The 72,089-nt window shown below is 42.6% G+C and overlaps 1 protein-coding gene across 1 annotated transcript; it reads right to left on the reverse strand.

Moving 5' to 3' along the window:
• Window positions 1-1,614: 1,614 nt before the first annotated feature.
• On the reverse strand, window positions 1,615-53,810 carry CNGB1 (cyclic nucleotide gated channel subunit beta 1). The gene is made up of 18 exons (XM_020963749.2): window positions 53,179-53,810; window positions 50,405-50,567; window positions 35,347-35,454; window positions 34,147-34,304; window positions 32,334-32,492; window positions 31,484-31,692; window positions 29,243-29,293; window positions 27,757-27,843; window positions 25,817-25,881; window positions 25,283-25,405; window positions 19,219-19,360; window positions 15,727-15,886; window positions 11,865-11,962; window positions 11,675-11,758; window positions 9,828-9,946; window positions 9,235-9,381; window positions 3,980-4,202; window positions 1,615-2,890 (listed from the first exon to the last, which is right to left on the reverse strand). Exons 1-18 carry the CDS (start codon window positions 53,399-53,401, stop codon window positions 2,537-2,539), a joined length of 2,673 nt encoding a protein of 890 aa, XP_020819408.1. The 5' UTR covers window positions 53,402-53,810; the 3' UTR covers window positions 1,615-2,536.
• Window positions 53,811-72,089: the final 18,279 nt, after the last annotated feature.

A 72,089-nucleotide genomic window follows, 5' to 3' on the forward strand; every position in this document is an offset into this window, starting at 1 on the left:
TCATATTCTCTGACTGACGGAAAGTTCCACAAGAACAACAGTGATGTCTTACTCTTCTTTGCATCTCCCTCAGCACTCAACACAGCACCTTGCACTTAGTATCGATATTTTTCTCTTGATTTTTGCTTAGTCAATCGGGGTTAAGTGACTTGCCCAGGGTCACACAGATATCGATATTTTTTAAACAAATGAAAGCATGTTTTCAAATCGTTTACTTCCACTCCTCCAACTTCAATCTTTTCAATCTTTTCACAGTGCTATTGATGAAGTATGGTATTTGGGGATTTTAAAATGGGATGGAGAGGAGGCATTTAGTTTTAAACAAATTAGTTGAAAATAAATAGTCCAATTCAGGGCTAACTCCTCCCCTCTAAGATCCTGACTTTCTCCTATGGAGCTCAAGGTGGATTATTACATAATTCAAATGGAATGTCTGAGGGTAGATGCTGAATTGGGCATAGAAGTTATGTTGGACCACAGGTCTAGCTATAGATTAGACTAAGGAATAAATGAAAAATATGATTACTGTTGACCGCATGCAGTTCAAGACCCCTGATGGTGGCAGTAAATAATTCTCTCTCTCTCTCTCTCTCTCTCCCTCTCTCTCTCTCTCTCTCTCTCTCTCTCTCTCTCTCTCTCTCTCTCTCTCTCTCTCTCCTATGTCTGTCTTTCTCCTGTTTCTCTCCTTTGTGTCTCTGTCTCTCCCCTTCCTCCTTCTCTTTCTCTATCTCTCTCCTCTTTCCACCTTAAACTGAGAATGGATCATAAGCTCCATATTTGGGGGACTCATGCAGGCAGGAACACTCTAATACAGATCATTTTTAGTAAACTCTTTATGCCGATCACAGCCATCAGCCACACCCTTTTCAGTTTCTTGACTCATAGCTGTGACGTGATCTTTCTTAAAGAAATTTCGCTTTCATTTAAATGAGTTATTTTCTTCCAAGCTGTGAGTCCCAAGTGAGACTTTTCCATCACACCTTATGAATGCTAGTGAGGCTGCACGATCTTGTGAGGAAAAAAAAAATCTCACTTCGAGTCAGATGATCTAAGTTTAAATTTCAGTTCTGTCACTTACCAGTCATGTGACCAACAATCAGCTTTGCTAAGCCTCAGTTTCCTCATTTGCAAAAAGTGAGTAATAATAATACTTTTTTTCTACCTGGCTCACAGATTGTTATGAGGTAAGTGCTCCATGTACATCAAAGCACTTTCAAAATGTGAGCTTTTATTATTTGAAGCTATTCTCATCCCTAAAGCTGGGGAATCTTTTAGACCCAGCAACAGACCTAGCTAACAATAGGCTTAGATCTGCTCTTACTGTTTTCTCATAGTGGAGTCCTAAAAGTTAGAACCTTTAACCCACCGCTGACACTGGCTCCATTTCAATTTCCAATGATTTTGGTATATGAGAATAGATTCATAATATAAGGTGAGAAGATGAGTGCTAAAATATCATACTTAGTAGAGCCAAATAAAGAAAAATATATTTTCTATTTCTAAAAATAACTTGCTAAAAAAAAAACAGTCCTCAACAGCACTTTGAGTCCAAAGTCACTAAAAAGGACTACATGTATCAACCTCCCATGAAATGGGAAGGAAGTCACCTGAGGATGAAATCAACACATTTATTTATTCTTAACTTCCCTGTCTATGGTCATATCCTCCATTCTATCCCTCTGGTTAAATGGACTCTGCATGTGTGTAGATGTGTGTATATATGTATGAACACATGTGTTTCATTGTTTTAAACATACCTAGAACTAATGTATTAATATGGGTGTTGGATACTCAAGACAGCATGCTTCAATAATTCCTATTGGGGATTGCTGTCCAGTCATTTCAATCTTGTCCAACTCTTCATGACCCCATTTGGGATTTTCCTGGCAAAGATACTAAAGTGGTTTGCCATTTCCTTCTCCAGCTCCTTCCTTTTAGCTCATTTTATGGATGAAGAAACTGAGGCAAACAGAGTAAGGTGATTTGGCCAGGGTCAGATACTAATAAGTATCTGAGGCCACTTTGAATTCATGAAAATGGATCTTCCTGACTTCAGGTCTGGTGCGCTGTCCACTGAGCCATCTAGCTACCCTGTTATTGGGGATAGGGGACTCTCATAGTTTATTAAAATAGTTGCTGATGAATCACTGATTCTGAGACCAATGAGCATGATTCTGTGGCTTCCTCAATAAAAAAACAAATCTTGGGGCAAGACTATTGACCAATCATTTAGTGGGAAAGTAAATAGCAGAGATCAGTAGAATCCCTTCTGAGTTCCAAATGACTTTACAGGGTTGCACCTGTCTTAAAGAGGTCATGGTCTTCATTTCTAAGATACTAGCCCTGCAAGCTAAGGACAAAGAAAAGGCAAGCCAAGTCCTATCAAGCATAGCATTGTTAGTGAAGTTTGTGGCCACTAACTGGAAATTAGAAGCTGTTGAAAGTAGAAACATTTCTCTAGCTTAGATAGGTAAGTGTAGGTAGCCAGCTGGAATATCAGAGGGCCAGATGTTGGGTGGCCTTTAAGGGGTAAATTTCACTTGTCATCCTTTTCTGGAATTTCTACAGAAAGAATCTGTTCATCACTCTCTGGGGTAGGGCTCATGCGAATCCTGACAGAGTGATCCTTAAATTCAAACACAACTTCCCCATGGTCTCCTCCTTCTGACTTCTTGGGGGAGGATGAGGATGGAGGATGGGCTTCAGGTGGGTCTGCAGCAGCTGGCTCTGGTCCAGCTGGTGGTTCTGGACCTGCCGATTCTACTTTCTCTGGAGCTGCCAGTTCTGGTTCCTCTGGAGCTGCCGGTTCTGGTTTCTCTAGAGGTTCTGGTTTCTCTGGAGCTGCCGGTTCTGGTTTTTCTGGGGCTGCTGAGGCAGCAGAACTCTTCGCCTGGAAATAATAAAATGAATGATGAAATGTGTGTATTTTAGAGCTGGAGAGAAAAATCAAGGTCAATTATAAGACATCTTAACTGGATAAGATATTCTTGTGAGCCAAGTTCTAATTCAGGATTATGCACAAATTCCCTTGATTTCAGTAAATATGAAAAGTCAGCTTCAAGGTAATATTTTACCCTGGCAAACAATGTCAGGGTATTCTCTTTTAAAGTGAAGCATTGTTTTCTTTGAACCTTTTCACACAAGTCTTTTAGGACCCTTTCATCTAATTTATCATTATTATTATTAATTATGATAACGATTAACCTGTGAAATAGGTTGTTAAATATCTTGGCATTTTATGTTTAGTAGGTAGTCAAATGGCTTAGATTAAGATGCTTCCCTATATGCAATAAAAACCCCAAAATGAAGGGGAAATAGGTTTCTATGATGCAGGAAAATACTCAATTATCATACTCTTAAGTTCAATTCCAATCAAATCTAAAACTGACGTGTTATTCCTGAAGCATCACAAACCCTGCTTCAAAGAAAGGATCTTGACATCCCATTATATTGTATTCAAAACACCTTTGAGGATTGCTTGACCCTAAATCCATGGCCATAATTAGCGCAGTAATGCTAATTAGCATTCTGTCCTTTGCCTCTTTTTGCCTGACATACAGCAAGTGCTTAATATATGTTTATTGATTGATCTTGGTATCAACTCACCAAAAGAAGGTTTGAGTTTGGAAATAAACATTTCTAAAATACCCTTCAGGTGGAAGGTGATGTGCAGGGGGGGCAGGGCCGGGAGGGGAATGACAATCAATCTTACTAGTTCTGCAAACAGATGCTTTATATTCTGGGGGTCTTAATTTTCATAAGTACTATATTAAAGAACAGGAAAAAAATCAAACCAGCCTTCTCTGTACCACAAGGGGATTGTGCTAAACTAACTATTTTTTTTTTATAATTTAGTGGAAAGTAATGCCACAAATGGCTAGATTCCTATCGGACTGCTCCTAGACCAAGGTCATAGGCAAGGTCATGGGCAAGGTCACAGGCAAGGTCATAGGCAAGGCAGACCAGTCCAGGTGCTCACCTGCTCCAACTCCTGCTGTTGCTTCGCAGCTGCTTCTAACGCCGCCAGTTCTTTCAGTCTTGCTCGTAAATGGGCAAGTTTCCCTCCTTTTCCTGCTCCCTTCCCTCCCATCTTTCCTGCTACGGCTAAAGCAGCTGAGAAGAGTTTAGGAGTCCCGGCCCTCGGAGGAAGAATGAGCACGCTTTTCTGTTCTTTGGGCTTGTTGTTATTTCTTAACATCCTCCTACAAAAGACAATAACAATTCAGAGCATCACACTCATTTGGAGAAATACAAAGGTCAAACGTTGTCACAAACGAATCCCCAAGGTCAGCGGGGAGTTGTTGCATATTACAACTATGGAATAAATGGTTTGGCTAAAGACCAAATGAAACATAGACTTGTATCATAAATATAACCTCATGCATGTTAGCATTCTCACCACTGGTCCAGACCATAAGCATGCCATTGCCTTCTCAAGTCTTTCCATCTGTGTCTCTATGTCAACACTCCACAGAGAACCTATCCAACCAAACACCAGAGGCCTTCCTCTGATGTCTTTAATATTGTGTGGTTGCCAGGGGAAAACTCAGGCTGCACATCTGTTATCCCGCCTGCTCTCTATAAGACCAGACTGCAATGGAACACAACATTGGGAAGATCAGTTGTAACCCGTTATCAACAAACAAGCTATATGTAAAGGGTATCTATCATCAAGGACATGGGTCAGGGGAAAACTTAGGCTAGCATTTAATAAGCAAGCACTCCTAATGAGCAAATTTGATCACCAGGGTCCTATCGACATCTATTGTCAACTAAAATAATTTGTTAAAACTGAAGGTCCTTCCTTTGTTATAGTCACCAGTGCCTCTTAACAAGAGAAATTGTGATTCAATGACACAAAGTGGAAGAGCTCTGAGTTGTTTTCCAGCTCTGACATTCTGTGGTCCAAAGGTCACTTCTAACTCCAACACATCATCAATATGAAATGCCCATCACTTGTTTTTCTAGGAAGGATTTCCTCATCTGCCCCCCAACCCCTCCCCCAGTCAATATTTCACAATTTTCAGGATGGCTCAAGGTCTTACTTAAGCAAGTGAATTATTACTTTTCACAACCTAGGTGCCCAGGACTCTGTGGCATCAGGGATCAAATGTGAACTGTTTGATGTTTAAAGCTCTTCACAACCTGCTCCTTCGCCACCTTTATAGACTCATTATGCTTTGGTGCTGCCCATCACCTCTGACTCTGAATTCCAGCCATGCTGGCCTAATTAATGTTCCACACGTACAAAGCATCATCTCCCATTGGCACGCCTTTGCAAAGGCTGTCGGCCGTGCCTGGAACGCCCTCCCTCTTCCTCCTAGAATCCCTGATCTCCTTTAGGATTCAGCTCAGGTGCCAACTTCTTTATAAGGTCCCTCTTAATCCCTCCCCAATTACTAGGAAACCCCTCCAAAAATCACCTTATGTTCTGTATATATCCATATGTATAAATGCGGTCATGTATTCATATGTACATATGTACAATGGTATGCATTCATGTGTGTCTGTCTCCCCAGAGTGCAATCTCCTTGAGAGCAGAGGCTCACTTCTGTCTCTGTATCTGTGCTTAGGTTAGTGACTCACACACACACGGTAAGTGCTTAATAAACTCTGTATTGATTGATTGATTGATCCTTGCTGTTCAGTCACTGAGTCACGTCCAACTCTTGGTGACCATGGGGACCATACTCTCCATGGGATTTTCTTGGCAAAAATGCTCCATTGTCTTCTCTAGTGTCATTTGTCATCACCCAACCACCCCCAGCAAAGGTTCTAGGCCTTCTTTGATCTCCCAACAAAGGTAAAAATAAACATCCAACCTTTTGAAGTTAACCTTGGCACCCCCTTGTCAGCTTCAGTTCATTCTTACCATGAGCATTCCTGACATTTGTCTATTACCTGCCTTGGCTTCTGTCTTCTGTCCATTTAGTTTAAAAATCTAAGTTGCTTGGTGAGTACCCTGTGTAAGCACATTGATCCTAATGTAGATCAAACACATCCTACTTTACCTCCTCTTTATAACTGCTTCCTGTAGTGTCTTCAAAATTTCACTTTTGAGCATCTCCCAGCCCTCCTGGGCCAACTTCCTCTGAAGCATTTTAGCATATCAGATTCTACTTGTCTTTCCTGTGAACTCTTCAAAATCTGCTTTCCAAAATCTAGGGAACATGTCAGACTAAGCTCAGATTTCCTCTCCTTCTCTATCAAAACTCTAGGATGGAGTGATCACTTTCCTCACGAGATTCCCATCATTTCCACCATGGAAACTAGTCCCTCCATGTTAATGAGAATCAGATGCAGAATTGAATTTTTGTTTCTCGGTTCTGCCATCTTTTGGTGACTGAAATCATCCCTAAGACAGGTCAAGAGGTTATTTTAGCTATTCTCCTTTCGGCTAGGAGAGACTTCCTGGTATTTGAATAGCAGAAGTTTATATTATCTTGTCTGGGGCAGTTAGGTGGTACACTGGATAAAGTGCTGGGCCTGGAACCCAAGAAGACCTGAGTTCAAATCTGGCCTCAGACATTTACTAGCTGTGTGACCTCGGACAAGTCATTTAGCCCTGTTTGCCTCAGTTTCCTCATCTGTAAAGTGAGCTGGAGAAGGAAACAGCAACCATTCCAGTATCTTTGCCAAGAAAACCCCAAGTGGGGTCACAAAGAGTCAGACATGACTGAAAATGATGAAACAACAAAATTAGCTTGTCTATAGTTGCTGCAAAATACTGCCCAGCATTTTGGGGGATGCTCTTTGGCTGCCAGTTCCAAAGTGAGTGTATTTGTCCTCTGAACGCAAGCCTTTGGCACCTACATGTTTCTGCAACAGACACCAATCCTTCTTGCAGTTTTTCTGTGGTATGGTCTTGGTATGTTTCAAAGACACCCTCACCAGGTAGGCAGATACAATAACTACTACTAATAATAGCTAGCATCTGTATAACTCTTGGAGGTTTGCGAAGTCCTGTACACAGTGTTGTCTCATTTGACACTACTGAGAATCACCTTAGTAGTCAGAGGAACTCACTCAGGGTACTGCTTGATGGCCTATCCCATTGCCTGGGGCCATGCTTCAGTTGACCTCAGGTCAGACATCCCCTCTCCAATAGCATTCTCACTCTTCCCCATTACAAATCAATAATTCTGGACCAGCCCCCAAAGTGTAATCTGGGTGTCATCTGAGCCCCGCTTCCTGACACATGGAACAAGGTACGGTTTTCACAGATCTCTCACAAAATCTCTCTAGCTCATGCACAGGACCAAGGAAACCCTGGGAATATCCACAGAAGGGCTTGTTTTGCACTCCCCAGAGGCCCTCGAGCACCAGGACAAACAAAAGCTTGAATATGGGAAAAGTTTCATTTAATCTGACAGGAAATATAGACTGGGTTTATACTTGAATCTCTCAAATAATAATAGCTAGCATTTTTATAGTGCTTTAAGGTTTGCAAAGCCCTTTACAAGTATTTCCCATTTGATCCTCATAAAATCCATGGGAGATAAGTGCTACTATTATCCCCATTTTGAGTTGAGGCATTCTTCAGTCTTGACCCCATTTAGGGTTTTCTTGACAACAATAGTGGAATGGTTTGTCATTTCTTTCTCTAGTTCATTTTACAGATAGGGAAACTGAGGCAATTGAGGTTAAGTGACTTGCCCAGGGTCACACATCTAGTAAGTGTCTGAGGCCAGATTTGAACTCAGGAAGATGAGTCTTCTTGATTCCAGGCCCAGCACTTTATCCCTTGTGCCCCTTGAGCTACCTCCACCCCCATTTTAAAGATAAGAAAACTGAGACAGAAAAGGTTAATTGACTTGCTCAGGATCACATAGCTAATAAGATTCTGAGGCTGTATTTGAATTCAGGTCTTCCTGAGTACAGGGTCAACTCTTTCCCCATTGTATCACCTTGTTACTTCTGTCAGAATGTCAGAAAACCTTTCTGGAGAACCACCATGTGAACCTCCCTTCTGCCAGGTTCCACCTTCTCTCACATTCCACCCAACTTTGAGTGAGTGAACAGGTCTGGAGCATCCAGTCCCTGCTGCACCGATCTCTACGATACAAGCAAGAACAAGGTCCACGGGTTTTGTTTTTCCCACTGTGACCTCATCACTCCTCAGTGCACATGATTCCCTGCTGTACCAATCCTTTCAATAAAAGCAAGGACAAAACTTCCTCCTCTCTTCGGTGGTTGCCAGTAATTCAATGTCTCTGTCTAGTAGCAAATCCTCCGACCCTCCAAGTGACCGTTCTCTCTCCAAGTTCCAGATGAAGCTTACCATCTTCAGCTCTTCTACTCGTCCATGTGTCATATCCCAAAACAGCCCCCTGCTGGCACATGTGCCCCATGTCTCCTTGGTGCCCAAAGGGAAAGGGACATACTTGCATGCCTGCTATATTTTATGACTATAAATTGGACAAGTAGACAACCAAAGCACTTCACTAATATGGGAACACATTATTCCTGTGATAGGGAGAGAGGCTGTGTAAGTATCAGTGAAGTGATTCAAAGCTGTTGTCATTTGACCAGTTTCCCTTGGATCAGCAGATGTCTACCATGCTCCATTATTTAGCAACGTTAGGATAATGCCAACATTCATTTTATTCCATTATTTTGATGACCTCTTCTGTTTTAATATTTTGAGAAATGGCACTGAATTTGAATCTTTGCATTTGGGAGTTGAAAGATTAAAGTAAGTATGAAATATTTTAGCTCTCTGACTCAACTCTCCCTCAGAAATGCTGAATTCATATGAATAACAGCATGGGGCCAATTTTAATAGTCTCACCTTCATTCAGGAACTCATGATTTAGGGAAGGACAGCAGCTCTCTTTAGCTGGCTTCTCTCTCCTTCCAATGCACTGCTAGGAGCCATGCAGACTGGGTGTGGTGCATTGGCAGTGCATTTGGAATGTGTAGGATTTGTGGGATGTGCCCCATTAGAATACATGACATAAACAAGAAATTTATTGAAGGCTGAAAAAGAGGGCCAATAAACTTCTTTGATATAGAACCAACAAAAATACCTTTAACTTTGCACTCCCTTCTTGTACAATCTCAAAGTTCTTTACAAAACATTCTTTCTGAATGTAGACAAATCTGTGATTTCATTGCGGATTTCCAAGAGAGGAAACTCCTTTTACTAATGTAGAATGGTACTTTTTCTTCAACTTATGATCTTCCAATAAGTATACAAATTACTGACCACTACTCTTCTAATGAATCACATACCTGGCTTTCTTCCGAAGCAACTTCTGAGACTCTGGGTAGTGAACCAAAATTTCATTCAAGTCCTTCTTATCCAAAATGAAAAGGTTGGTAAACCCATGAGCCACTACATTTGCTGTGCGACGATTTCCCCCGCCAACAGCCAACAAGCTAATTATTCAAGAAATAAAGAGAGCAGGCAAAAACGTTGAGGGTTAGAATTGTGAAATCTTTAGTGTCACTTCCCTAGCTCAACCATCAAACGAGACAATATCTGTAAAGTGCTTAGCCTCTGCCTGGCGAAGAGTAGGTACTTAATCAATGCTGGTTCCCTCCTCTCCTTCCCCTCCCTTCAACTACCATGAAGCCACCAAAGCAGGTAAAAGAGTATGTGCCCCAACCTGAGAATGCAGAGAAAGAGAAGTAAATTGTTAGCAATTGGCAGCTGTTTTTAGAACCCCATTGAAAGAAGATTCAGTGATATGGTAGGAATGTTTCAACCCTGGTCTCACTAGCCCTAGTCTCATTGATTACTCTCTCTCTCTCTCTTTCATTTCCCCCTACTCCAAGGTCTGACATTATTCCTCTAATTTCCCCCCGCCCAATTCCTTTCTGACCTTATTTCTCCAAATACAGATCCTGCTCTCAGAGTCACAAGAACGGATTTGCCATCTGGCCCGCCTAGTACCTGGACCTGTCCAGCTTGGATAATGTACATTTCTCTTCCAATTTCCCCCTGAAACAAAGAAGAGAGAAGTTACTAATGTTCAAATACTATACAGGAATACTTTAATCACAAAAGCCCCTGCTGAATCAGACCTCTTCTTGACAGAGTTTTGGTTTCCACAAAAAGCCCAGATGCCTAACCTGTTTTAAAGTCAATTTGTGATTATCCACATGGAGAACACAAAACAATGAAAATGCATCTGGCTTTGGAACACAGCAAGAGAGCCATAAGCAGATAGATACACACACAAACACACACACACACACACACACCCCACACACACATCTTCATACTTGGCTCTGTTTTTCCTAATGCCTCAGCCCTACTTCTAGCTGCCTGATCCATGGTGAAAAGAAGACTGGATAATCAATCCACTTGTAAGTAAGTGATTGAGAGTTGACTATATCATTCATTCATTCATTCAACAAACATTTATTAGTCAGTAAATGCAAAATTGTTTTTAAAAAACTCTCAATGTAAAGAAGCAAATTTTATTTTCTTATTCCTTTATATGATTTTTAAATGGAATTTTTTGCCTTTGATCTTTATCTTCTTCTTGAATGACAGCTGTTTCCTGAGAGTGTTTTCCCACTGCACACACCTAGTAAAGTGGAGGGTCTTACATACTATAATCCAGTAATTGTTTTAACTTCCAAATGTCAAACTCCTCTGGACAAACCAATGGATTGTTTCTTTCTTATCCTTAAGCAAATGCTTTGTAACTCAAATAGTGGAGCCCAGCATTCTTTACCTCATAGGGATCATTTTTAATTCCTTGCTTCTAACTGGTCTCAGAAATATCATTTTCATGTGCCCTTTATCAAAGTAAAGGTCTTTGTGTTTGGAGGAAGGCTCTTAAATCCTACAGGGGATATTTGGAATCTATTTGTCCCCCTAAATTGATGTTATGTTTGAGCACTGTCCCAATTTTATTACTCGATTTTAGTTATTTATTAATTTTAAGACTTGGTCTCTCCCTTTCTTGCCCAGATGGGTGCATGGGCTACTCACATGTGTCCCTGGCACAGAAGCTTTATCCTGCTCTGTTTCTTAGACAACCTAATGGCCCCCCTGCTCCTAGAGGCTCATCATATTCATGCAGAACTTAGTGCTTCATGTTAAAATCAGCTCAGCCCACTGCTGCTCAGAACCCCTGAGCCCAAGAGATCCCTTGGACTCAGCTTCCCAGTTAGCTCACTCCTCCTACAAGCATACAAGACCAAGGCTTGAGGTCACATCTCTTCTAACTAGATGTGTGACCATAATGCTTTCTGAGTCTCCGTTTCCACGTTTGTCAAATGGATAAGATAATAATGCCAAATGTGAGGGCCGGATAAGATAACATAAATAATGCATTTTGTAAACCTTCAAGCATTATATAAATGCCATTGTCATGATTGTTGTTATTATTATCATCATTATTATTATTAGCATGCCTGCCCTGTTTATCTCACATGTTTATCAAACAAGATGATAGATATCAACATTTTTTGAAAAATATAAAGAATTGTGCTAATATGAAGTATTGGTACTAGTGATGATAACAATAATAATAATAATAATTAACATTATCATCCATTTGCAAATAGACAATTTATACATTTCAATTATGACCTTTCAAATCATTTTCCTTTTCACATAGTCACTATGGCTCTTTCTGACTTCTCCTTTGTCAATTACATAAATAAACAAATAAATGAATAAATAAAGCAAATTAATTAATTAATTAATTAATACCTTCTTGCACACATAGTCATTGGGCAGGTAAACAACGGACTTCAGCCTCTTCAGCATATCGAAAATCATTTGCCTATCACAGCCCTAAACCAAAAGAGGGAGAGAGGAAAGGACCCAGGATTTAAAGGCAAACAGATTGGAGTCCACATTAATGAATGAACTTAAACTTTGACACAGATGGCAAATGTACCTGAAAAAGAGCCACCTTGCTGACAATGTCATAGTTGACATCAATAGCAAGATCCAGCCGCATCTTATCTGGAAGCTGTACCATCAACTCAGATTCATCTGTTGAATGAGAAGAAGAAACATGACACTTCTTATGGAAGTTCATTTACACTGGATGACACATGAGTTCAATGTCATATCATAGTAACTAAATAAATGTAGGGAGATTTGTCTAAGCCTTTTGATAAAACACATACTAATCATGGGAGACCTTGAGAGGGTGTCTGTATGTGGAAGAGGGTGTCTGTAATTTCCAAAGAATGGTATGGGGCAGGATCAGATACCATGACAGAAGGGGACTATTATATTGCTGGGAGGGAGGAGGGGATTGGTGATGACAATGGGTTTTTTCCTCTATATCCTAGGAACAAAACCAAAAAAAAAGTCTTCCTCTGGATTTGGAAGAATTCTGAGAAACTAAAAAATCTGTGAGTATTAGTTTTTTCCAATTCCAGGAATTAAAATCCTGGAGTTCATGGACTATTGTGAGAGATACAGTACTAAAGTGATCGAGGAGAATCTCGGTCCAACTCTTGACTGATTGAAGGCAGATTATTAGCCTTATAGATCACCTGTAACAAATCTGATATCTCAGATCTATTTTATCCCTGCTGCCTGAGACATTTCTTCTAACTTTCTAAGTGGACTTAAGCGGAATAGAATTATCCAGGGGGCAGAACTCAATAGGAGGGAAGGTACAGGGAGGCTAATTTTGGCTTAATACAAGGAACAATTAGAGCTATTTGGATGTAGAATGGGATGCCTCATGAGGTAACGAGCTCACCTGCACTAAAAGTACTTGAGTAGATGCTGGGCGATTACTCCTCAGGAATGCTTTGGAGAGCATTTTCCTACATGAAGTAGGAAGCTGGACTAGATGATCACTGAGGTCCCCGTACGAGACTAAGAACACTAAGCTATGTTAAACAAAACTAGAAAAGTAAGCCAAATAGGAATCGCATAATCAGAACCTTGGCTAGCGATTTTGGTGCCTCAAGGCAAATAGCATTCTTGTATATAACTCTGATGTGAAAATATTAGGGATAGAGGTTAGACCTTTGATTTCATTGGTATGAGGAGTTCCCAGTGAGGAACTGCCTCTACCAAAGCAGAATAGCATCTTCTCTGCAATTTATTGTCTTAGTAAGCAGCCTGGAGCACTGAGAAATTAAGTGACTTGTAGGGTCATGTGGCAAGTAGGTGTCAGAGACAGGATTTAAACCCAGGTCTTCCTGGCTTTGAGGCCAGTTCTCTTTCCATTAGAACATACTATCTCCTTTGTGAGATTAGTACAAGCAAGAATTAAGCCAAATGCAGTTGAGTTGGTGAGAAGACCCTAGAACACAAAACCCTGTGGGGATACACTCCTGGACAATGGAAGACCACTGATGAGGTAGATATCAGCTGGATTGAAAAGAATGTCAGCATTAGTACAAGAGGAGTTCAGCTCAGTTGTACTGCCTGAAAAGGGGGCAGAGGAAAAGGAATGTAGGTCCAGAGTCAGGAAGAAATTGTTACTGATAGTTTCAGATTTTAACTAATTGTTTTTGCTATGTGCTAAGTTCAGTAGTTTCTGTGCTGCTAAAGGAGTAATAAGAACTAGCAAGATATAAATGTAACGACACTTTAAATTATACAATCTTTTAAAATCATTTTAAATTTTGGCACCCATTAAATTTTGCTGTCCTGGGAAAAATTCTGATGACCTATACCTAGTTATGGCTCTGCTTTAAATGCACTCTAAAGTCAGAATAAAATAACTTCTGTATTATCTGCTAATTGAAGATTATCTCTGCTTCTTCTCCTTCATCTTATAAATAAATGACGGTTGACTATCAGGTTGTTGTTGTTGGGTTTTTTTTTTTTTGTAAGGCAATAGAAAACAAAATGAGAAAGTTAAATATGTAAATTATTAAACTAGAAAAGGCATTTTCATTATTAAAGGCTGCAAGTACTTAAGCAGAAATATGTTCCTCATAGATGCACTCAAAAATCCAACTGAGGACATTTTAAAAGGATGAATAAATAAATAAAAAGGAAGCAAAACAGAGTTAGACCTTTGAGGCTAAGAAATTATTGTTATGCAAAGTAACTATAATTTATTTCCAGCACTTAGAAGTGGCCTCTTTGGATTTCATTGTTAATATTTCATTGTAATTATCTCTGGAGAAGGAAGCATAGATAAGAGACCACATGGTTCAGCTGGAAAAGCCCTGAACTATATATAAGCCAGAAGCCTGGCCTCTCCTCCTTGTTCTACTTTTAACTATCTTTATGACCTTGGGCAAGTCAGTCATAATTTCTATGAACCTCAGTTTTTTCATATATAAAAATAATACCCTTCATGGGGTCTTATTAGGATCGAAAAACAGAAATAGATGTGAGAATTTGAATAGTATAAAGTTAATGTTTTTCTTTTTTTTTCAATTGCCAGTTATTTAATTTCTGTACTTCCCATCTCTCACATTGAAAAGAAAAAAAAACGCTTGTAACAAATATGCATGGTCAAGCAAAAGAAATTCCAATGCTGGCCATGTCCAAAAATACGCCTGTCTGTACCTTGAATCCATCAACTATATGCATCATCAACGGTCCCCCTGGAATCATGGGTGATCACAGCATTGATCAGAGCTCTTTTTTTTCCCCAAGTTTTTCCAACTTGTTTGTATTAACAATCTTCTTATTATTGCATAAATTGTTCTCCTGGCTTTTCTCACTAGTAGAAAGTGCTGTGTAAATAAATGTATGGACTATGTCTTTCTCATTCATCCTTACCACATTTGGGAAAGCAGAACCATATGGAATCTAAGAACTGTCAGGAACTTCAGAGGCCACAGAGCTATCACCAGAGGCTCAGCTCTAGAAGAAACTTTGAGAAATCTGACCCTCTTATTTTGTATTAATTGTGGTTAGATGGAAGCACATTCCATGAAGCATGTGTGAGAATGGGAAGGGGAGCATCCCATTCTGGTAACATGTAGCTTAGCACCAAAGGTCTTACACTTTGGAATGGTGAAGTATTCCCCTTATAAGTTCTTTGGTCCCTGTGCGCCTCTGCTCACATCCCCACAACAAAGCACTAGGTCTAAGAGAACTGGCCATTGAACCATGGTTCACTCAAAAGGAAGTGATTCTGCTCTCCTTCTCTCTCTCTCTCTCTCTCTCTCTCTCTCTCTCTCTCTCTCTCTCTCTCTCTCTCAAAACTTTGGGAGTGACCTTCAGGATCTAACACAAAGTAGCTGACGTAAGAACTCATCCAGAAGTCATACAAAATCTAGATTCGGATTTGATGGAACTGATTTTATGTAGAAAATGTGCTAAGAGTGTGCATACTCTTCCCAGACACCAATGTGGTGTTGGGGAGAGTATGAGCCTGAGGGATTGGGGATAAATATTTATACTTTTGTTCTTGCTATGTTTTTGAAGTAAATATTCTTCTGTACAAGCTAATTGGTTGGTGGTTAAATGACACTGGGATGCAAGTCATTGACACTTAGTGACATGGGGAATACTGCTGGGGAGGGCTTGAGTTGATGCAAACATCAGAGACAGCCACAAACCCCTCAGAGTGCCCTAGAAACTTCAAGGAGAGATGTAGCCTGCCTGGCTTTGGAGAATGGTCTGGGGTGGACTTTCTACTTAGACACATCTATGTATCCTATATGTTAATCCTCGCTCTGAAAGTCACAATGGAAGGAAGTTTGGAGAACAATATACAAATGGGAGCTACTTTTAATACTATTGGCAAAATACATTAGACAAATAAAGCTGAACTAACAAAAACCTTATGGAAGTAGAAACCTCCAATAGGATACAGATCTTACCCAGCATGCCTTGAGAGTGCCATGTATATTCATACCAGGTCTTAACACGATTCTGAACTGATCTTGGGATTTTGTAGAAATTCATGTACTTGACGGTACTGTCCATGCAGCTCCGGTAGTAGGTTTGCCCTGCAGTAGCAGCTCCAACAACATCTCTCATCTGGGGAGGAAGGAGGAGAGAGTCCAAGTAAAATCAAGAGAAACTGCTTATTCACAATTTCAGATCAGATGTGTTAGGTGCTACCAACAATTCTTTTTTAAAGAGAATGTCTTTCTTCATACATAGAAGGCATATCTTATTTTTTGCCTTTTCAATGGCTGGCAGAGGGAGGTGGAGAGAGGGAGAGAATTTGGAACTAAAAATAAAAATTAAATTAATTTTTTAAAAATTAAATTGTTTTTAAATTAAAGAATATGCTTTAAATTTTCAGCTGAACATTTTTATACTTGGTAGTAGGAATTTTTTTTTCCTGAGGCCTCCCTCAGTCAAGCTCAATGCATAAAATACTTTTACAAATCACAGAATTTCAGGATTGGAAGGGAATTCAGAGCTCACCTAGCCCAACCCAGAACTGAGATAAAATCCTTGGTGAAATAACCCTGATAAGGCATCACACAGCATGTTCCCAAAGACCTCTGGTGGAGGGGAGGGATGTCTACAAACTCCTGAGACAGCCCCTTCCACTTTGGACATCTCCAATTGTTAGGAAGTTTTCCCATAGATCTTCCTCTTCAATTTCCACCCATTGTTCTTAGCTCTGCCTTCTGGGGTTAAACAAAATAAATCTACTTCCTCTCCCACATGAGAACTTTTCACATACTTGAAGACTTCTGTCATGTTATAGCTGAATCTTCTCTCTCCATACTAAACATTCCTAATTCTTGCAACTAATTTTCATACAACATTGTCTCTCCAGAACACTGACTATCTTGGTATCCCTGCTGTGGACACCTTCCAGCTTATCAATGTAATGCCCTTCTTAAAATCTGGTAACCACAACTGAACACTGTATTTTTTAAAAAATTTTTTTGTCTTAATAGTATTTTTCCCAATTACACGTAAGGACAATTTTCTAATATTCCTTTTTTATATATATAAAATGTTAGGTTCCAAATTTTCTCCCTCCCTCTCCCCTCCCTAAGATGGCAAGCCATTTGATATAGGTTATACATGTGAGCACTATAATTTAGAGAGAGTCTCAAATGGCCCAGGAGAATTGGACTATCACTGCTCACAATCTGGGCACCATGACTCTTAAACCAGCTTGAAATCTCACTGGTTTTGGGGACTGCCATATCACACTTGACTCATTGTGAGCTTCCAGTATATGAAACCCCCAAATGGTCTTTCAGATTGCTCTCTAGCCATGTCTCCTGTTTCATACTTGTGACATTTATTTTTTGAATTCAAGTGTGAGTCTTTATATTTATCATCATCAAAATATACCCACCATCTGAGCCTGTTGAAATCCTGATTCTATCATCTAGTGTGTTTATTGTCTCCCCCCCCACCACCACCGCATATCATCTGCAACCTTTGTAGACATGCCATTTATGACTTTATCCAAATCATTGATAAAAATATTATATGACATAGGGTTAAAGAGATATCCACAGGCCAACCCACTAGATACCTCCTCCTCCCAAGTTGACAGTGAGTCATCAATGACAACTCTTTGGGCCAAGCCATTTCACTGGTTCTGTAGCCACAAAACTACATTATTATCTAGCCCACATCTCTCCATCTTATCCATAAGGAGATCATGAGAAACTGCATTAACTACTTTGCTTAAATGTAGGTAAACCAATCTCTATTAACCATCCAACCTGCCAGTCTAAAAACTCCATCAAAAACAAAAATGAGGTTATACTGGAAAGATGAGCTCTTGCAAGCTCATGAGTCCATTTGTCTTTCCTGAAATGCATTGTCTAGAACTAAATGTAATACTCTCAATGCAGCCTGACCTAGGCAGAGGACAAGACTCTCTCACCTTCCTTTCTCTGAACACTGTTTCAATCCATGTAGCCTAAGTGCATCAGGGTGGCTGGAGACCTAATTCTGTTCTTGCAACCATCTTCAATATGCTTTCAATACTCTTTTGGTGGAAGGTCAGATTGGATGCCTTCTAACATTCCCTTCCAACCCTCTAGCTCACAGGCTCATAAAATTTTGAGCTGAAAAGGACCTTGGACTTCATCTCACTAAGATCCTTTCATCCTGAGCTGCTTCTCATCCAACAAAAAGCCCTTTAGAACTTCAAGACACCCTGTGTTCCCAAAGGGAGACAAAGTAGACGTGAAGGAGGTCGACTTAGTCCATTCACCTAACCCAGGAGCCCAACGGCCACCACAAAATGTAGAAGCATCATAGGGTCACAGATTCAGAATTGGAAGGGACCTTAAAGACCATTAAATGCAAATCTCTGACTTTACAGATAAGGAAGGTATGTGACTTGCCTAAGTTCACACAGCTAGTTAGGGTCTAAGGGAAGATACAATCTCAAGTCTTCCTCATCCCAAGCCCAGCATTCTATCTGTTTGTACCATTGTATTGGGGAAGCATTAATTCTGCTCCCATAATTCTGAAGAGATGCAGATCCATCCCCTTTCTGTCTTTTCCTACCATTCTCTCTCTCTCTCTGAGGCAATTGGAGTTAAGTGACTTAACTAGGGTCACACAGCTAGTGTCAAGTGTCTGAGGCCAGATTTGAACTCAAGCCCTCCTGACTCCAGGGCCTGTGCTCTATCCACTGCACCACCTAGTTTCCCCCTACCATTCTCTTATTTACTTATCTACTCCTTTTTTCCACTCTCTCACCTACCCACCCAGTCCTTTCAGTCTGTTTGACTCTTCCTGACCCCTTTGTGGGTTTTTTTGGCAGGGATACTAGAGTGTTCTGCCATTTCCTTCTCCACCTCACTTTACAGATGAGGAAACTGAGGAGAGCAGGGTTAAGTGACTTGCCCAGGGTTACATAGCTAGGAAGTGTCTGAGGCTGGATTTGAACTCAGGAAGATAAGTCTTCCTGACTTCAGGCCCATTGCACTGAAATTCTTAAGCCAATCCTAAGCCTGAAGGGGAAAGAATTCATAGGATTGGCCCTTAGGAAAAGTATAGCATGAAGTTTTTCTTCGGTACCCTGCAAATCTTGCTCAAACTCCATCACTTCCTCCCCTTGGTAGCACATGGGTCCCATCAGACACTCAGTGTTCTCCACCTGCCCTGGTCCCTCCTGTCAGGTGCCCCTAATAAATCCATTCCTCCTTGGGGACTGGGGATTCAGCAGGCTCCCTCTTGGTAGGAGTTCTGGAGGAAGGGAGCGCGGGGGGCGGGGGCCAGTGTCTGACCCACAGAACAAAGGAACAGCTGGCAGTGAATTTCAGTCATTGAAGCAGGTCGGACAGTGAGAGAGAGATGTTTGAGGCGAGGGATTTCTTAAGGTCCTTCAAAACCAGCCAGCAGGAGCCGCTGCTGATCCTGTCTTTACTCACCTGTCCTATCATCACAGAGAAAGCAAAGACACCCGTGAAGTAGTTCAGGAGCTGGAAAACGATTTCAAAGAGAGTCCTGGGGTCGGGCAGGCCCCCGATGGTGATCAAGGTCTTGACAGCGAAGTAATAACATCGAATGTAACTAGAAAGAGAAAGGGAGGGGGTGTGACTCGAGCCATCACTATTTGCACGAGAGAAACAAGGAGCCGAAGTGCCTTTTTTCTTGTTTATTTTTGGCACATCTTCACTTATTTAAGTGGAGGGATACTGGTAACCATGGTGATGTAAAAAATAATAATAGCTAACATTTCTAGAGCACCTACTACGTGCCATGCACTGTGCTAAGCATCTTACAATTATTTGATCTTCACCACAACCCTGGGAGGTGGGTGCTGATATTATCCCCATTTTACAGAGGAGGAAACTGAGGCAAACTGAGGTTAAGTCGCTTGCCCAGGGTCACACAGCTAATGTGTATGAGGCTGGATTTGCAGTCGGGTCTTCCTGATTCCAGGGTCCTTGCCTTTAGCATGCCTGGAAACAGGTCCTCCAAATTCTGTGCAACCATTTCAGGACATATGGCTTTCTCAACTTCCTTTTTAGTTGCTCATGAAAAAACAAAGAGCCAGAAGGGACTTTATCCTTGTTTAATTTTGCACTTCTTAGCTCCCCTCCCAGGCTGTGTTTATTGAAAACAGTGAAGCTTAATTCCAGTGACATCACCACGCACCTTGATTATGCAAAGATCCTGGATTTAGAGTCAAGAAGAGATCATCTAGGCCAGTCCGTCAAAAAGCATTTACTAAGCACCTACTGTGTACCAGACACTGGGTACTCCACAACTCCATTTTATAGATGAGCCTCCCCTCGAAAATGAAGTGACTTTCCCAAGGTCACACAGGCAGGAAGTGGCAGAAGAAGAGGGATTTGAACCGAAACCCAGCAAGCCATCTTCCCACTACACTGTGCATCTCTCTGGGTTCCAGATCAGGAGCCCTTAAGCTTGTTTGTTTCCTGTTCTTTTGACAGTCTGGGGAAGCCTATGAATCTCTTCTCACAATGATGTTTTTAAATAGTTGAAGGAAAACACAAATTTTAGTTCCAGGTTAATGAAAATAGGGATGTGATTTTTCCCCCCCATCCAAGTTCCTAGACCCTTGTAATTTATTAATCGAGCCCTTCCATGGATTCCAGGATTAAAAACTCGGATTCTAGAGCACCCTTCCAGATACTCGGCTATGTGGTGTTCCATATTTATGTCCCTAGCCCTTAACATGGGGCCTGGCACATAGTGGATGCTGTTAAAATTTTGTTTAATTGAATTAAATGGACTTGCAATGATATGAAAACCAAGACTTCACTGCTTAGCTAACTGGTAGAATAATCGCTAACCACCAGAGGGAGCTGGTTCGACCTGGACCAGAAGCACCCAGCCACTCTTGGGTCTCGTCCTCACCTCTGCCTTGGGGCATCTTTGGCCTCCTTTAAGGCTCAGCTCAAAGCCCGTCTTCTGCAAGAGGCCCTTCCCAGCCCCTCCCACCGCCAGGGCCTTATCTCTGGGATGACCCCTCCCTTTACACTGGACATCTTATTTCTCCGTGCTTGTTTGCATGGCATCTCCTCCATCAGACTGTGAGCTCCTTGAGGGCAGGGACTGTTCCGATGCCTTCTGTTGTATCAGCAGTACCTAGTACAGTGACTAGCACACAGTAGGAGGTTAATAAATGCTTGCTAACTGACTGCAAATTCAGAACGTGCCAGTAGATTCTGTTGTTGTTGATTTTGTGATCCCACATGGAGGTTTTCTTGGCAAAAATACTGGAATGGTTTGCTATTTCCTCCTCCAGCTTATTTTACAGATAAGGAAACTGAGGCAAACATGGTTAAGTGACTTCACCGGGGTCACACCACTAGGAAGTGTCTGAGGCCCGATCTGAACCCAGGTCTTCCCGAGTCCAGGATAGGCACCTAGTCAGAAGCACAGAGCTAGAAGGAACCTTGGAAACCATTTAGTCCAACACCACCCCCCATCTATAAGTGGTGTGATAGATAGAGTGCTTGGATGGATTCAGGGAGACCTGAGTTCAAATCCAGCCTCAGACACTTACTAGCTTTGTGGTCCCAGGTAAGTCATTTAAGCTCTATTTGCCTCTCCTTCTCTCAACTATAGAAGGAGGATAACAATATCTGCCTTCTAGTATTGTGAGGATCAAACTTGTAAAGTGCTTAGCATACAGTAAGCACTTAATAATCCATTGTTTCCTTCCTTCATTTTACAGAGAAGGAACTGAGGCCAAAAGACATCAAGTGACTTGTCCAAGGTCACACAGCTAGTAAGTGTCTGCGGCTGGATTTTAATTCATGTAGTAGCACAGCCTAGAACAGATGTGGTTTTCCTGATGTAGGACAGAGCTGGAAATTTTGCCTTGGAATGAGGTATCAGCTCCCAAACTAAAAAGTCAGGCACATTTTCCAACTTTCATGGAAAGAAAAACAAAGGGGAAAAATACAATGGGGACATCATCTAACCATGGGGCATTGGTGCCAATTTTAGGTCAAGATCCAAATTAAAGTCAGATGAATGTTTTGGGGAAAGACTCAAGGAGGAGGGAGCTGGGCACATCTGGCCAGTGCACAGCCTGGGGCTCATTAAAGACCTCTAAGAAGGAAGAGGAACCCTCCCACCAATCCCCCCTGAAGGCAGCCCATTCCACTTAGGGACACCTCGAATGGTCAGGGAGTTTTTCCTTACATCAAACCCAACAAACTGAATGACCTCGCATGGGACCTTGAGCAAGACTATGTAGTTTATAGACGACAATGGACCACGAAGACTGATGAATCCATCCCCCTATTCTTGTGAGAGGAAAAGCCATGGCCCAGAAAGAACATAGGTTGCCCAAGGTCATGGCTCACGATTGAAGGGTCTGGGACGTGAACCTAGCTCTTCTGAACTCAAATCGAGCACTCTTGTCACAACTCCCTCAGTACCAGGATATGAATGTACACCAATGGAAATAAGAAGGCTTCCTTCTGGATGTTTAAGGAAGAGTTGGCTGAAATCACTGGGCACCCTGGTAATCTGATCCTCAGGGTTTATTCACTCCCAGGATAGGCCATGAAAAGAGAGAACTAAACAATAAGACAACAGGAAAGGAATGTTGAATAGGAAGAGCTGTAATAAGGATGGTGATGATGAGAATATCTAACATTCATATAGCACTTTAAGGTTTGCTAAATGCTTTACAAATAAAACCACCTTGGGTGGTGGTGACTGGTCAGTCATTCCAGTTGTGTCCAACTCTTCATGACCCCATTTGGGGTTTTCTTGGTAAAGACACTGGAGTAGTTTGCTGTTTCCTTCTTCAGCCTATTCTACAGATGAGAAAACTGAGGCAAACAGGGTTAAGTGACTTGCCCAGCATCACATTGCTAGTAAGTGTCTAACATTAGACTTGAACTCAGGTCTTCCTGATTTCAGGCCCAGCGCTCTATCCACTGTGCCACCCACTGCTTTATACACCTTTACCATGACTCTCTAAGGTAGTAGTGCAAGTCCCTATTTTACAGATGGGGACACTAAGGCTCAGAGAAATTCTGTGATTTGCCCAAGGTCCCTGAGCTAGCAGGTACTGATTCAAACTCAGGTCTCTTGACTCTAGGGCCAGCGTCCTTCCCATTGCTCCATGCCCCTCTTTTCCCAGCATGCCGTTGAGGCTAATGAGAATATGTAAAGCATTTCCACATCAAGGACCTCTCAGAATTATGATATAATCATATAAATTATTGATTAATGATACCGATTAAGGAGGGATGTCTCCTTCCCCACTCTCTAAAAAAAGGTTCCACAATGGCCCAAGGGCCATGGCAGAAAGGTATGGAGAATGTCTGCCGCTCTCCCCTCTTTGCTCACTTTGCGTTCCATCTTCTTTAAATGTGTGATGTTCTAGAGCAGGGGTCAGCATCTCATGGCCCTCACACTCAAAAAGTCAGGAAGGATGACCTTTAGCAGCACGATGGAGCCAAAGCTACAAAGAAGGAGGCTCATAGTACAGGGACAGGAGAACTCACTTCGTAGCCTCCCCTCTACCTCCCAGCTGGTTGTTGTAGAGGGAAGTCTCTCCTGGCTCCATCAGAAGCTGGCGGCTCAGAGTATCCCTTCTGGAACCCTCCCTTGGCCAACTGGTTTCTTGGAATGCATGTGTATATGACTTTCCCCCTCCTGACTCACCAGAAAATGAAAGAACTATGCCTTGGTAAGCCCACTTGGGAAAGACCTGTGGAACCAAGCAGTATCAGGAATAGGGACCCAAGATGGAAAGTTACACTTATGGAATTAATGAGAGGAGTGAGCAAGAGAAATATGGTATAATGGACTGGATTTAGAGTCAGAGAAGGTGGGTTCAAATCCCACCTCGGCTAGGTGACCTTGGATTTAACCTCTCCATGCTTCAATTTCCCCATCTGTAAAATTGGACTAGATGGACTTCTAAGTTCTCTTCAAACTCTAATCTATGACCCAGTGATTCCATATTTTAGGCTAAGCTGAGGCAAAGGTTAGGGGGTGGGCCCCCTTGAGCATGATGGAGGTATAAGCTCCAGGGCAGTTTATAACATTCCGTTCAATGGGAGATGCCAGGAATTCCAAACATATACCAGCTACAGATGTAGCATGTGTGATAGATACTGGCTGGAAAGGACACCAGAATTTCTACAGAAAGAGTTTACTAAAGCCTTGCTTGTAAGTTGATTTAAAAAAAATACACACAAAAATCATCCATTCCTTTCATAACCACCCTTGAATAATTTGGATAATTTATGATTTTTGCATTGAAAATGTGATTATTTTGAAAGAATACTTGTTCTCCAAAGAGTCCCATAATGATCTTGTTGGAACTGCATATTAGAGGAAAAACTAGTATCCCTCTCAAATTTTAATGTCATTTAATGAGGAAATGTCAGCACATTGGTAAGTAAAATGTTGACGATGGTTATACCAGCCCTCTTGTGCCTTGCTGCCTTGCTAATGAGCACAGACAAGGACCATCTAAGTATGAAGATGGGCTGAGCTGGGTTTGTATTCTGTCAGGTCTCCTATTATAATGATCAACAAGTAAGTGACCCCCCAACCCAAGCATAGAATCAAAGATCTCAGAGCTGGGAAGGTCTCCGAGAGATTCTAAGCAAGATCATTTTTTTAAACTATTTGTGTTTCCTTGGCTAAAAGGGCCACTAGAGCTCAAAAGGCTGATGAATTGGCATAGTAGGCAACTGTTACTGTTTGTCCTTCAGTCTGGATCGGTAGTCAAACGACCCGGCTTCAAATACTAGGTCTTCCATTCACTACCTGGAGAACCTCTGGCAAAGGCCTTCATGAAGTTTCCTTATCTGGAAAAGGTAGGGCTGGACTAGGTGACCACAAAGGTCCTGTCTAACTCAAAATCTTGGGAACAAAATGAAGGCAGATACACAGGTAAATTTATGTCATTATAATAATTATTCGCATCTCTATTGCATGTTAATGTTCACTTTCTCCATGACAACCTTGTAAAGGAAGGGAAGAAGTAAGCTTTCCTTAAGTGCTGACTATGTGCCAGGCACTTGACCATTATTATCTTATTTGATCCTCACAAAAACCCTGGGAAATAGGCACAATGATTATCCCCATTTTACAGCTGAGAAAACTGAGGAAGATAGAGGTTAAGTGACTCGCCGAGGATCACACAGCTAGTAAGTGGCTGAGGCTGGATTGGAACTCAGGCCTTCCTGACTCAGTTTAAGCATTCTATCCCCTAGTTTCTTCTGAGGTAGGTGGGTGACAGATACTCTTATACTCTGTTTTACAGGTGAGAAAACAGTCTCAGAGAATCTAAATGACTTGCCTGCAATCACATAGCTACTAAGTCTTAGAGCAGAGATTTGAACTCAGGTCTTCTGACTTTGTCAGCCTTCTAGTATATTATGCCGCTTCAAATCAGAATATTTGCCTCAGTTGTGTACTACACGCTATGAAGAAGCAGGGCTTTGACCTAAGCCAAAAGAGAGAAGATGAATACGGGCTTACCTGTTTCCCACTCCATCATAAACCCAGTGAGTAGAGCCAATTCCTTGGTAGGCTGATGCCCAATAATACAGACATGAATTCAAATGTAAACTATAGAGCAAATAGGCTGTGGTTCTTATGACTCTGTAAAAGAAAGGAAACAGTAGATTTACAAGAGCAGAGAGAAGAGGGATGTCCCTTCTTCCCATGATAAGTGAATCAACAATGAGGAAAAAAAAATCTCAAATTGCATCTAAAATGGAGGTCTGTGGCAATTTCCCTGAGATCTGTGTGTTGGTTCCCACCGTGAGAGGAATACGTGTTGTAACAAAGACAAAAGGAAATTCTCAGCTCTGTGTACCAAACATCTTCTCAGAAAATGACCTAGCAGGTCTACAGACACGATACCTTTCCTTCCTAGGGGGGATTTAGACTTTGCAGATGTGTTTGCAAAGAGAAATGATTTGGACAGTGAAGGCCTTTGACCCATTCCCTCTGTAAAATTCCACCTTTACGTATTCCCATCACTAGCAGCATTCGGCCGCTGCATCTCACCTGTAAACATATGCCTTGCTGAGGATAGATTCAAGCCGGTTATTGAACTCAAAGAAAGCCATGTACTGTAAATGAAAAGAAGAGGATGCAATGAATACATAAAATAAACTGCAGTGAGGAACTTGGTTATGAACCATTCGTTAGCTTCTTTCAATGAGGTTCAGCTCAAGTGCCACTTCCAAAGGCCACTCCTGATCCCCTAAGAGGTTGGTGCCCCCTCCCCATAATTTTCTTTTGTCTGTGGAAGAGGAGGAGGGTCCCACAGCCCTATATCCCAATTAATGCGATTATCAAGATGTGCCCCAGCTCTTACACCTCCTCAGGCGAGAGAACGCCTCTTTGATTCCATTACTTAATTAATCATTAAATTAAAGGTATAAATCAGGTGTGACTAAGTCCCTCTAAAATCAGAAGATCCCCATGAAGAAAATGTATTGGGGCTGATTGAAAGAATCAGGCATGTTTCTGGACCTATGCATATCAGAGGAGAGAATCTGGGCAAAAAGACAAGTCAGCCTTCAGAAGTGACTTGAGAAAGCAGACACTCTGTACCCTTAAGAGAGTGGGCTCAGAGGCAATATCATACTCGCCTCCTATTGACCACAGGGTGATTGTTTGAACTTTGAAAGGTCAAAAGATCAGAAGATTTGGACTTCCCACCAGAGCTGGCAGTGGTGACTTGAGGGTAAATTAAACTTGTATTGAGAAAAGTCACCTTCAGGGAGTGTGACCTCTTTGGGACAGAACTGAAATGCAGCTGTGCACTCCACCAACCCTCAGAGCTCAGCACAGAGCTATATTCCTAAGGGAAACTTCAAGAGAATTCCATAGGAGAAAAGGACTTCTATCCAACCAGGACCTGTGATTTACCCCTTAGCTCTTTACCAAGCCTGAAGTCACATTTCCCTGGGAGAGTTTGTCTATGAGCCTTGGAGAGATTGATTTTGTACCAATTCTTCTTGTTTTACCCCTTAGTAAATATCTCTTGCTGAAAGCTAATTAATTCTGGCTGGCTAATGAACAATAGGGAACATACCAGATGGGGGCTCAAGAGCAATAGAAATAGAAATCTCTAAACTCTAACAGTTACCACCAAAGCCCTAAAGAGAGAACTACTTAGGCACCTCTAAGGCAGCCTGACAATGTGAATAGGAGTTGGGATAGCCATGGAGAAGGTAAATATATTTTTGGTATTTACTTATCTAAGGATATGTGGTTTCCCTCAGTAAAATATTACCTCCTTGAGAACAGGGACTGTTTTGTTTTTATCTTTGTATTCCTGGAACCTAGGACAATGCTTGGCATGTAACAGGATCTCAATAAATTTTGATTGAAATGAATTCAATTGAATTTAGACATGGGCTCTCATCATTAAAGTGTTCTCTAAGTAGCGTAAGAGAAGTGGACATCCAGACATTAACCCTCATAATTGGTCAAAACTGTTGTTCAGTCATGTCTAATTCTTCATGACTGTATACACCAGAGTGTGTTAATACTGTCCATAGGGTTTCCTTGTCAAAGATACTGGAGTGGTTTGCCATTTCTTTCTCTAGTGGATTAAGGCAAGCAGAGGTTAAGTGACTTGCCCAGGGTCACATAGCTAGTAAATGTCTGAGGCTGTATTTGAACTCAGGTATTCCTGACTCCAGGCCCAGAGCTCCATCCACTTAGCCATCTAGCTGCCTCCATTGGTCAAAACAGACAGCTAAAAAATCCATACTGGGACTGAGTCAACAAGGTTGTCTACACTGACTGCTTTAAACTGATAAATGTCAACCTTCCACTTCACATCCTGCCATGAAGGCACAGTCTTTACCACAGATTCTCTTTCCCTTTCATTACTGGTTTTATAAAACAAGCCACAGAAGGAATGTACTTTCCCATGGGGAGATGACATTATCCGTGATGTTGCTGCCAACTGAGTATGCCATGGGACTTACCTTTAAGCAGCGTGGCAACCGTAAGAGAGAATTCACACCAACTTTCAAATAGAGCAAGTCAAGGGGCAGGAGAGAAATCATATCCATCTAAAATGCAAATTTTTAAACCAAAAATTTGAGGAAAGTCACAAACTGGAGACACCCATGAGCCATAGGGTCTCTGATGTACATGGAAAGATGGCATTAAAAATATGCCAGGGCAAGGCATTAGAAATAAAGCAGATGTCCATCAGTTGGGAAATAACAAAACAAATAGTGGTACATGAATATAATGAGATATTGCTATGCTGTTAAGAAATGAGGTAAGCAATGAATACAGAGAAGCATGAAAAAATTTACAAGAACAGATGCAGGGTGAAGTAAACAAGGCAAGAAAGCAATATATACAATAACTACAACAACGTAAATAGAAAGAATAACAACACACCAATTTTTTTAATTAACAAGATCAAGCATAACTTGAATGAAGGGTAAGAGAGAGCACCCCCAACCAATCCTTTCATGGAGGTGAGGGTTCTACAGTACTACACATGTTTTCAGACTTTTTTCAATGTATTGATCAACAGAATGGCCCTAGAGTCCAACAGAGATTTTATTTAACCAGGCTCTAGTCAACATAGACATCCAGCATCCATCAGGCTCTATTACATGTGGGGGATACAGATCAGACTGATTTCATTAGTATAAGGAATTCCCAGAAGAAGAATACCTCTGCCAATACAGATGGTTTCTCTGCAGTCTACAGAGTTGTCTAGAGGCTAAGTGGCTTGCCCCCAGATCACACATCCAGCAGAACCTATGTCTTCTGGGGTCCAAGGCTAGCTGTCTGTACACTAGGAGACAATGCCTTCCATGTTGTACCTAGTGGATACTTAATGGAATGGATTAACCAATGAAGACAGGAACGTATTTACATGATCTCCCCAATTCCCACAATGCAGTCTGGCACATTTGAAATGGAGTTCACATTGTAGGTAGGAAACCTTACGGACAAAGCACTGGGCTGGAGTCAGGAAGATCTGAGTTCCAATCTAGCCTCAGATACTTACTGACTGTGTGACCCTGGGTGAGTCGCTTCTGTCTGACTCAGTTTCCTCAACGCTAATATGGGTATCATAATAGCATTCTTCTCTCAGGGTTGTTGTGAGGATGCAATGAGTAAAGTGCTTAGAATAGTACCTGGCACACAGTAGTAACTTAATAAATACTTGTTCCTGAATGTTAAAATTGTTTTCACATGTAATTGGGAAAAAATAAAATATTCAAAAAGAAAAATAAATAAATGCTTGTGCCTTTCTCGCTTCTTCATATCCCTTCAGCGCCTAGCACAGGGCATTGAACACAGCAAGTGGTATATATATGTTTGTAGATCAAATAAATAAATGACCCATGTAAGCCTGATCAGGCTCTGCTTTAAATGGGGGTGCCCATAGGAATCAGGCTCTAGGAAATCATGCATTTTAAAGCGTATGTATAAATTACGTACCTTAAAACGCTGAGACTTTATGTAGTGGTTCCGCATCTCCTTTTTGTCTGTCTAAAAGAGAATGGACAAATGATCATCACCACCACAGGTGCTTAATAAATGTTTGTTGACTGACCAGCCACCTTAGGGTACATTTCTCTCAATCTGTTGGAAAATGCAGAGGAGGGGATTATGGAGATTCTACTGTTACCTGAGTTTTGTTTCTCAGATGGGAAGAAAAGGCATCAGATTTAACTGCGGTGTCTCAGGGAGATAATCCCCTATCTGAATATGGTCTGGGGAGCTATCACTTCCAGTACCACTTCTTTAAGAGCAACCCAAGCAGGGGGACAGGGAAGAGCCCGGCCTCTTCCAAGCACCCTGGACAAGGTGAATGCTCCCCTTTTCCTGTGCTAAGCAAAACCTCACATCCAGATACCAGGATCGTGGGCGCTGTGCATATGGTCTGGCACAGGGAGCATCGAAACAAATCCAGACTCCTCCTAGCTCCACCTAAACATTCAGGTGAGTTTGGGCATGTCCCTTTCCCTTCTCTGGCCTCAGTTTCCTCATCTGTAAAGCAAGTGGCAAGAAGAGCCACCTGGTTGCCAAGGTGCTTTCTGGCCCTCTTTTCGCCCCCTTGCAATCTGGCTTCCAGCCTCATCACTCCAGCAAAATGCCAAATCTGATGATCCTTGCTCAGCCCTCATCCTTCTTGACCTTTCTGCAGCACTTCACACCATCTAGTATCTCCTGCCTCCTGGATCCTCTCTATGCTCTAGGCTTTCATTCGCCTGACTTGAGATGACTTTTGGTTCACTGCTCTCTTGGTTCACCTTTTTCATGTTGGACCCTCTTCCTCAGTCTCCTTTGAGGGATCATCATGAGTGTTCCATCCTCCAATTGTGGGCTCCAGAACTCCATGGCTCTGGCCTGGGTCTCTTTCTCTTCTCTCTGTACAACCCCTTCTTAGTAATCTCATTGACTCCCATGAATTCATTATAATTTCTATGCAGATGACAATCAGATCTATACATCCCTCCCCAGTCTCTAGTCCTATATATCCTCATCATATGACTCTTGAACACATCCCACTTGGTATCCCATTGGCATATTCTTTAGACTGTGAGCTGATTGAGAGCAGGAACTATCTTTTGCCTTTCTTTATATCCCCAGCCTTGGTATATAGTAGGCACTTAATAAATGTTTATTGGTTTGTTTACTGACTAATCTCAAACTTAGAATATGTAAATACAACTCACTATATTTCCCCAAAACTTAAATTCCCTGTTTTTATCAAAGACACCACCACACTCCAGCTGCCCAGATTCATATATTCAGTCATCTAAAACTTCAATTTACCTCACTCCCTATAATCAATCAGGCGCCAGGTCTTGTTATTTCTACCCTCACATCGCTTTCACCCACCTAAATGGTCACCACCCAGTTCATGACCTCTCATCTCTCACCTAGGCTATTACAACAGTTTTCTAATTGGCCTTCTTGGCTCAAGTCTCTACCATCTCTAATCTATTTGTCCACACAGCCTCCAAATTGATATTCCTAAAACACATATCTGATCATGTTATACTCCCTTCAAAACACTCTCATGATTCCCTATTAGCTCTACAATAAATGCAAATTCCCCTGCTTGGCATTTAAAATCCTTCACAATCTGGTCCTAGCCTACCTTTCAAGGTTTATTACATATTACTCCCTTTATGCATTCTACATTCCAATTGGTCAACTGGCTGTTCATTATGAATAACATCCCATCTCCCATCTCCAAGCCTTTGCACAGGCCCTTTCCTGGAATATAGTCCTCCACTCCTCACTTCTGCTTTTTAGAATCCCTAGCTCCCTTCAAATCTCAACTAGGCCCTATTCAATTGCCATGTCCTACATGAGCTCTTTCCAGCTAAGTGCTCCCCGTCTCTTGCCTCACTTGCCAAATAACTTTGAAAATATTTTCTATTTACTTAAATGTAATACATGTTTTACTGTGTGGGATTCTTGAAGCCACATCATACAAATTCAAGGTTCTTTCAGCAACTTGCCTCTAAAATCCAACCCGCTCCTTTTACAGAGGAATAACCTGAGGCCAAAGAAGCCCAGGGTTAGGGCTGAAACTGAGGTCAGTGCCATAGCTTCCAGATCTTTGTGCCAAGCACAACTGAGCATAAATTGTCAACTGTCCAGCACTACGGAGAGTGAGCGAGTTCCATTATGGTGGTTGAACCTCGTGATTGTCCAACAACTTACAATGATGTCTCCTCCTTTGACAAACTGCAGGCGCATCTGAAATACGGTGATGTCTAACAGATAGATGAGGTCACACAGATAGTCCATCGTTAGCCAGAGGTGGATGTTTTCTGGGGTCTCGTATGGAAAAGCCCAGCGCACCGGAATTAGCCAGCAATTCCAGTTCCATGCCATGACCACAAAGAAGAGCCAGAGGATATACATCAGGTCTAAGAGGAAGAGAGAGGTGGTGGTCAGTTGCACATAGGCTTTTTTTTCAGATTCAGCATGGTGGCCATCAGACAGCAAAGTGATACAATGGACAGAGGGCTGGCTTGAAGTCAGGAAGAACGTGGTTCAGCTTCTTCATTGGACACTTGCTGTCCAATGTCCCTGGATGAGCCCACTCAACCTCTCTGAGTGAGCCTCAGTTTCCTAATTTGTAAAATGGAGGGGACTAAACTAGATGGCTTCTGATGACCCTTCTGGCTCTAAATCTATGATCTTAGGATTGTAGTGGGTTCCCTGTCCCTACTGAGGACTGAACAGGAGACAGTGTGGATCTAAACTGGAGCAAAAGAAAGATGAGACTGATAGTAAGAAGAACTTTTGTCCTTTTCTGTTCTTGTAGATAAAAACTATGAAAAAGAAGCCAACCACAGGAGATGAAGCACAGTGGTATACAAAGAGGAGTAAACAGACTTCTGGTAAGAATCCCTTAACCCATCTTTATAGTTCAGGTACAGTCACCCATGGACCATCTGCCATTCAGCACCTCTTCCTCCCTCTTCCCACCATCCCCAGCACATCCTCCCTCCCCCCTTTTCCTCATTCTTTGCATCAGAAGGATAACTTTCCATCCACGACTTACTGGTGAGGGGGTCAATGCTTTGGGGAAACCGGTACATTTTCAATGGGCGGCGTTTGAACTTGCAACACAACATCTCACAGTAATGTTCCTCCTCTCCAGCCTTTTCAGCCTCAGCTGCTTTGGATTCTGGTGCTGGCTCTGGGGCTTTCTTGGCAGGGGCTACAGGAAAAGGTGAGAGAAATTGTAATTATTGATTTCAGCTCATTCAGCCTCACACATCTAGCAATACACACACACCCCTGTCCCTGCCCCTTGCTCTTTTATCCTTCTAAGAACTAAGGAGAAAAGGAATGCAGGAATGTCTGCTCCAAATAGCAGGGCAATGTAAATTGAGGGAAATGAAGCAATTAGCTGAAAAACTGTTCCTCATTCTGTACTAGCCACAGCCATAGGAAAGCATATTGCAAGAACTGAGTAAAGTGGTCATTGTGGACTTCCACCATCCCAAGCAACCACCTTCTCCTTCTCCTGGGGCAGATTAGACAGCTCGCTCCTCAGAGAGCTCGGGCAGCAGTCCAGAAATTCTTGCCAGGTAAGAATTCAGATGCTCCCTCCTCTAAAGCCATTCAGAACCAGGAGTGTCTGGGGAAGGGGCAAAGAAGGAAGAGGACTGGGAGTCTCAGATGTGCATCTGCTTGCATCCAGCTTGGGTACCATTTGTTCAAAGAGATCTTAGCTCTTCCCTGAAGGGTCCTGGGGGCTTTTGGAGAGGCAGCCCCTCTCCAAGAGCTGTGGACCAGGAGTCAGAGGACCTGAGTTTGAGTTCTGGACCTGACACTTAGAACCTCAAAGAAGATCTTTCATCTCTCTGAATCTGTTATCCCAGACTGTAAAATAAGTATAATAATGCTAGCCCAGCTGTAGCATCATGAGAAAAAATGTTGTGTAAGCATGGGCTGGTGCTAGAAAGGCAATGTTGTGTAGTAGAAAGAGTTCAAGCCTTAGGAGTCAAAAAAGGCTAAAAGTCAAATCCTCTCCAGACCTCAGTTTCCTCATCTATAAAAGGAAGAGACTTCATAATTGTCTTCAGAAACTCATCTTCCTGCAATATCAAATCAACTTTGAAATTCACAGCTCCTCAGCATCCCCTTCCCCTTGGGCCCCTCCTTCCCTATGTTTGGAGAGGGTGGACATGAACACCCCCTCCCAGATTCTCCACTGAAGGAGAGGGGCTTCCTTATGACAACTCCTCATTTCCCTCTTGGCTGTAGGACTTCATCTGTGCTCCTGCCTCAGATGCCCCCCTCTTCTCCTTCTCTATCCCCTCATCCTTTTCAATGTCTTTGTATGTGCTGTCTTTCCCATTAGACTGTGAGCTCCTTGAGGGCAGGGATTGTCTTTTGCCCTTTTTTTGTATCCCCAGCATGTAGCACAGTGCTTGGCACACAGAAGGTGCTTGATAAATGTGTATTGGTTTTGTCTTTCTTTGCATGCTCAACACTTAGCTCAGTGTCTGGCACACAGGAGGCACTTAATAAATGCTTACTGACAAGACTGAAATAAGGAAGTTATGTACTAGGATGGTCTCTTCCAGTTCTGACATTCTGATTCTATCACTTCTTTGTGTCCTCCTATCTACCCCCACCAACACACACACACCACACACACACATTCACTCACTCTATAGATGCTTTACTTTTCACCTATCTAAGAACAAACTTTGTGCAGCTCTGCCTCACTTAAATCCAATTCATGCACAATCACCCCCATGATGTTGTTGGTCCTCTTCCAGAACTAAGGACGAACAACAACAATAAGAACAGCATTCTGGGAACTGTGCCTATGATGCCTTCCCCCATCCCCCCTCACTCACATGGCTTAGGGCTTTCCTCATCCGAGGTGACATCGGGATCGATGAGTTTCTCTTTCACTTTCTCAGTCCGTTCCTTGAAGAGTTTCACCAGCTCCTGGAGCCGGTCATTGATGACCGCACTGTTGTGACTGGCTGTAGACTCAGCGCGTTCAGCAGCTCTGGGGTGCGGGGTGGGGAGAGGAGGCAAAATCTACTGAGCACCCTCACTAATAATAACAATAATAATCCATGCAGAACTAGCTAGAGTAAAACAAGTGCAGAAGAAAGCCTGCCATTTCCCCATCACCCTCTGTGCTCAGCCTCTTAATCCTGTCCTTATTCTGATTTTACGTTGGGAACCAAAAAAAGCATCATTTTTTTTAAGGATGCATTGACTGGATTGAAACTCACTCAGTTCTGGGAATATTGGCAAGCTCTGGCTTTAGTCCAGTTCAAAAATTGGAGAAAGAATAAAGAATCAGTTCTAGTTTGAAGAGCCTATTGACATTGGTTGATTTGGGTTTTTTTCTCAAAATCTTTGAAATAGATAGACAGACGGATGGACAGATGGATGAGATAGATAGATAGATAGATAGATAGATAGATAGATAGATAGATAGATAGATAGATAGATAGATAGATGGATACATGCTTAGATAGATGAATGGATAGATGGGTAGATGAGATAGACAGATGGATGGATGGATAGATGGATGAAGGAAGGAAGGAAAAAAGAAAGAGGAAAGAAGGAACATAAACTTTAACAATGAGACACTGAATACTAAATTGTGTGAGACACTCTGCTCACCTATGAGAAAAGAGCAATAGCATCATACATAAATAGCGTTGGAAGAGATTCCCTCTAGTCTAATCCCTTCATTTTACAGAAGAAACTGAGGCTGTGGTTTGCCTAAGGTCACACAGATTGTAAGTATCTAGCACACAGCCAGCACTTAATAAATGCCTTCCAGTCATTCATTCAAGTATCAGAACTAAGATTTGAACCCAGGTCATCTGACTGCAAACCATGGCATGTTACCTCTCACACTTAACCTTTAAGACCTAAACATGTTGCTTAACATCATTACAAAATGAACTAATTTCTCTCCCCCTCCCCACCAAAATATTCAAGATGCACCATGATTGATGCTCTGTGGCCAAAGAGCCACCAGAATGCTGAGCTAGTTCTGGTTATTCATACTAGGGAAATTTCCAACTCACTCTTGTCCCTGGGGGCTGGGTGGGCCAGACCAGGCGACGACTGGTGACTGCACTGGAGACAAGGCGTTGAGCTCCTCCACCTCCTCATCCTGCGATGGCAGCTTCTTCCTAGACAGAAATTCAAGACATTTTCAGCCAGATGCGGAGAGTGCCATGGAGGCAGTGTCTATCTAAGTTCCACAAATGAGAAATCCGGAAGCCAGAATCGTTTGTCAACTGTGTCATTAGGGACAGCTTTCCAGGCAGTGGGTGGGGCCTCTCCTTCCCCAAAGTGGAGGCCAAGGGCACGAGGCTTTTAAAGGGAACCATCTTTCTTTTACCATGTCAATCTATTCACAAATTAGAGGGCACTCAATGTGTCTGAGAGAAACAACCTTTGTGTAGAAGGAGCCCTCCACCCCTGCCACCACCAAGAGCCCTTGGAATAGCAGCACCCATAGATAGCTATCCCCCCTAGTAAAATCCAGATGGTGAGACTTCTCTTCTCAATTCCAAATTAATTAATAGGCAAATAGAGTGCAAAATGGTATGCTATATGAAAACTAACTGCAGATTTCTCACCTGGGGTCAACAACATGGGAAATCTGTTCTGTATTTGGGCAGATAGGTGGTGCAGTGGATAGAGCATTGGGCTGGGAATCAGGAAGACTCATCTTCATGAGTTCAAATCTGGCCTCACACACTTACTAGCTGTATGACCCTGGGCAAGTCACTTAACTCTGTCTACCTCAGTTTCCTCACCTATAAAATGAGCTGAAGAAGGAAATGGCAAATCGCTTCAGTAACATTGCCAAGAAAACCTCAAATGGAGTCATGAAGAGTCAGAAACAACTGAAACAAAAACCATGTGTATGCCTAGAAGAGATATTGCACCATTTCCTTGATGAGATGGACAGGAAGAGACCCTTGTGAAGGTGTTGCCTAACAACAGCTTTGCAGATACTACACTTTACCCCTCCTCAGAAGCCACAACTACTGAAGACCCACAGAAGTAGTTCTCACCACTTAAGTCCTGGGCACTGTCAGTACTACATGATTTTATCAATGGAAAGACACTAAAGAAGATGAATTACCATCTGCTTTCTGCCTACTCCAAGGACAATGGACATTGCCATTTGATTTGCAACTGAAACTGTCCTCCCCTCTCTTCTCTCCTCTTCCCCTCTCCTCTTTCCTCCCCTCCCCTTCTCTGTCTCTGTCTCTGTCTGTCTGTCTGTCTCTCTCTCTCTCTCTCTCTCTCTCTCTCTCTCTCTCTCTCTCTCTCTCTCATTATCTAGTCCTATTGGAACACAAGCTTTTTGAGAGCAGGGATGGTCTTTCTTCTTTATTTGTATTGCCAATGCTTAGCATAGTGCTTAGCACATAGTAAGGGCTTAATGAATGTTTTCATTCATCCATCCATTCCTTAATTCTACATGACAACCCTTCAAATATTTGAAGACAGTTATTTGTCTCCTAAACATCACCTATGTGCTATACATAGAGGCTACTCTGCTCAAGGCTAAACCTTCCAGTTCTTTCATCTATTATTCACGTGCCTTGAATATGTCAGCTCCATCTGGACACCTTCCAAGTTATTTCCCTTAAAATGTGGTACCAAAAATGAACACTGAACTTCAGACTGTAGATGTTTGCCTCTATTTGAAGCAGTAGTGGGAACACTGGAACAAGACTGATTGGTGCCCATTTAATATCACAGATGTGGCTATACTTGGAGATGTGTTACTAAGAGGAATGCGGAATCCAAAGGTAAACGTTCAGATTGAAAGGCCTTGGGTCCAAGCTTAGCCAGTCTCCACTCAAGACTTGGCAATTAGGGCCTCTGTAGGACAGGGATCACTGAAGGAATAATGTCAGAAAATGGACAGATTGTCTCTATATCCCCCAGAAAAGATTGACAAAAGAGGGAAAGGATCCATTTATACACGAAGAAATTTATAGCAGCTCTTATTGTAGTGGCAAAGAACTGGGAACTAAAGGGAGTGCCTATCAGTTGGGGACTGGCTGAATAAATTATAACGTAAGAATTGATGGAATACTATTATACTATAAGAAAAAATGAAAGGGATGGGGTTCAGAGAAACTTAGGAAGACATATAAATTGATGCAGAGTGAGGAGAGCAGAATCAGAAGAATAATTTATCTACTGCAACAATAATATTGTAAAGACAAACTACTTTGAAAGACTTAAAAATTCTGATCAAAACAATGATCAACCACGTATTCCAGAGGACTAAAGACCAAGATGTAATGGCTGGCAAAATGAGACATAAATTTTTGGAGGTGGCCAACATGGGAGTTTGTTTTGGCTCATGGTACATATTTGTTAAGAAGGTTTTGTTTTTCTTTTTCTAAACTGGGGAAAGATTGGAAGGGAGAGAAAATAAATGCTTGACAAACTGAAAAATAAAATAAATAAAACTTTAAAAGAAAATTTAAAAAGAAATAAAACTTTAAAAAGAAATGAAGCAAACTATTTAATAATATTTTTATTTTTTTTAATTATCTGAATTATCTGAGACAGAAAAGTGCTACCACCATCTTTCTAGTCACCCTAGTCCCCACCAACAGAGCCAGCATCTTTCATTCTTCCCTTTCCATCATTCTCCATAACCAATTAAATCCTCTCAATTATACTTCCCCAATATCTCTTCTACCTACACCATCCTTTCCACTTCTACTGACACCAGTCCAGCCTGAGTTCTTTATCACCTCATGCTTGGGCTATAACAATACCAACTGGAAAAAGTATTGGATTAAAAGTGTAGAAATCTGGTTTCTCATACTAGCATTGACACTAATTAGCTGTGTGACCCTGGGCAAGTCGCTTCCTTTTACTGATTCTGTTTTCTCCCCTATAAGAGTTGGACTAGACCATAGATTAAGAGTTATAAGGAAATTTGGAGGTTACTTAGTCTAATTACTTCATTTTACAGATGAGTTAACTGAGGCTTACAGAGTTTAAGTGACTGGCTCAATGTCCTACAAGTAGTAAGTGGGAGAGATCCTCTAATGCATGAAATCTAGCATTTTCCCCAATGTACCATAATCTCTAAGGGCTTTTTCAGTTCAGGCAGTTTCTAATTCTATGAATCACATAAATCAAAATTTCGGCTTGATTTCAAGAAAAACATCCTACTACTTAGAGCAATACCAAAGTGGAATGAGTAGCCTGGGGAAAATGTGGTTTCCACTTCATTGTGGGTCTTCAGGCAAAGGTTGTGCTGTAGCGGGGTTCTCTTGGGGGTATGGATTGGGCAAGAATGCTGAGGATTTCCCTTGGCTGAGTTAGATCTAAACATCTATAAATCACCATTTTGGCAAACTAGAAAGAATCTGGATGAGAACGGGGTTTTCCAATGTTTCCTTTTCTTCCTAAAGCTCTGTGCCTTTATAGGATGTCCTCGAGTTCATTTAGGTTTTTTACTCTGTACTTCCTCCCTGGGATCACAAACACTTAAGATGTTGAAGGAAATCACCTTGTTTAAATACCCTGGCATTTGTAGCACCAACTGAGCCAGATCAGGAAATTCAAAGTGGAGCTACTTTGCAGTTGTCCAAAAGCTCTCTCTTAATGACATGGGGGAAGGAAAAGGGGTCAGACATACAATAGAGGTAAGTTATCAGGGGAGCACCATCAGTACCCCTGGATTTCCTGGCTTTCTCCTGAGATGTCACAACCTCCAAGGTAAACCAGAAACTTACAAAGAAAACTGAAGGTACAAATTTATGACCCTAATCAACGAGGCTAAATGGAATTTCCGTTTTGAGGAGAAAGGGGAAAGCTGAAAAGCCCTGGAAGTTTAAAAAAAATTTCATGTGTCTCCTGTTGTTAAATCAATGTCTAGAATTTATCTCGTGCATTTTACCTTAAATGTGCAGAGCCAGCTGGACACTAGATCATGAATTAGAGTTTCCAGGAGTTCAGGCTATAAAGTCACCACCTCGGATCCATTGGAAAGAGGCATCTTCTTGCAGGACACTCCCAGGCCTCCAGGAAGGACCCAGATTACTTCCTGGGGAAAACCTAGGAGAAGCAATACTATCTCTCTGGTGCTGATTCACCTCCAGAAGACTCTCTCTGTCATGCCAGAAAACCTCTTCATCCTGAAAGCACACTCCATCCCTGGACCATTTGGAAGCATCTTCCTGCTCCTGTGGCCTCTCCCTCTGATTGGCTGGTTTCTCCCAGAACCTTCTTTTAAAGGAGGAAGCCCAGGCCAAACCGAGTCTTCATTCCTCCCCAAGTTGCATTGCTGACTCATCTCCACCCTTTCAGCTCCCTTTGTGGGGCTGTCCTTCCCCGTTAGTATGTAAGCTCCTTTAGAGCAGAGACTATCTTCTGATTTGTATTTACATTCATAGTGCCTGTTGTAGTTCAGGAGTTTTAGTCCAGTCTGACTATTCATGATCCCACTGGGGTTTTTCTTGGCAGATACTGGAGTGATTTGCCATTTCCTTCTCTAGCTCCTTTTACAGTTAAGGAAACTGAGGCAAGGAGGGTTAAGTGACTTGCCCAGGGTCACCCAGCTAGTAAGTGTCTGAGGCTAGATTTGAACTCCCATAGATGAGTCTTCCCAACTCCAGGCTTGGCATTCAATCCACTATGCCACCCAGCTGCCTAGTTGCCAACAGCAATAACAGTCATAGACTCATTGACTCTTTTCTAAACTGCTAAACACCCCAGCCTCTTTCTGGTTCCTCAGTTCTAGAATTCTGCAACATCACTGAAAAATGAGGTGACTCGCACAAATGTACCTTGCATGGCTTCAAGCAGCGAGGGCCAGGGTTGAAGGAGAGACCTAAAGACAAGCCAGCTGACATCTGGGGATGGGCTACAGCAGTGGCCACTCTATGAGTGGGTTCTGCTTTTTCATTCAATAAGAGTAAAAGCCAGCACATACAAAACTATGATGTCATCAACTTCACCCCCATAACTGGTATATACAGAGCACATGACCAGCTTATCTAATTTCATCCTCCTAGCAATGCTGGGAGGTCGGTGATTCAATTCAATGAACTTCACAAGTATTTCTCTAGTGCGTACTAGGTGCCAGACATTATGCTAGGCATAAAAGGAAAATTGTCCCCTGGCTTCAAGGGGCTTACAGTCTACGAGAATGGAATATTATTATTCCCATCTTACACATAAGAAAACTGAAGCCCAGAAACTGAAGTGACTTGCCCAAGGTCACACAAAGGGGGAGAAGTTTCAGAATCCCAGTCAGTTCCAGGGCCCTTCCCCATTCTGCCACAGCTATCTACAATGCCTCCTTCAGCTAAATCCTCCAAACTAGGAGTTCTTATCTTCTCTGTGTGTCATGGACCCATTAACCCCTTCTCAGAATAATGTGGGTTTTTTTTAAATTAAAGGAAATGTGCTAAATTTCCATTAGAGATGAGTGAAAATTAAAACGTAGTTGTTTTCCCATCCAAGTTCATGGTCCTGTGAAATACATCCAAAGAGCCCTTATCTGGCCATGGACCCCAGTTTAAGAGCCTCTGCTCTGAACTCATAGAAAGGACCCATTTGGGGGAGAGGGAGTCGTTCATTTATTAAAGACATCGGGAGAAGAGGGTAGCCTCTCCTTGGACTTGGATCAGCGTGAGGTAAGTGGAAAAGCAAAGCAGAGTCAAGACAAGGAAGACAACTTCTGAACATCTAGCTCCATTTCCATCTTTATAACATCTTTGTTGTTCAGATGTTTCAGTCGCGTCTGTCTCCTCATGATTGATTCCATTGGGGGATACTGGAGTGTTTTGCCATTTTCTTCTCCTCTCGCTCATTTGACAGATGAGGAAACTGAGGCCAGGGTTAAGTGACTTGCCCAGAGTCACATAGGTGGTAAGTGTCTGAAGCCAGTTTTGAACTCGGGAAGATGAGTCTTCCTGACTCCAAATCGAGCTGCCACCTAGCTGCCCTTTAATAACATTAATTATTACTAGAATTCCAATGCAACATGAAAAACATATTAATTGAATTATCATGCCTATAAAGATAGAAGAAAGAGATAGCTCTCTGATTACTACTACTGCTACTAACATATCATGATTACTAATAATCATAATCATTATATTTTAACTATATAATATAATAATTATATAATAGAATTATATATTAATGTGTTGTATCCTATATTAATTTTTGTTATGTTTAACATATTATACAATATATCATATTAAGCATTATATTCTGTCTGAATATCTCCTGCTCCATTTGAGAAGCTTGGGGGTCCCACATCTCCACCCACCTTTCTTGTACCATGACATTCCCCAAATGAAAAATACTCCCACCTGCCCTACAGCTGACCTGCCTTCAGCCATCAATGAGGATCTCAGCTCCGATTCAGTGCTCCTGCTGTGCAATGAGATATGCATTGCCTTTGATAGCTCCCAAAGTATCTCTTCAGCAATCCCATGGAACTTGGGGGGTGCAGTGGGGGAGTGGGAAGGAGAGGAGCCATTAGCCGGTCTTCAGTCCAACTCTTTTTATGGAAATCATCTGGCTAGGAATGTTGGTAAAGCCATCCCAGGGACCATATTGGCCACAAAGCAGCTGGGAACATTACCTAATGCACTTCCCTTGGGACCTTCCTAACCCATCCAGAGAAGTACATCATCTTTCCCTGACTGCAATCACAACAATGAATTGCTAGAAAAAGACGAATAACAATGATATGACCAAAGGGAGAAGGAGAAACAGAACAAATTCAAGATCAACGACATTTGAGCTGCATGACCCAGAAAGAGGAAATGCTTTGCCCAGAGTCTCCTGACTCACAATCCAGTGTTATTTCCATTATAATCACATTTCCTCTCATAATAATAATGATAATGATGGTAACAACAACAGCTCACATTTCAATAGCTCTTTGAGGTTAGAAAGTCCTTTTCTCAGGACAATCTCTAGGGGTAGGCAGAGAAAGCATTATTACAGGCTCAGACCATATTATGATGTTCTGAGGAGCAATGTCATTTCACTCAATAGTGTCATCAATTCAACTAATACATTCTAACTAAACTCTACCATTATATTTTGAAACATTGTTTGTAAATCAGAACAAATTGGATGCTGTATTATCTAAGATCATATTTTTGAGGAACCAGTTACTGGTACTGGGTACAAAATACTGCTCTACAAACTGAAAATTGAGTCTCATAGTTATCAATCATTCAATAAACATTTATTAAGCACCTACTATGTACCGAACATTATTCTAAGTTCTGGGGATACAAAAAGAGGCAAAAAGAGACAGTCAGTCCCTGCCCTCAAGCAGCCTGCAATTTAATAGTAGGTACTTAATAACTCTTTATTGGGTGAATGAATAAATTTCCATGATGGTCAGATTTTTGTGGTTACCTAACAGTGTTTCTGGGGTTTACCAGAGTCAACCAGTTGGCTCCCGGTCAAACTGGCTGGGACAGGTTGGCATTTAGAACAAAGAAACTCAAAGGGTTTGGTTTTTTCTTGACTTTCCTGATCTTGAGCCAGGGGGGTTTGCCCAGAGATGATAGAGTTCTTGGCTCTGTTAATCACTTCCTTTAAAAATCACAAAAGCCTTAAGCTTCGGAGTAAGGAAGTTGAGATAACTCAAAAAGAAATATCATTTATGATTCCCAAGAACAAAGGCCACATTTTTTAGAGAAGGATTGAAGGTCTCCAAATGGTCATTCCTTGTTACAGGGAAGAACAATTAGTACACTCACAACTCAAACCTATATTGGGAAGGTTTATCATTTATAAATGAGACCTCATTTAATGAGACCTATAAATATGCCTTGGTGAAAGTTTGCCAGCGCATGAAAGCATTGGCTGAGCCAGGAAACCTGTGTGTAAGATGTAATTAGGAGAAATCAACCCCATTACCAGTGATTCACCAGTACAAGCAATTTTAATGGAGGAAAGACATCTTACTTAAAGCAAACAAGCAGGCAAAGAGTCTTATTCTTCAGTCTTGAGCCAGGACATGGATGAAGATGAAGTGATAGGAAACACTGACATGCCCAACAGGTAACTTACATCTCCAGGCAGATGACACCCCTACATAATCTCTTGATTGTATCACCTATTTTCCCCAAATCCATCATCTCCTGAATTCCAGTCCCAGGAATGACTGCTTACTGACCATCTCCACCTGGATTACTCTAGGCACCTCAAACTCAACGTTGTCCAAAACGGAACTTGTCTTCACCCTCCCCCTCCTCCAAATGTCCCTCTTTCTGTTATGGGCACCATCATACTTCCAATCGTGAAGGCTTACAATCTCAGAATCATCTCTGACTCTTCATTCTTTCAGCCTCCCCTCAACCCCCATATCCAGCCAGTTTGTCTCGATTTTACCTCTGCTATATCTCTTGCATCCATCTTCTCTCTGTTCACATGGCCACCCCCCCAATTCAGTTCTTGTCATAGAAATGAGATAATATTTGTAAAGTGCTTAGCACAGTGCCCAGCACACAGTAAGTGCTTATAAATGTTAGCTATCATTATTATTATTATTGTTATTATTACCTCCCCCCCCCGGGCTACTGCAATCACCTCCTACTTGGTCTCTCTGCGTCCAGTCTCTCTTCTGTTCAATCCATCCTCCCCTCCAAAATCTCTCCCTCAAGTACAAGTCTGACGATGTCACTGTTGTAGTTCATTTGAGTCTGACTCTTCATGACCTCATTTGGGGTTATCTTGGCAAAGATATTGGAGTGGTTTGCCATTTCCTTCTCCAACTTACTTGACAGATGAGGAAACTGAGGCAAATGGGTTAAGTGAGTTGCCCATGCTCATACAGCTAGTAAGTGTCTGAGGCCAGATTTGAACTCAGGAAGATGAGTCTTCCTGACTCCAGCCTCAGTTCTTCTATCCACTATACCACTGAGCTGCCCATGTCACTACCCTGATTAAAAATCTCCAGAAGCACCTGATTGCTTCTGGAATAACATAGAAGCTATTTGGTTTGGGAGTTAAAATACTTGCACAGTTGGCCTCTAGCCTTCCTTTCCAGGACTGATTTCAACTTATTCCCCTTCATCCACTCCACATTCCAGCTAAACGGAACTATTTCTCTGACCTCTACATTCTTCTATTTCTCCACCTCCACACCTTTGCACAGGCTGTGCCTGGAATGTCCTCTCTTCTCTCTTCCACCTCTTGGCTTCCTTGAAGACTCATCTGAGTTTCATCTTCTATGGAAGGATTTTCTCAGTCCCCTTGGACACTAGTGCTGCTAACTGCCTCCTCAAATTATCTTATATTTGTGTATCTCTTTGCATATTGTATACCCAGATAAAACGTCAGCTCCTCGAGGGCAGAAATTGTCCTTTTCTCCCCTTTATGTTCTCAGGACACAATACAATGCTTTATTCACAGTAGGTCCACCTGTTGAGTTGTTAATGAATCTAATTCCCAGGGGTCTGAATCTGACTATCATGGGAGGAACCGACAGTTAGCTGTCTCTACAGCCTGATCACCTTCTCTCAAGGGGAGGTTTGATGCTGTCAGGATATTAGGAGACACCCTGTTTCCCAGAGCTAGGGTCCAGCAAGCAGGCTGTGCCCTGCCATGACTGAGCTTGGCATAACAACAATCCTTTGCACTCTGGATGATCTCATCCTCTGGCAAAGTGTATTGCTTCGGGCAGTACCAGGGGATACTGATTCATTGATATATGATTTTCATATTAATCAATAACTGTTTAGATTTGTTGGAGCACCCTCTATTTCCCAGGGACCTGAGAGCCATCCATAAAATCTCTTGATGTCCTCACAATCTCTGGTTTTTTTATAACTGACTGCACTCCTGTTCTTGCCGCACTAAGTCTGATTCTGTACCCCACTGAATAATCACAAAGCTCAATGACCTTTAAGATTTAAGACAATCAAGCTTATGGAAGTGATTGTTGATAAATCAAAATACATTAAATTTTTAAAAATCAGCAAAGGATATGAAAAAAAAGACTTAAGACAATCAATTTAAGAACTGTTCCCACAGGACCCAAGAACACCTGCAATGTCCATGCTGTAAGAACTGCAAGAATGCTTGTTTTGGGGCAGCTGGGTGGTGCAGTGGATAGATCACTGACCCTCGAGTCAAGAGATAACTTAACACTTGCTCACTGTGTGACCCTGGGCAAGTCACTTAACCCCAATTGCCTCACCCCACCCCATCCCTCCAAAAAAAGAATGATTGTGTCATGGTCTAGCCCACTTTGGCTTTTTTATGTATATAACATGCCTTTGCCTCAGCACATTAAGCTCTCCTTCTCAGGAGGGGGGCTTTCCACTTGCAAGCATTTTCCTCACTCAGAAATTAATTAAACTTCTATTTAATCCCCGACACACCTGCGTCAGGCCTGCTTTGTTGGCTCTGATCAGTCCCAGGTTAGAAACTGGTTCTGGTGCAGTTAACAATGACAAATTTAATCTGTCAAGGAAAGGAATCTCACCTTGCCTCAAAAATACCTTCAAAACAGGTAATCCCCTTCTTTAATTTTGCTAGTTTATAGCCTGAGTCTGATTTAGATCAGAGATTTTTAGCCTATTCTGTGGTGTGGACACCTAAGTCATTCTGGGGAAGTCTATGGACATCTCAGAATAATGGTCATAAAAGAAAATACTTAGAGTTACAAAGAAATCAACCATGTTGAAATAGTTGCCAAAATATTAAAAAAGAAAAAAGTTCACAGCCCCTAGATTAAGAATCACTACTCTAGAGGGAGTTGGAAATTCCCTCAGACTTTCAAAATAAAATATTTCCTGTTTGTTCCACAACAGCTACGTACCACTAAAAAAGAAGCCCAGTTCAATCAATCCTCTCGACTGAGTTAGACCGGGGAGTACGTGAAGAGTTTTTTTAAAATCAAAGATCATTCAGACTTCTAAGTCTGAAATGCTCTTCCTTTACCTCTCCTACTACTGATGTCCTGGATTCTTTTCGGTCTCAACTAAAAATCCCATGGGCATCTAGGTGGCTCAGTGGATAGAGTACCAGGCCTGGAATCAGAAGACCTGAGTTCAAATCTGGCCTCACTTACTAGCTATGTGACCCTGGGCAAGTCACTTAACCCTGTTTGCCTCAGTTTCCTCACCTGTCAAATGAGCTGGAGAAGGAAATGGCAAACCATTCTAGTATCTTTGCCAAGAAAACCCCAAATGGGGTCACAATGAGTCAGACATGACCGAAACAATTGAACAACAATAATAAAAATCCCACCTTCTTGTGGGACCCAACAGCAGCTTCTCTTAATTCCAATGTCTTCCTTCTCTTAATTATCTCCTATTTATCTCGTATATATCTTGCTTTGCATGGTTTTTTTTTGCATTTTGTCTTCCCCCTTAAATTGTACGCTCCTTGAAGGCAGGGGATGTCTTTTGCTTCTTTTTGTATCCCCAGAGCTTAGCACAATGCCTGGCACATAATGGGCACCTAATAAATGTTTATTGATTGAGAATGTCAGAGCCAAAAGGACCCTTTTGACATAGCATGTCAAGTGAAAGAGACCTTAAAACATAAACTCTCAGTGCTGGAAGGGCCCCTAGAGCATCGGCAGTTAGAACTGAGAGAAGCCTTAGGACACATTATCAGAACTGAAAGGGTCCTTAGCACCCACAGTGTCAGAGGTGGAAAGGTCCTTAGAACAGAGAATGGCAGAGCTGAAAGGATCCTTAGTACACAAAACGTCAGAACTTTCCATCTTAGACCTACTTCGAACTTAGCTTAGACCATAGAATGGCAGAGCTGGAAGGGTTCTTTAGGATATAGAATGTCTGACTCAGTAAGCAGCAGACTTGGAGCTGGAGAAGCCTGACCTCCTGATTCTCAGACCTCAGCTCTTTTCCCTGTGCCAACCTCTTCTTTCTCTTTTTGTCGAGGCAATTGGGGTTAAGTGACTTACCCAGGGTCACACAGCTAAACAAGTATCATGTGTCCGAGGCCAGATTTGAACTCAGGTCCTCCTAACTCCAGGGCTGGCACCCTATCCATCTTGCCACCTAGCTGCCCCTCAACCTCTTCTTTCTTTCACCAATGGTGGGAAGGAGGAAGAGCCATGTTAGTTTTGTCAGGAAGTTCTGAAACCATCCTGCTGCCTTTCACTTACCAAGGAATACTAGAACATCCAACTCACTTCCTTTGTTTTCTAATTGAAAAGACGTGCACCCCATCCTATACACTCAAGTTTTCTTTCTCCCTTTAAGTTCCATCCACCACCTCACCTGTCTTGAGGCTCTAAGTTCCTCAAAGGTGGGGAATTATGTCTTATTTGTCTTTGAACTTCACCCACTGTCACAGTATGGAAGGAAGGAAGGAAGGAAGGAAGGAAGGAAGGAAGGAAGGAAGGAAGGAAGGAAGGAAGGAAGGAAGGAAGGAAGGAAGAGAGAAAGAAGGAAGGAGGAAAAAGAAAGAACAAAGGAAGTAGGCAGGGAAGGAAGGGAGGAAGGAAGGAAGGAAGGAAGGAAGGAAGGAAGGAAGGAAGGAAGAGGAAGGAAGGAAGGAAGGAAGGAAGGAAGGAAGGAAGGAAGGAGGAAGGAAGGAAGGAAGGAAGGAAGGAAGGAAGGAAGGAAGGAGGAAGGAAGAAGGAGGGAGAGAGAAAGGGAAGGATAAAGAAAAAGAGAAAGGACAACTCTTCAACCCCTAAATGGCAATTGTGGTCCAATGAGATCTAGTCTTTTCTCCCAGCCCTTGACAGTCAGCTAGCATTTATTAAGCACCTAGTGGGTGCTGGGCACTGTGCTAAGTGCTTGGAATACAAAAAAGGCAAACATTCTTCCTGTCCTGGAGGAGCTCCCCCCTGTGAATAGTGAACAGGAACATCAGAAGCCCGTGTAAACTGAAGCTGGAGGGTGGGGTGGGATACAGTGGCCATGAGATGAAAGGGAGTGACTACCCTGTCCCCACCACCTCATTCCATTCATCAGGGCTGGGAATTTCTGCAGCTCTTTTACCTCAACCAATTTCTCCCAATTTTTGTTCCATCCCTGCCCAGTCTCCTGGGCTTTGACTCCAGTCCTTCCTGGAGAAAATTGTCTCCGAATTAAGTTCCCATGATTGAGAACTGGAAGAAACCTTACAGGACATTTAGTCCAAACTCCTTATTTTACAGACTGGGACACTGAGGCCCAAAGAGTGTAAGTGCGTTCCGCAGGTCACACGGGTGGTAACTGGCAAAGCCAGAAGCCAAACCCAGGTCCTCTGTTTCCCAAACCCAATTTCTTTGCGCTATACTAGATATACCTTATCTCATGCTTTCTTTTTTTCAGGGGGCCCACAGGGATCCTTTTTAAGGGCTACATATCCCAAACTCAGACTAATAGTGATGACTATAATGCCTGGCATTTATTTGGAATTTTCCTCACATGCACCCTGTGAGTGACCAGCTGCTTAGCATTCTGCTCACGGCCCTTCCTGAAGATGCCGAGAAATTATGTCTTCAGGGTTCACCCTCTGCCTCCCCCTGCTGCCAGGTCAGTGCCCCTGGCCTTATTGTCTGCTCCCAGTTAGCATCCCAAGTCCCTAATCTCTGCTTGGGGGCCCAACCTCTAGCCTGCCCTTTGGCAGGCAGAGCCCAACTGGTCTTTTGGCCGAGATCGCATTGTCACTGGGGAGCCTTTGTTCAGGAGAGGCAGGGAAAAGAGAAGCTGCGCTGCGCAAGCCCCCGACCTCCCTCCCCCATAGTAGACCACCCCACTCCCCCAATCTGCTGCCGGCTATTCAGAGGGAGGGGTTTCCTACAAAGATCGTAGGGCATATTTTTCACTTCTAATCAACTTCCCAGCAGGATGGGGGAGGGACATCTCTGCTTTTTCAGGATGGGTGGTCTGCAAGTCCTGAGAAGAAAGGAAAAATCTCCCATCCCCTTTCATCTGAGACCGAGCTCAAAAATGGTTTGAGGCTGATAAAGCAGTGCTGTGATGAAGCTTGCCCATGACGGGAGAGAAAGGAAACCCAAGGAGTATTTATAGCAGGGCCGCCAACATTCCTAAGACTTAACAATGCTCATTTGTTTTTATCTATGATTCTCTCTCTCTCTCTCTCTCTCTCTCTCTCTCTCTCTCTCTCTCTCTCTCTCTCTCTCTCTCTCTCCTCTCTCTCTCTTCCTCTCACTTTCCCCCTCTTTCTCTCTCCCTCTCTGTATTCATCTGTGTCCATCTCCCTTCCCTTTTTCCCTCTCCTTCTCTCCCCCTCTCCGTCTCTGTCTCTAGCTGACTTTCTCTGTGTCTCTGTCTCTCTGTCTCTGTCTGTGTGTGTGTCTCTCCCTCCCTCTCCTCTCTCTCTCCCCCCCTCTCCCCTCCTCTCTCTCTCCCTCTTTCTCTCTCCTTCTCTGTATTTATCTGTGCCCATCTCCCTTCCCCTTTTCCCCTCTCCTTCTCTCCCCCTCTCTGTCTCTGTGTCTCTGTGTGTGTATGTCTCTTTCTCTCCCTCCCTCCCTCTGCCCAGTAAGTTACAAGTCCCTAAATCACTGCGTGGAGCTCTCAGGAGGTGAGCTTTTTGAAACCTGGCGAGGTCTGGTGTGATTACCTATAGGAGTGGGGTGAGAAATACACCAGAGGCTGAGCCATTGGTCAGGTTGGTATTGCTTTTCCCTCTGGAAGAGGGTGGGCTGGCTCTCAGATCGCTAGGTGAATTCCCAAACATTTCAGGGGGTGAGGAGATGCCAGATGTCATCCATCATCGGGTTCATAGACTTAGAGTTGGAAACAGGTCATCTAGTACAAAATTCCCTTACTTTTTAGATGAAGGAGATGTTAAGTGGCTTGACCAGTGTCACATCAAGTAGCAGAGCTGGATTTGAACTCAAGTCTTCTGACTCCAAATCCAAAGCTCTTTTACCACTCCACCATGCTGACTCCAAGTCCTATACATTGTGATATACTTGAGCACCAAACCCAAGTTATAGTTTTTAACTGTGAAATCCTGGCCAAATCACTTACCCTCTTCATGCCTCAGTTTTCTTGCCTATCAAATGGGAACAATATTTCCTGCCCTGCTTACTTCACAAGGACACCTCTGACAACACAAAGCAATGGGACGGAAATTGGAAAAGCCTGGCTGCATGTCATCCCTTACCTGGTGGCTCCCAGGGCCTGGCCAGGCACCATGAGGGTTTCTGATTGGGCTGGGGATGTGGGTGGCAACACTGGGCTTGGGGACTTTTCCTCCACCTGGAGGGGATTGGTCTCAGAGTCAGCATCTTCAACTTTCACAGCTGGGTGTTCTCTTGTGGCAGGCACTTGGAGAGAAGGAGGAGAAGGAGAAAAAAAATTAACAGAGAGAAAATAGTTCCCCTATGGACTCACTTAGCAGAGCCCCCAGGCCTCACTAATTATTGGTTGGAGAGAGGAGCCACTCCTGGAGAAAAATGTAGAAATTTTGTTTTTGTTTTGCCCTCTGGCAGAGTCACCTCCCTGCTCTCTAAACAGCGGGTTTATTGCTTGGTAAACTGTGGTCCAGACCTTGGCATCTGGAGAGCCCTACAGAATGCCTGAGCTCAAAGCCCTCCCCTGCCCGGTAAGGGGCTCTTATTGCTGTGGCCCAGATCGTCAGCTACATGCTTATAAATAAGTCGTGCCTGGGCCTGCCTCCATGAGCCCAATTTGTAGTTTTTCTCCCTTGGATTTCATCTGCAAATTTCCCTAAGCTCAAAATGTTTCAAAGTGCTGAGCGCTAGCAGTGAGAAAGCAATGTCCCCACGAGTGAGTCCCTGCCCAGCTCTCTAGAATGGAGCTACACTCAGGGAACATCCCCCTGACAATACATCTGTCAGGTGGACCAAAGGTGGTAGCTGGGCTGAGCCTCAGTCAAATCCTAAAGTCCAAAGCTTTGGCATTGGTGAACCCCATTTCTCATTTCTGTCCCCTTTCCCCACTTTTAATACCTCTCTCCATCCCCACATGAGAAGATCTCTCACGATGTCCAGCCTTTCCCATTATGGAGAGTCGTATCATCATTTTCATGATTCACCTAAATCATTCACACCATGGGATGTTAATTAATGTGTCAGTAATGGTGATCATTTCAGGCAACCGTGGGCAAGATTTTTTTGGAGGGGTCTTTGAGTAGGTAAACTATCCTTCTCCGTCTGTTCCTTCTTTCAAGGTCCAAATCAGGTACTACTTCATCTATGAAGCCTTTCTTGATGCCTCCCAGTGAAAGATCTCTCTCCCTCACCCAATTTCTCCTAACACTCTGTCTAAATATCTCCTTTGTACTTGTCTTGTTGTCCCTATCATCATAGATGTGTGTATATGTATGTATGTATGTATGTATGTGTGTGTATGTGTGTGTGTGTGTGTATATGTATATGTGTGTGTGTGTGTGTATATATACATATATATACATATATATATATAGATATATAGATATAGATAGATAGATATACACTTATATACGTATGTATGTATATGTTCCCCCACTCCCCATTCTAGATTTTAGGTGCTTAAGGCAGAGGTCTGTGCTATATCTCTTTTTTATAACTGAAGACAGACAAACTATAGTAGGTGCTTAACAAATGTATGTTGAAGTTAAAGTTCACTGCCTGCTTCTTCTATCAACCTTAGTTGTAAGTAAAGAGAGACCAGTGAGGTTGGGGCTGGCCAGAATACAGCCAAAACCAACAGAAGGCCCCATGCTAAGGGGCCTGCTCAAGGTCCTTGGTTCCAGTCAACTCTCTGACTTACAGTCAGAAAATTCCTTTAATTTCTATTATGTCCCTGACAGTCTACGCGTCTGAGGCCCAATTCATAGACTCCCCAGGAGAAAGGATGTTGGATTCGGAGTCAGAGGGCCTGGGTTTGTGGTATGATGGACAAGTGCTGGAATGGAGGTGGGCAGGCCTGGGTTTGGATGCCACTTTTGCCACTGACTAGTTCTGCGACCACAGGCAAGTCGCCTAACGTTTCTGGGCCTTAGGTTCCTTGTACGTCAAATGAAAAGGTTGGAGTTAATGACACGTAAAGTTCCATTTCACCTTTAAATCTATGACCCTAGGATTGGTTCTTATATGACCTTGGGCAAGTCCCTTCCCTTGCCTGGACCTCAATTCTAGAAAATCAGACTAGATGACCTCTGTGATTCCTTATAGCTCTAGGTCTATGATTAAATCAGATAATAAACATAAAGTTGTTTTTTTTCAAAACTCAAAGCACTAGACAAATTGAAATTACGGTTGTTAGAATCTTGTGAAAGTCCCTCAGAAGCTTTGGACTGGAGGGTGGGCTCAGAGGGACAATAAAGGTTTCCCTCACTTCCAGGAAGCTTTCTGATTTGAGCATACCAATGGACTTAGGAACAAGATCAAACATCTAGATCAGGGGCTCTTCACTTGATCCCATGAATTTGGTTTTGTTCCTTAATATTTTGATAACTGCATTTCCATATAATTGGTTTCCTTTGTAATCTTATATATTTATTTTATTCACTTAATTATTCACTTACTTTATTTATATTCCCTTAATTATTCACTTCATTATTCAGAAAAGGGGTCTCCAAATTCCATCATACTAACAAAAGGGTCCCACAAAAAGAACCCCTGGGCCAGGTGACAGTCAAGGACCACTGACCCTCATTCCTGTTCCATATCCCTTCCCCTTTTTTTGTACATCTGCCAGAAATAAAAACCACCAACGTTTGCACCCTATTCAGGCTGTAACAAGCCTTGCCCATCTCCCCACAGAAGCATCAGTCCAGCAAGACAGACGCAGAGAGCGTTCCACTTCCAGGCAAGCCAGTACAAGGACCTGGCGCCATACTGCTAAGTAAGGCCCAGCAGAGAACGTGCAGATACCGAAGCTAGCATGCACCACCACCCCTGTAAGGCTGCCATGCAAAGGGGGTCATACTACCTAAGCGGCGGACTGAACTCTTTGCCTCCTTCACGAAACTGGGCTTCGACACCCCAGTCCTCCTGTTGACAAGGACTGGGATGCGGGTGGTGGGGTATCGGTAGCTTGGCACATTGGGGAGATGCTCAGCTATGTTTCGGGAAGCAGCATGGGGGGTCCTGTGGCTAAGCGGCTTGTCCTGGACCAGGTGATCTAACTCCACATCTCGGCTTTGCTTAGACATGGCACAAGGGGTCTCAGAGCCTCAAGCAAAGGCCAGGACCCTGGAGACTGTAACAAGAAACACAATCACGTGAGATGTGACATGGTGGGAGCTGCTAGTCAAAGGACTCCCGTTATGCAGAAAGGCGGCAATGGCCCTGTGGCTGGAGCTCCCAGAAGTGAACTCTGGTTGGACTCATATCCATGAAGACTGTAAATTGCCAACCCCTTGGCCAAAATTTACAGCCCCCCTAGCACCTTGCATGCCTAGTTCCCCGTGTCTGGAACTCTTTTCTTCCACTTCCTGGATTCCCTGGCTTTTACAAGAAGTCTTTCCTGGTCATCCTCAATCTTAGTGACTTCCCCCTGACACCACCCCCAATTTATTCTGTGTATCTTGAGTGTATGTAGTTATTTACATATCACTTCTATTAGACCGTAAGCTCCCTGACAGCAGGGACTGTTTTCATTTATACTTAATAAATGTGTGTGGAACTGAATTAAATTGAATTCTCCTCCCCAGGATTTATATGAAAAAGAGCTATCCGAGCATTAGCAACCAGGCATAGAAGCCGTGAGCCACTTTCCCTTCAGGCTACCTATGCTATTTAGACTCAGGATCTTAGATTCATATAACCAAAAAACCAATCATATTAGAAGCAAAAAACAATCCATTAAGTAATACTCTTAATAAGTGGCTCCCCATTCTGTCTACTTGAGTACTTGAGGAATAGAGAGACAACTCTCTTATCAATCAATCAACAAACATTTATTAAGCCTCTGTCTCCCATGAAGCAGATCATTCCATTGCTGGGCAGCTCTAGTCAGTACAAAATTCATCCTTCTAAATCATCTTGTTGCTTTTATATAGTTAATCAAACCACAAGCATTTATTCAGTGTTTACTATACTCTGGGCACTGTGCTAGAAACCACCCAGGATACAAATACCAGAGTGGAACAATCCCTCATCGCCAGGGGGTTACATTCTAACACAGTTGAGCCCTTTGTCACCATCTTGTGTCATTCCCCAAGTGAATCAAATATTGGTTGCTTTGTCATCCAAACCAGATCGGAAACTCCCTAAGAGGAGAACCCTATCTCTTGCTCCTCTGCTATCTCCCTCAGGGATTAGCAAAGGGTTGGCAGGGAACAGAGTCAGCATTCAATAAACACTTGTTGGGTTGAGTTGAACAAGCCAAATACTGAGCAGCAAAACTCAGTTATAAAGCAATTTTTATGCTGAAAATTTGATGATTATGAAGGTCAAATCTTATTATGCCCCCTCTCTAACCATTCACGACTCCATCAGTTAGGTGGAGCACACAGCTTTCACTATGACAGTGACCTAAATGGTGGTTATGAGTTTCATCCAGTTGACTGAGGGACACAGATGAAGTATAGAATTCCACAGGGTTCCCCTTGGGGCAACGTTGGGTTGGTGAATTGAGCAAGCTGGACTGGGATGTAGGTGTTGAGGTTCTAGGCATTGATGGACAATAAGGATGAGTCCTTTGTGTCTCCGTGTGTGTCTGTGCCTGTATGTCTGTGTCTGAGTATGTGTATCTGACCTGATTTTCAGGGAAGAGTGGAATAAATCAGCTTCATAAGAGCAAGATGGAGGAGTTGCAGCTAGGTAATAGTTTATAAGAAAAAGATCAGGGGGTTTAAGTGGAGCACAAGCTTACACATAAAACAGTGTTATATGACAGCCAAAAAAGCTAATGCAGACCTAGATGAAATTAGAAGGAACACTGCACAGAATGGAGGAGGCAATAGTACTTTGGACTAGTCAGACTACATCTGGAGCCCTGTGTTTAGTCCTGTATGTTACATTTTAGGAAAGACATTAATAAGCTGGGGAGTAACTACAAAAGGGTGACCAGGAAGGTAAGGAAACTGGAGACTCCATCACATAACAATCTCTATTGTGGAAACTGTGGGAATCTAGTCTAGAGAATTTGTCCAGGAATTCAAGCCAAGCTCCCTGGTAGTTTCCATTCTCCTCTCTTTTTAAAACATTCAGCTGCTGTTTGATTTTCTCTGGTCTCACAGCATCCCTCTCTTTCTTCACAGTTTTTTAGAACCAATGACAGTCGCTCAGGAATCATATCTGATGGGCTTTCCAGCAACCTGCGATGCAGTTATTTGGGCTGGATGCCTTGAACTCGTCAGGGACTGCTAGGTGCTTTCTCGCCATTTCCCTATCGATCCTGGGTATCAAATCATAGCCATTTTTGTTCTGTCCCTTCCAGTTTAAAAGGTCATTCTTCTTACTAAAATAAATAACAGAAAAAGAATTCCTGAAAAAATTCCAAAATGTATGATTAAAGGAATGGTTGATTTTAAATTGAGAGGAAGCAGTGATCACAAAGAACTAATATGGCTTCAATAAAAGCCACACATCCAACCTCATTCCCTTTTTTGATCACTAGATTGGTAGCTCGGGGTAGTGCTACAGGGATAGAGATGGAGACCAGACCTGTGATACCCCAAGTATAGGGAGTTGTTGATGTTGAAACTCCCTCTACCAATGCAGGCTGGCACCTGTGAGGGCATCGTCTAGAGCACCGAGAGGTTAATTTACTTGCCCAATATGTGTCAGAGGCAGGATTTGAACCCTGGTCTTCCTGACTTTGAGGTCAGCTCCCTAATCATTACACAACACTGCCTCTCATATAGATATAGTTTACCTACAGTTGACTAGATATTTCATGCTATTCTTATGGACAAGATGAAAAGACCCAGACTAGGCAATAATATGTCTGGGTAGATTTGGAACCAGTTGGGTAGCTGGACACAGAATCATCGTTAATGGCTTGGTGTCAGCTGTCCAACAGTGTGCCCCAGGAAGCTGTGCTTGACCTTGTACTATTTGACATGATTATTGTTTACTGCTAAAGGCACAGATGTTACAGTTATCAGCTTTGCAGAGGGCATGAAGCTTGGAGGCATAGCTAACTTACTAGATGGCAGTCAGGATTCAAAAAGAGCTAGAGAGACTACATTGGGTTCAATCTAGTAAGATGAAATTTAAAGAATTAAACATGAGTTCAAAAAATCGGCTTCATAATTACAACATGGGGAAAGCATGGTTAGACATCAGTTTGTCTGAAAGAGATCAGGGGTACTAGTGGGTTGTAAGCTATGAGTCAACAGTGGGATATGGAGCCAAGGAAGCTAGTGTAATCTTGGGCTATGTTAGGAAAGACTTGACTAGGGAGGGGAGAGACCCAGCCCTACCCTGCCCTGATCAGACCACACCTAGGCATTGTGTTCAGTTCCAGGCACCACATTTTAGGAAGGACATGAAGGACCTGCAGAAGATCCAAAGAGAGGCAACCAGGATGATGGAGGGCACCAAGTCCCTACCATACGACGGCACAGTTGAAGGGCCCTGGATGCTTAGCCTAGAAGAAAGGGAGACTTCAGAGGGACATGAGCAATTAAGCATTGACTCAGTGCCCACGATGTGCTATGCATGTTTGCTTGGCCCCAAGGACAGATTTGGAAAAATGGGTGGAAGCCACAGTGAGGCATGTTGAGTTTAAGTGTGAGGAACAACCGCCTGAAAATTAAAACCATCCAAAAGTGGAATGTGTTTCCTCAGGTTGTAATGAGTTCTCCTTCACTAGAGGTCTTCAAGCAGATGTTGAAGGATCACTTTTTGGTCATGTTGAAGAGAGAGATTCTCAATGAAATTTGGGTTTGTACTCAATGGCCTCTGATCTCCCGTCTGACTCTGAAATTTTCTGGCTATGGGATTCTGCTAGGGCCTGGAATGGCAACTTGTTTTCATGTCAACAGCTACCAAGATTGATGTCCAAGTCCCGGGAGCATGCGTGAGGGCAGTTGCCCCTCTCACCTCACCCTAGTTAAAGGCTCTAACAATTGACTGTATAATGAGGCCAGAATAAGCACATTGTGAATGGTAAAGGCAATGGGCCATGTGCCAGATAAGACTGGGGAGCATGTCATTCCATACCCTTCATTCAGATTTCCCTCATTATTAGGACTGTCCACTTCAACCACCTACAGGAACTGGAGGTCTCCTCAGTCTCCTTTTCCTGTTACACTAACTTGTTTACCCCAGATCTCGTTCCTGAACCCTTTTCTCTTCTCTTTACACTCCTTCATTTGGCTATCTTATCATTTCCCATGGTTTCAATCATCATTCGTATATGGATTGTTCACATATATATGATATATATGAATATACGATATATGCATATACACATAACATACATACATACATACATATACATACACACACATACACATATATATATAATATGTATATATCTCCAGCCCTAGTGTCTCTCTTGAGCTCCAGTCCCACATCACCAACTACATATTAGACACTTCAATCTGTATGTATGTAGCATCTCAAACTCAACATGTCCAAGCAGAACTCACCATCTTTCCCCAAAAACTCACCACTCTTCTGAATTGCCCTGGTTTTGCCAAGGGTGCACCATCTTTCCAGTCACCCAGATTTGAAACATCAGTATCATCCTCTATTCCACTAAGTGCCAAATTGTATTGCTTCTCTCTCTACAACAGATGACCCTGTCTCTCCATTTACACAACCACTGCCCTAGTTTCAGCCCTGGGCAATTCCAATAGCCTCCTCTACAGTCTTCTTGCCTCGATGTTTCAAGTGTCTTCCTATTCCCTTCTTCCAGCCAGTCACCAAAGTGATTTTTTTTTAGGCAATTGGGGTTAAGTGACTTGCCCAGGGTCATACATCTAGTAAGTGTCTGAGGCCAGATTTGAACTCAGGTCCTCCTGACTCCAGGGCTGGTGCTGTATCCATTGTGCCACCTAGCTGTCCCATATCAAAGTTATTTTCTTAAAGGGCACCCCTCCACTCAGCAAACTCCAGTGCTTTCCTAAATCCCTCTAAAATCGAATATACATTCATCTATTTGGCACTTAAAGCTCTTCCTACCTCTCCATTCTAATTATACATTATTCCTCTTGATACCACCTACAATCCAGCAGCCATGATTTGCTAGCTGTTGAACACACATGATCCTCCTTCTCTCATCTCTAGGGCTTTGCACTGACTCTCCTCTGTGCCTAGAAGGCTCCCTCTCCTCACCTCTACCTCATGGAACCCCTGGTTGCCGTCGGGCTTTCATGCCACCTTTAGTAATTAAGAGCTTTCTCACTGCTCTCAGCTTCTAGTTCTTTCCTATGTGAGGTGTCTGCTTTTTACATATCTTGCATATTCCTTTCTATGTATTTATTTCCTATTTATCTTCTATATATATTCTAGATCTTCTAAATATATTTATTTGCTTGATGTCTCCACCATTAGACTGTGAGCTCCTTGAGGGCAGGAACCATCTTCTGCCTCTTTTTGTATCCCCAGCACTTAGCACAGTGCCTGGCACATAGTAAGTGCTGAATAAATGTTTATTGATTAATTGATTATTTGGGTGGAGTTAATGCCCACCAAGCCTCCCCCCTCTAATTCATCCTACAATTTGCTACTGGACCAATTTTCCTAAAGTGCCATTTGGACCTTGCTACTCCCCTGCTCAGAAATCTCCATTGGATTTCCATTAACTATAGAATTCAACTCCACAGCTTGCCATACTTGTGGTCTTCCCCATCGGAAAGAACAATGGGTTTGGGACCAAAGGACTTGGATTCAAATCCTGCCTCTCTTCTTCACCAGACATATGACCCTTAGCAGACACTTCCCCAGTCTGGGCCTCAGTTTCCTCCTCTGTCAGATGAGCTAGTTGCACCAGAGAATCTGAAAGGTGTTGTCTGGCTCAAAATCCTGTGATCCTAATTTAGAATCTTGGCCTTCCTTTAGACAGTTCAAATTCCAGGTTCTTCTCAAACCCTTCCCTGATCCTTCCTGGCTGTTAGAACTCTCTCTTTCTCAATTTATCTAATATACTTATTTTTGTAAATGTCATATCCCTACTTCCACCCCCTGTAGATTGCAGGCTTCTTTAGGGTAGGAACCATCTTCATAGGATCATAGGACTTACAGCTAGAAAGGAATGTAGAAGGTAACTGATTTAAATGCTTTATTTTGAAGTTGAGAAAACGAAGCCCAGAGAGGTTCCTGGCCTAAAGTTCCACAGATTGTATGTGTCAGAGGCAGGATCTGAATTCAAGACTTCTGTTTTGTCTTTTTTTTCCCCCCTTTGCATCGCTGGTGCCTAGCACAGTGCTCTGCACAGAATATGCAGTGTTGACGGAGTTATGATTTCACTGATCTGGGGACTCCCTCCAATGACACAGATACCTGCCTTCCTGTGAAATGAAGCTTTGCTCACAGTAGGTGTTTCATAGAGGTTTGAACTGACTTGAACTTTACAGCCTCATAGATCACTATCTCACTTCCCAAATATGTCATTTACTTAATGTGTGTGACCTCAAGTAAATAATTTTTTTTGCTGTTCAGCTGTTTTCAGTCATGTCTGGCTCTTCATGATGCCATTTGGAGTTTTGTTTTGTTTTGTTTTGTTTTTTTGGCAAACATTCTGGAGTGGTTTGCTGTTTCCTTTTCCAGCTCATTTTACAGTTCAGGAAACTTAGGCAACCAGGGTTAAGTGACTTGCCCAGGGCCACATAGCTAGTAAGGAACTGAAGCTGAATTTGAACTCAGGAAGATCAGTCTTCCTGACTCCAGGCCTGGCACTCTATTCACTGTGCCACCTAGATGCCCCCAAGCAAATCACAGAAGATTACGTTTTCTTAATCTGAAAAATAATGGGGTCCCTTGAAGATCTAAATCTTTGACCCTATGCTGTTATGGCCCTCCCTTTTATAGAGCAGAAAACCCTCTTCAAACACAAGGTAGAACTGTGAGCTTCCCAGCAGAGAAATAACAGAGCCTCTTCGAGGGTTGTCTCGATACTGCTCTAGGAGGCCAGCTTTGTGACTGGGGGATAATTCTCAGGCTGCGGCTATTCAGTGGGAATTAAGATCCCAATGCAGCCTTTGGCCCTGAGGAAAATGGCCTACAAATGAAACATGGATCCTGCTGTGTTTCTCTCATCTTAGCTCTGGTTCCAATTTTCACCTAAAACTCATTGCATTATACCCAGCTCCTCCCTGGGTGGCCCGCCATTTAAACAGCCCAATGGAGCAAAGGTCTCCCATCTAGAGGGGAGGGTTGGAGAGGAAGGGGACCAGCATGGAAAATCCACACATTGTGAAAGTTTCCATTGGCCAAATCTCTGAGTCTAGAGCGGCCCGAGCCTTAAAAATCTGACATTTGGGTGGCTGTTTTTGCTCTTTGATGCCTGCCCCCAAAAGAAAGCATTCCCCACCACCACCCCTGGCCCGAGTCGTAGGCACCAGTCCAAAGAGGAAAGCTTTGGATTAGAGTACTGGGTCTGGGGTCAGTGGGTTTGGATATCACCTCAGTTTCCCCATCTGTAAATTAAAGGAATTCAACTAGCTTGTTGATTTTAAGCTGGAAGTGACCTTAGACAGCGTCTACTCCGTTTTCATCTTGCAGATGAGGAAACTGAGGCCAGAGTAGTTAAGGGACATGTCCAAGTTGGAATAGTAGCAAGTAGCACCCAGGTCCTCTGATGCCAAATCCAGGCCATTTTCCATTCCACCACACTGCTGTTAAGAAGAATGTTATGGTTCTTCACAGCTCTGAATCACAGGGAAAGATGAAAGGAGGCCATCATTCCACCTTATGCCTCTTCACTCTAGCTCTCCCAGGATCTTCCTCTTTTGACCAGGGTTGAGGATCTTTGTAGGGAAATGGGAGGACACAGGCCCATGGCAAGAGTCTTCACTGGGCCTTATCAGTCATTATGAGAGAGCATCGTTTAGGACTGTGACCCTTACCTCCAGTGCCAGAGATTTCAGCTTCCTCCTGTGGTGCCGTTATAAAACCAAGAGAAACAGATATTAGGACAGGGATTCTTAACCTTTGTTTTGTCCTGGACCCCTTGGGCAGTCTGGCTAAAGAACAGTGTTGACTTACTTACTAGTAAGTAAAAGTCACTTAACTCCAATTGCCTCACCAAAAAGCCAAAAAAAAAAAAAAAGAAAAGAGAATAGTTTTTAAAGCTTATGAACCCCTTCTCAGAATCATGGTTTTAAGTGCTTAAAATGAAATATGTCAGATTACAAAAGAGTCATATTAAAATCATATCAAAACATACCTATCAAAATATTTTTTTAAAAAGTTCACAGATCCCAGGTTAAAAACCCCTACAATGGGGAAATCCGTTTTTCTGAGGCTGCCCAAAGTGGAGACATACATAAGAGTGGATTCAGATGCAGAGTTAGCAGAATAAGATTTAGGAAAGTTATTTTTGCTCAGAAGATTAAAACAAAAAGATAAGTTATTTCTATTCTAAATGCTTGCTTTCGATCATTAGAACTCAGCCAGTCATAGCTTTGGAAGAAAACAGCTGGGCTAAAGAATGGAGTGGTAATAGACCTACGGTCCTGTCCTCCTTCGGCTACTAATTTATTGTGCGACCTAGGTCAAAGACATTCTGTTTCTCTCTGGGGTCTCAGTTTTCCCATCTGTAAAATGAGAGTGTTGTATAATACTCAGCCCTCAGGCCACAGGTGGCCCATAACAATCCTGAGTGCCCCCAAACCAGATTAAAATGCAATTGGGAAATATTTAATAAAATAAATGAAAATATAATAAACCATGGGTGTTACATTTTAAAACCAAGTCAATATGTAGCCCCCAGGGATCCTCATGTAAGATTTTGTGACCTATATTTGAGTTTGACCCCACTTTCCTAAATCACCTCTAATGTCCCTTCCAAGTCAAAGATGCTAGGTAAGAAACCAGCCCTCCTTTCTCCACATCACCCCCCCCCCCAAGGTCTCCAAATGCTTCGTTCTCTGCACAGGCAGAGTGAGTCAGCAATTTTAAAAAAAAATCATTTTTATTATCATCATCTTGGCCTGTTAGAATTCTGAATTCATTCAGCAAATTTCAAAATGGAGGTGGATGGTCCTAGGAAGTGCTATGTAACTGGTAAGACCTAGGGCCCTCTCTGAGGGCAGTTATAACGCTGGTGTCAGAAGCCAGCATCACATGAGTCGAAGGCGTAAGGAGGGTGCCAAACATTCTATCATACCTGGAGAAGCCTTGATCTGGCCTCCAGCTGAGGCAAATGTCTGGCCAAGTACTTGTCTAAACACTTCAGGGCTCTAGCAACTACTGTGACAAAGTGATTCTCAGATACTTAATAAATGCTAATGGTAATTCAAGCTTACAAGGCACTTTACAGTTTACAAGTCAGTTTCCCTCCAACACCACCAAGGGATAGACAGGCCAATCCTCCTTGGCCCCATTTTCTAGATAAGGATAGAGACTCAAGTGAGAAAGGGATTTACTCAGAGTCAATATCAGAGCAGGAGGGAAGATGGAGATGATGTCTCAGTAGGAAACACAGCTCTCTCTAGCAACGAGTGATTGTTGAATACGTTAAAGGGGCTGGCAGGCCACAGTTGGCAAAGCCATCCCATGCTTCTCTTCCTTGGGCTAAGTTTATTCCTCTTAAGGTAAAACTGATCATAAACCAAAGTAAAATCAATTTAAGAGCTTCAGAGTCAAAGACCCAACAACAGAGGCCGGCTTCTCCACTCCAGCCCCCATCTAACTGTCTTGGCCCAAGGGCCCATTTACTACATACAAACAGGGAGTTTCTTTGTACCTGCAGGGAAGACTCCTGGATCTCAACCCCTTCTACTCCACTCCAGCTGGAGCCAGCAACATCACCAGACAGCTATCCAGCAGAACACTGTGGACATCCCAAGAAGAAAGCAGAGAGAGGAAAATGTGCTGATTGAAGATTGGAAAGGACTGCAGCATTCAATGCAATAATTCCATTTTATTCACAACATTTTTTAAAAATGCTTCACAAGCAGGCAGTATAAGGAAAACATGAACTTGGAGACAACCATTTACTAAAGGCAGCTTGGTGACGCAGTGCGTAGAGTACTAGGCTTGGAATCAGGAAGACTCCTCTTCTTGAGTTCAAATCTAGCCTCAGACACCTACTAGCTGTGGGACCCTGGGCAAGTCACTTAATCCTATCTGCCTCAATTTCCTTATCTGGAAAATAAGCTGGAGAAGGAAATGGCAAACCACTCTAGTATCTCTGCAAAGAAAACCCCAAAATGGGGTCATGAAGAGTCAGACATGACCGAAATGACTCACCAACACTACTCCATTGTGCTAGGCACTGGGCTTTTAAAGACAAAGGGAACAACTGTGCCTGCCCTCAGAGAACTTATATTCTATTAGGGATGTGTAACAAGCAACTAGATGTATAAAATGGAGATGATAATAGTGGTCTTACCTACTGCCAACAAAATTAATAGGGAGGCCCAAGAGTAGATTTTTTAAGGTGCTATATAAATGTGAGTTACTATTATTTCAGGCTTTTATTTCTAATAAAAAAATTTACTAAATCCTAACTCAAGGCATTAATTCCCTGGGTGACCTCAAAAAGCAGTTCTCAAATTTTTTGGTCTCAGGACCTCTTTTTAATATCATTCAAAATTATTTGATGACTCCACCAAAGGGCTTTTGATAATGTGGGTTACATGTACTGATATTTACCATATTAGAAATTTAGAAGCCTTAGTATTATTATAAAAATAATTTTAGAATTTTTTTGGAAAAAATTAAATATAATTTAAAAATAGTTATATCATGGTTAAAAAAAAGAAAATAGCTTTGTTGTTATGAACCCCCTAAAAGGATCTTGGGGACCTCCAACAGTCCCCCCAACCACCCTTTGAGAAGCGCTGATGTAGAGCAAAGAGATATAAGAATCACCCTACCTACCCCTCATAATTATTGTGAGAATTAAGAAAGGCTAGAGTTTGGACCTGGATTCAGGGGACAGTCATCAACCCTCTCTGAAACTCAGTTTCCCCACTTATCAAATGAGGACAATAATAATAGCTAACATTTAAATAGTGTTTGAAGGTTTGCAAAGCACTTTACATGGGTTTTCTCACTTATCATAACTCCTTCAATACTCTAAAGAGAACAGGTCTGAGGTCTTACTTTCCAGCAGTGGCTGGAAAGTTCAAGGGGATAATGTCTCATAAAGCACTCTGGAAACTTCAAAGCGTCATAGGAATGTAATTTGTTGTTGTTGTGGGAAATTATTTGAAAAGCTAAAATTGTCATAAAAACATAATTCATTGTTATGATGATTCTTCTTACCCTTCCATGTAAGCATAATCATCAGCTTTACTTACTGGCCATAATCTGCCAGAAGAAGCTGAAACAATTCTAACGATTCTGAAATCATCAGTCTATGTTTCTCTTCTCTCTGGGAGCTCAATAAATCCCTGTTCCATGAGATTGAGAAAACGCCTAGGTGCCAGCACACTTCTGAGCTGGGCAAGCTATGCAAGTGGGATGCCACCCACACATTTCTAACTCTAACGGAAGGCTTGGGCAGGAACAAACCACAACCACCTGCAAATGTTTCAGAGGGCGACAGACCTCCCTCCAGACAGCCCACCAACTGCTTCAAGGAAAGCTCCTTCCTGCACCCCAGCTGGATACCAAGGGGGGAGGGGGAGACCCACGAGGAAAATAATCCACCTACTTGCATGAAGTGACTTTTGCTGATAACGAAACACATGCTCCCGGGCTTCAGTTGGGCTCCATAACATTCATGGTAAGCTTGAGCACGGTTCATATAAACATAGAGTTTCAAAAAGCCCCGAGTCTGCCTTCAGCCTGAAGCTGCCTGCTTAGGGTCGGCCTTGGGTTGGGACCCTATGGATTAGTCGAGAATCCTGTCTGCTCCTAATCAGATTGAGCTGATGTTCAGGGAGGCCTCTGTAGAAACTCCCACAGGGAGGCCAGGTTAGGGACCAAAAGGCTGCAGTTGCTAGGAAGAGGTTCGCTGTTGCCGGGAAGGAGACCCTGTCGCTAGGAGACATCTGGCCAGTTACCAGGGCTCTCACGTCAGCAGTAACCCCTTGAACAAACCATGCCGGCAAACAGCATCCTTCCTTGGCCAGGGAACTCTGCCTCTCTGCCTCTCTGCTTCTGCTTCTCTCTCAGTCTCTCTCTCTCTCTCTCTCTCTCTCTCTCTCTCTCTCTCTCTCTCTCTCTCTCTCTCTCTCTCTCTCTCTCTCTCTCTCTCTCTCTCTCTCTCTCTCTCTCTCTCCCCCAGTCTCTCTCTCCATCTTTCTCTCACTCTCTTTCATCTTTCACTCTCACTTTCTCTGTCTCTTTCTCCTTCACTGTCTCTGAATCACTCTCTCCTCTCTTTCTCCTCTCTCTCCCTCTCCTCTCTCTCTCCCTTCTCTCTGTCTCTGTCTCTGTCTCTCACTTTATCTTTCTGTCTCTATCTTTTCACTCTCTCTTTGTCTCTGTAACACTCTCTCTCTCCTTCCTCTCTCTTTCCATCTCTCTCTCCTTCCTCTCTCTTTCCATCTCTCTCTCCCTACCCATCTCTCTGTCTTTCTGTCTCTGTATTTCTATCTTTCTATCTCTATGTTTCTTTTGCTCTCTGTCTCTGGGTTTCTATATTTGCGTTTCTCTATCTGTCTCCCTCCTTCACTCACTCTGTGTGTGTGTGTATGTGTGTGTGTGTGTCTTTCTCCATTTGTGTTTCTGTCTCTGGATTTTTATCTTTCCATCTCTGTGTTTCTATCTTTCTGTTTCTGTCTCTGTCAATACATATTAAGTACCTACTATGTGCCAGGCACTTTGTCAACCACTCAGGAGATAAAAAGAAGCAAAAGATAGTCCCTGCCCTCATGGAGCTTACACTCTAATGGGGAAGACAACATGCAAACAAATGTATACAAAGCAAACTATCTACACATCAAGTCGTGTCTCTTGGATTCCCCGGCCCCAGCAGCACTTACCATGTAGTTACTTCTTCCATGCTGCACAGGACCTGCAGTCTGGAGAAGAGAAAAGTTCTGGGGTTAAAAGTCAATGGGGTGCATGTGCAGGGCACAGGCTGACTGGCATGGGGGCTGGTTTTACCTATGGGCAGAATAAGGATCACAACTTGAGCTGTACTCCCTCACCCCAAAAACAGCCCCTCCCCCTGCCTGCCACACTCTTTAGCTCACAGAGCTTGCTCTGGAAGCATGGTGTCTCTCCCATGAACATGTCAACTTCTTGACACAGCATCTGCTTTACTTTTTTTTTTTATAATCTCCAGCACTTAGCATACAGTAAGTGCCTAATAAATGCTTGTGGGCTAACTCAGAGGTCATCTAGTTCAGGGGCCTCATCTTATAGATGTGGAAACTGAGGCCCAGGAGGATCCGTGACAAATGTGGCTGGCCCACATTGTGCAGGGAGAAAACACTCCCTCACTCACTTTTAATCTTCCTTCTGTTATTCACTCAGTAACATCATAGACTCCAATGCAGAGCTGAGAGGAGAGGGGGATGACAAGAGATCCTCCAGGCCAGAGAGCCTCTTAACCTGGGATCCACAGACCCCTGGGCCTTGGACAGACAGTGACTGAACTTGAACAGGAAAAAAAATCCATCTTTATTTCAATATAATTTGTTTCCTTTGTACTTGCATGTATCTTATTTTGTGTATTTAGAAATCTAGGGATCCCTAGACTTCATTAAACTGACTAAGGGGTCTGGGACACAGGAAAGGTTAAGAACTCAGCAGTCTAGTATAAAGCTCCATTTTATAGATGAGGAAACTGAGGCTTTGAATTGTGAAGGCATTTGCCCAAGGATCATTCTACAGTGTGGGCCCAAACCCTCTGATCACAAACCCAAGGTTCTTTCCACTACTTTAGCAGGAATACACCTTCCCCTACCCTGAATCTGAAACCTTAGTCCCCAAGCTAAGACTAATTGTACAGATATTACTTTGGGGACTTTACCCCCTTGCTACCAACACTAGTTACATCCCTGAATCATTGATCAGACCCTAGACGCATAAACCTCCATCCCACTCCAAGTGTTCAGGTCTCCCAGGATTCATTCAAAATCCCCCTCATTCATTCTATCTGATCCACCTCCCCAAATTCCTAGGAGATAAAGGGTATGTTGTATGTGGGGAAACTGAGGCACACACAGATTATTTTAAGAACCCCTAAATCAGTTCTCTTGGCTTCTAGGACCACCTCCCACCTATTCCTGCCCCTTTTGCTTCAAGAATACATGATTTCATAATTAAATGCTTACTATAAGAATGAATCAGTTTGAATATTCCATCCATCCATGCAGATCACAACCCTACCAAAATGATTTTCCTAAAGCTCAAATCTGACCATGCCACTCTCTTATTCAATAAACTCCAATGGCTCCCTGTTACCTCTGGGATCAATATAAAATCCCCTATTTGGCTTTTAAAGCCCTTCACAAACCCCTCTATGTCCAATTTCCTCATACATTCCTCCCCTCATCACATTTTAGGATCCAGTCAAACTGTGCTCGCTCTCTCTCTCTCTCTCTCTCTCTCTCTCTCTCTCTCTCACACACACACACACACACACACACACACACACACACACACACCCCTCAACTCCCAAGGTCTCTCTCTTCCTTGAAGACCCATCTCAGGCACTATCTTCTGACATGAAACCAAGTCTATAGCTTGTCTGTACATGGTTGTTTGCATGTTTTCTCCTCCCTTAGACTGTAAACTCATTGAGGGCAGGGACCCTTTGCCTTTTTTTTTTTACCCCCAGCACTTAACCTGGCACATAGCAGGTACTTAATACTTACTTGACTGATTAACTAAATACCTTGGGGGGTTTTATTTTTATTATGCGAATGCTTATCTATGTACATATTGCTTCTTCCTGTTAAAATGTAGGCTCCTTGAGGGTAGAGACTGTTTCATTCCTTGTAAATGAATCCCCAGCTCCCAGAATAGTGCCCACTATATAGTAAGTAGTCAATAAATGTTTGTTGATTGATTAGTTATTTGACTGAGCCCTCCCTTCCTTTTTTGGGTGGTCTGTGTGTGAGCTGCTACGGCCAAAAATATTCATTCCCCAGGAACCAGGCCAACCTACAAGGGATGACTTTTTGGTGAATTGGATTAGGCTGGTCCTCAGACCAGACACACAGTCTGAGTCATGATGGAAGCCTTTCCAATTCTGGTAAAGCTCGTGGTTTCCTGGCCCAGTCTTCAAGAAGCCAGGGTCACCCCAGGCCATCATGAGACAGTGAAGCCCTCCTCCCCCCACCCCCACCCCTTGAGGCAGAATCTTTGGTGAAGCCTCCCAGTTCCACTGGTTCCCTGATTGTGCCAGGATTACTCTAGCTCATTCTCTTCCTCCTCTTCTTCCTCTTGTCCATTTCCTTCCTCTTGTCCACTTCCTTCCTCTTGTCCATTTCCTTCCTCTAGCACCTCTTCCAGTTTCTCCTCTTGAATCCTGGGCAACTCCCTGAAGGGGGAGAGATAATGAAAATGACCTCTGGGGCAATACTATCATACTATGGATGACCATGTTGAAGAGTGCTTATATTTGTTCACATTTTTTTTTCAACTGATGCCAAGAGAGACTTAACATGAACCTTGCCTGTACTGATTTATGCATTCTTGTTATGCTGTTTAATTTATAGAGGCAGTAGGGTATAGTGGCTTCAGAGCTTGGCTCAGAATCATGAAGACCTTGGTTCAAATGCCACCTCTGACATTTCTTAATTGTGTGACTAGTCTTTAGAAACTAAGTCACAGTGAGTTCTGCAGCTCCTTTCCCAAATGGTCATTGAAAAGAAGGCTTAAATCAGAGGATCTCAATTTGAATTTTAGTTCTAGGGGCAGCTAGATGGCACAGTAGATAAAGCATCGGCCTTGGAGTCAGGAGGACCTGAGTTCAAATCTGGCCTCAGACACACAACACTTACTAGCTGTGTGACCCTGGGCAAGTCACTTAACCCCAACTGCCTCACAAAAAAAAAAAAGAATTTTGGTTCTATTACCTGTGTGGGAACTAGTCAAAGTCACTCAGCTCTCTGGCCTTCAGTTTCCTCATATGTAAAATGAGGGCATTTCATAAAATGATTCTAAGACTCCTCTCCCAGCTCTACAGCTATGATTCTGCAAGGTAATTCAGTACAATAGAAAGAGTGCCTAATAAGTGTTTATTATCTTCAGAAGGTGCTTGCTCTGCTGCTCCTGTATGGCTTAGGGCCTGAGAGGAGCCTCTACTCCAACCCTTTTGCTCCAATAGCCTCCAATTACCACATGAGCACAATGAATTTATCAGATTAGTTAACTATTACCTTGGAACACCAGGAGAACCTGGCCCAAAGGAATGAAAGATGGGATGAAGAAGGGGGAAGGAACCGTGGTAACAGCAAATTCTTGGGCGGAGGTGGAGAGAAATAGAAATGACTCAGAAGAAGGTCAAAGAGGGTCTCTGAGTTTGGGGAATGGGAGTGAGAGAGCCTGAGAGTTCTGGGCTAGAGCTGTAATTTCCTCTGAGACTAGTGATTCATTGTCTTTCTTATACAATCTATCTAGGGCCTCAATGGGGTGAGTCAACACATGGGTAGAGAAAGCCTCATTCATCTATTTCAGTTAAATATTCATTTATTTCAGCTAAAAGAGTCCCAGGTATGCACTTAGGAGTATCGATTTGGGGCTACAAGGGACCTTAGAAGTCCTTGTCTGCCAAATCCTTCATTCTAAAACTGCACCAACTCTAAGTCTGCCTTCCAACTGAGCGGGGATGGAATCCAGCTGCAGAATGAGACGTGCATTTTCAGATGAAGTGGGGAATTTTCTTTGCTCAATTATGTATATCTGTTATTCGGGCTTTGGTTTTCTTTGTCTTCCTCCCTCTCACACCCTCCATGGTGAAGAGGGAAGGCAGAAATAGGGAAGAAAGAAAGAAAGAAAGAAAGAAAGAAAGAAAAAGAAAGAAAGAAAGAAAGAAAGAAAGAAAGAAAGAAAAGAAAGAAAAAGAAAGAAAGAAAGAAAGAAAGAAAGAAAGAAAAAGAAAGAAAGAAAGAAAGAAAGAAAGAAAGAAAGAAAGAAAGGAAAGGAAGGAAGGAAAGAAGAAAGGAAGGAAAGAAGAAAGGAAGGAAAAAAGAAAAGAGGGTCATTGAGACATTCCTCTTAAAAATGAAGAAAACAGAGGGAAGGTCAAATGGAAGCACTGACAAGATGGACAGTTTTGAAAGTTACAAGTTGAACTTATTATCTACTTAAAAAGAAAAGTCAGTTGCACGTAAGTGGGAGAACTGCAATTTCATGAATAATCCTCTCATTCTGTTCTCCTATATACATGGAAGTTCTCTTTTATGTATATATATACATATATATATATATATATATATATGTATATATATAAATATATATATACATATATATATGTTTGTAAGTTCAGAATAAAAATTAAAATTTTAGAAAGATTTAAAGAAATAAAATAGGCCCAGAGAGGTTAAGTCAATTGCCCAAGGTCACAGAGGTAATAGCAGCTCTGGGATTCAAACCCAGGTCCTCTGACTCCAGCCCGATCTGGTACTTATCCCTCTGGACCAGACCATAAAGGCAACATGGCAGAATACAACAAGAACTAGCATTTATATAAAGCTTTAAATTTTGCAAAGCCCTTTACAAATATTATCTCATTTGATCCTTGTAACAGCCATGGGAGGTAGGTACAATGATGATCAGATCCATTTTTACAAATGGGAAAACTGAGGTAAAGAGGCATTAGGTGACTTGCCCAGGGTCACACAGTGAGTACCTGAGACAGAATTTGAACTCAGGTCTTCCTGTGTACACTTTATCGATTGTAGTGTTGGAGCTGGACTCATAAAAACCTGAGTTCCAATCCTGCCTCAGGCACTGTGTGACCCTAAGCTAGTCACTTCACCTCTCTTAGCCATAAGGTTTCATCTGTAAAATAAAGAGGTGGGCCTTGACAGACTCACCAATCCCCTCCAGCTTTAAATCCAGGGTCCTCTGAGGCACCCATGGTATCAGGCCATCAGGCACTCACCCTTGAACCAGTTGATATCTAAGATTCCTTTCAGCCTTAATGTCTCACAAGCTGATGAGTCTGTGATGATCCTACCTGAGCATCTCCCCTGCAGTTTCCTCTTTGAATTCAGACACCAGGGGAGCCTCCTCACCCACTGGGTCCCCACAGCTGGTAGGTGAGCCTTCTTGCTTTGACTCTTCCTTTTCCCAATCGGGTCTATGTCTTCCACAATGAGGTCTGACTCCACCTGTGCCCTAGGAACGATGCTGACTGCAATGGGAAAGAGGAGGGGGTACAGAGTAGGGAAAGTGGGAGGAGAATGGGAAAAAATTTAGACACCTGTGCTATAGCACAAGCCTCTCAGGGAGCAGGTCAGAATTTAGGATATGAGGTACCGAGATTTTCCTGTCCTGATTCTGACTACCATGACCCAAACTAATTACAGCTTTCTTACTATCAATCTTGTCGTCACTTCTAAACAGACTTTAGTGAAAGCATGACAACTTTGGTGGTACTGTGGGAAAAGCAATAGCTTTGAAGTCAAATCCAAAGGCCTGGGTTCAAATCCTGCATCTGATGCTTACTTAGTATGTCTGCGACCAGGGGGAAAATCACTTATCCCTCCCATAAGCCTCAGTTTCTCTCATCTCTAAAATGAGGGGGAGAGACAAGATGGTTTCTGAGGTCCCTTCCAGCTCTGGATCTAAGAAGTTTGTTGGTTGTAAATTGAGAGTTTAAATGAACAATTATTCATTTTTTCCTTTTCAAGCATTTCCTGTGTT

Source organism: Phascolarctos cinereus, unplaced genomic scaffold (assembly GCF_003287225.1).
Source record: "Phascolarctos cinereus isolate Bilbo 61053 unplaced genomic scaffold, phaCin_HiC Scaffold_2;HRSCAF=192, whole genome shotgun sequence".
NCBI lineage: Eukaryota > Metazoa > Chordata > Mammalia > Diprotodontia > Phascolarctidae > Phascolarctos > Phascolarctos cinereus.

Bases quoted from the DNA above. Each gene is read 5' to 3' on its own strand.
- CNGB1 (XM_020963749.2), bottom strand. From the start codon at position 53,401: ATGTCTAAGCAAAGCCGAGATGTGGAGTTAGATCACCTGGTCCAGGAC. The intron at 27,844-29,242 runs GTACGTAATTTA...TTTGCATTTTAG, and splicing joins TAAAGTCTCAGCGTTTTAAG to ATGGATATGATTTCTCTCCT. The intron at 25,406-25,816 runs GTGAGATGCAGC...TTTCTTTTACAG, and splicing joins AGCAAGGCATATGTTTACAG to AGTCATAAGAACCACAGCCT.